This window comes from Adelges cooleyi, unplaced genomic scaffold, assembly GCF_023614345.1.
Source record: "Adelges cooleyi isolate 19-005CV unplaced genomic scaffold, UGA_ACOO_1.1 ACOO_flye_CR_arks_rails_tigmint_CR_PRNA_651, whole genome shotgun sequence".
NCBI classification, from domain to species: Eukaryota; Metazoa; Arthropoda; class Insecta; order Hemiptera; family Adelgidae; genus Adelges; species Adelges cooleyi.
Window position 1 is genome coordinate 3,761,200 of NW_026096352.1, and position 59,903 is coordinate 3,821,102.

General features: G+C 32.6%; 4 protein-coding genes across 4 annotated transcripts in view; 2 read left to right on the forward strand and 2 right to left on the reverse strand.

Moving 5' to 3' along the window:
- The window catches only part of LOC126844200 (homeobox protein six1-like), a 22,662-nt gene extending 13,269 nt beyond the window's left edge, over positions 1-9,393 (reverse strand). Inside the window, exon 1 of the mRNA XM_050582169.1 lies at positions 8,288-9,393. Within this exon, the coding sequence (XP_050438126.1) occupies positions 8,288-9,066 (779 nt within the window). The 5' untranslated portion in view covers positions 9,067-9,393. The remainder of the gene's footprint in view (positions 1-8,287) is intronic.
- A 2,417-nt stretch (positions 9,394-11,810) lies between these two features.
- On the forward strand, positions 11,811-12,693 carry LOC126844738 (testis-specific serine/threonine-protein kinase 1-like). The gene is made up of 3 exons (XM_050583134.1): positions 11,811-11,903; positions 12,003-12,334; positions 12,452-12,693. The coding sequence occupies exons 1-3, from the start codon at positions 11,890-11,892 to the stop codon at positions 12,691-12,693; spliced, it is 588 nt and encodes a 195-aa protein (XP_050439091.1). The 5' UTR covers positions 11,811-11,889.
- Positions 12,694-42,504: 29,811 nt separating this feature from the next.
- Positions 42,505-44,354, forward strand: LOC126844740 (uncharacterized). Its single transcript, XM_050583137.1, has 2 exons — positions 42,505-44,011; positions 44,350-44,354. The coding sequence occupies exons 1-2, from the start codon at positions 42,505-42,507 to the stop codon at positions 44,352-44,354; spliced, it is 1,512 nt and encodes a 503-aa protein (XP_050439094.1).
- A 1,888-nt stretch (positions 44,355-46,242) lies between these two features.
- LOC126844602 (uncharacterized) lies at positions 46,243-48,051 on the reverse strand. The gene is made up of 2 exons (XM_050582902.1): positions 47,818-48,051; positions 46,243-47,737 (listed from the first exon to the last, which is right to left on the reverse strand). The coding sequence occupies exons 1-2, from the start codon at positions 47,923-47,925 to the stop codon at positions 46,349-46,351; spliced, it is 1,497 nt and encodes a 498-aa protein (XP_050438859.1). The 5' UTR covers positions 47,926-48,051; the 3' UTR covers positions 46,243-46,348.
- Positions 48,052-59,903: the final 11,852 nt, after the last annotated feature.

Sequence of the window (59,903 nt, forward strand, 5' to 3'; positions counted from 1 at the left end):
ATATCAAATGATTACGACCGCCGTCTCGGGGAGTTAAGTAGTGTTTTATGGTAACTTTTTATTAGTTGCCCACGTTAATCTATTGTTTTACATACTTTAATACTCTGTACGTGATTATCGGCGGGTGTATGCAACTTACGGTTCAGAATAATAAAAAATAACGACTCGCGAAAATGAATAGGTATAACGATATCGGCGCAGTGGTCCGGTCCTATATTTCTGTATACATATAAATATCTTTGAAATATAACGTGAAGTATACACCGGACTGAGTTATTTGGATATCAGTTTACTTTAAAACCAAAGATTGTATTGTACAAAAATAAAAACGTAAGAGTAAATCGATGAAATTTGTATTTAAATCCAATAGCTAAGCCACGGCAAGCAGTGCCGTGACACGGAAAACACGTGTACGGACCGCAGTGTTCAACAGACAACAGTATAAACTATAAACAGTTTTCTCATACGTTCCATACTCCTCTATACCTACTGTTAGAAATAGTTTTTTTTAAATATACATTATCACGGTTAAAATTCATAACATAATGCCTAAACGGATTGTCTTTTAGGTAAATCGGTGTACATTTTCCCCATTACAAAAATATAACAGAATGAAAAATAAATCACAAATAGAATCATTTCATATGAAAACAATTTAATTAGCTTAGAAATTTGATGGGAAACAAATATATGTTTTAATTTCAAATATTATAATATCCAAATCAAGCGGTGGTAACTAATAACAGTATAAGGGATATGAGATCTGCCACTAGAGGACGTGGCAGTTCAATAAAGATGAGCCGAAACGGCGGCGGCTGTGGGTTTCGTATTACTGGCGAGATGCCGACCCCTTGCTTTGCTCAACAGCGTTCCCAAAATAACGGCACGGTCAGCCAGCGCCCAGCAGCAACTATTATATAGCAGTGCTTTTATAACGCCGAGTTCACGGTACATAGCATGTTCTATTATAGCACACGTACTTAATAACTCTGCCGGACAGTTAAAACCACTATAGCGTGTTCGCCGAAAAACATTCTTATGGAGCACCACATTGTATTAGGTATAATATTAAACTCAAATCATTAGATCAAACAACAAAATATCAACTGCTTAGAAAATCGAAAAAATCAAAAACATTGTAAGGGGACGTTTTGATAGAGAGACAGATATTTTTTTTATCATTAACGTTGTGGTTAAAAGCCGGTTTGCAGCTTTTAAAACGTGCATAGTCGTACATTTTAGTCACCGCCGGCGACCGTTTCAATTGGTTGTCCTTTAACGTATATTTGATTTGATATCTACGACGCGCAGGTGGTGCTAGTAAGCGTACCGTTGGCGATAAAAGTAACACAACAACGTTTGTCCACCAAGTAAATATTGATCGGAGCCCCTACGATGGCAACTGGGTAAGTTTATAGAACAGACCGCGGTAAATGGATAGACTGATGTCCGTATATTTTGTAATGTGTACACTGTACATTAACCGCGGCAAATAAAGTGAAACGCATATACACTTAAGCACTCATACGCACTCTGACACCGTACTTTCGCGGTTATCCGCATGTCGAATATGGTTAAGAGCATTCTGAAAATTTGAAACGATCGAATAGCCGTGTGTAATTTTTTAGATTTTCACAATATTGTAAAATATTCCGGCATATCTATTGATTTCAGTCGAGTTAACACAAAATATATTTTTAGGTGATCTGGAACGGCTTAAGCGTTCCATAGCGATAAATAGGTTGACGAGTGTTGTGGGTTACTCGTAGGCGTTAAGGATGTCCAAAGTTATCTCAGCGAAGGTCAGATGAAGTGTGAAAGGCGAGAAGATTAAACGCACCGACCGCATTTTAGTATTTTAGTATATAATGATATAATACTCAATAATAAATTTAAGTAGATAATATAATAATGTACATGATTAAAGTTTCGACCAGACCACTTTTTTTTACATCTAGGGCCTCGATTGAGAAATAGGTTTGAATACTATCTTTAACCGTGATTACCGGCAATGTGTCGATTTAAGCTTAACAATATTCAGTGACGGTTAATAGTGTCGGTCCCTTTGAAAGCACTAATATGTTGATAGTTACTACGTTTTGCGCCTAAATCAATAATCAATTTGAACCATTAATTTAAAACTGCCCAGTTTCTCGAATTATATTTTTTTCAAATTACTCCTACTGTGTATTTTTTAACTCTCATACAATAGTCGACAACCAGTTAAATATTATGTTTTTTTTAATTTTCTGAACGGAATACGCAGTCATTAGAAAAATAACATAAAAAAAATAAAAGCTCGGCTATTAATATTAAATGACCGACCATAACAATATCATTGTGATGATAATAAAAAATAACAGTTATTTGTTGTGTAGTGTTAATTGCGTTTATTCTCACCCCTTTTAAGACGTACATCGTACCTGTAATCCTTATCAGAACCAATGAACGAACAGCTCGCACCACAGTCCTTGACTGTCATATCACGTTACCCGACGACCGTTATTCTAAATGTGTGACCGCCTCAACCTCGGCGCAATACTGTTAGTTGGTGATAATAATTATGACAATAATGCCTAATGTGTGTTTTATACGCGAACACGTGGACCTGGAATCGTTTAGGATCGAATTACTTGGTGAGAGGCTTTTTTACATGACTCGGGACAAACTTTGACGTGTTTAATAAAAGAAAAACTGGTGCTGAAGCAGAATTAAGGTTTGCATGAAGTATGGTAATCATAACTCGCAGTAAATTTAAAAACGTAATATACCGTCGTCAAACGCTCTAGTTTATTAAGTAATAAGTACATTATAGACTTTATTTACAGTATTTTAATGTTGATGAAACAGCAAAGGAAAAAATGTCAATAAACTAAAAAAATATCGCATTTAACAATAATTAGACCTCGCTTCGACAGGCGTTCGAAATACAAAAAAAAAATAATAAACAATAAGAAAAAACATAAAAAAATGCAGAGTGAACACGGAACTCAAAAAAAAAAAAAATATATTAACCCAGTCGAAATAGTATTTTACATCATACCACCATACCAATAAACAGTGTCAATAAAATTATAACTATTTTTAATTGCTTGGGCATCGACAAAATCTTTGTGAGAGTCATAAAACTCAATGTGCTATTTCTTTTTAAACATACATTCCAAACGAGTCGATGTAGTATTCCCTTTACCAGATAGGTGAGTCAAACATATGGGGAGATTCATTAAGGACGAGACACTTATTTTCTCATAAAATTTGTAGAAATTATAGTTTTAAATTTTTTACAATATTTATAAATTACTAAATACTTACCTTTCTTAGTATTTTCTAGAGCTTTATCAACTTTTGAAATTAAAATTAAATTGCAGACAATTTTGACTGGTCGATAACCAGTTTTGGATAATTACCTTTAAAGGTCTTACAGTTTAAAATGTAGGATATCAGGAAGGTTAGAGTGTAGTATCTGCGCCCGTTAATCAGCCGTACTCCACCTCCCGTCTTAAATTTTAAACTTCAATAACATTAAAAGTAATTATCTAAAGCTGGTTATTGACCAGTCAAATTGTTGAGCAAATTATTTTAAATTAAAAACATGAATTCAATATAAGTTACTATTTAAGTTTGAAAAGTTGTTAAAGCTCTGAAAAACATTTGATGGATAAACATATGATTATTGTCTCATATTTAAAAATAATATAAACTAAATTGTCTTCAAAAAGAAAAATTACAAAATTGCTATTATTTTAAGAAAAAATGAATCTCTTATCCTTAATGAATCACCCTGTATACTATGTCTCTTTAATTTTACAAAACGACATTTTTACATTTGTCTAAAACATTAAATATTATAATATATTTTAGATGGAGAACTCTTTTTATTAACTAACTATGTATAGTTTATATTACCCGCCTACCTAGTTGTATGTACATCACCAGTGGGTCCTGAAAAATATCTAAACACTGTCTTTAATACAGATAACGTCGATTGCAGTGGTGGCGCCAGACATATACACACAATGCCGGCAACTATTAATCATCCCAATGAGGCAAATGTAAATTAATATTTTTTAATTCCATCATTTCTTAAATTTTAAATTTCATCAATTTTAGGTGGAACTCTGTTGGGATAACGCCAAAATCGAGGGCAACAATTTCCACAACCTAGCGCCGCGCCGTGCCGCACCGCCCATGACAACTAGACGTTAATAATATTTACATAAAAAATAATAATTTAAACAAGTGGAATATCCTCAAATTTTTGTCATTATTAATTTTTTTGGTATTTTACAAGTTCCGAGAAACCGGTTTCTTTGCACATGCCACCGGTGCGATACAAAGATGTAAATCGTTTTTATTATATTGTTATCATATTTTAACGATTTTGTTTTATTGTGTTTTAGCGTTGAGTAATAGCCGTCGTTGTCTTGTACACATGTAGGTATATAATACTATTATGTATACACATAAAATACACAGGTATGTATACTATATTACTATGTGGGTGTGTGTGTGTGTGTGTGTGTGTGTGAGTACATAAAATTAATAGTGGTATCGGATTGCGACGACGACCACCGTCGACCAAGACACGAAGACTACGAGGCAAAGGACGCGTTGTATTGTTATCGTCTTGTATCTACTGTAATAATAAAATTATTATTGTTGTATTAATAGGTACCACCTCGGCGATATTCCTTTTCTAGAAAAATAAACGCTTACCCGAACACTTCGACTTGTGCAATAAACCGAATACTTATAATGCCTGAAATTGACAGACTTGGCTTTGCGTGTAGTAGCATTAGTTTGATGATGATTTATTATTGGCTACTATTTGGGCTAGTATTTTAGGTTTCAAAATACCTCAAATGACCAACCATAGGTCAAATTAATTAATAATTAAAAAACATATCGTGAAAAAATGCTTATTGATTGACCAAACCTTTAATGAATGATCATACACTCAGCATTAGAGTTTAATAATGCGAAAGGACTGTTTTTTTTTTGAGCACGGAAAAAAATAATTTGCTCATAGTAAATGGTTGAAAATATTCTAGTTGTATCAACTATAATAATATGGTTGCGCCAATAACATTATTTTAGTTAGAAATACCAAATTAGTTTAGATGTTTTAGAATAGTTGGATTAACTAAACATTTAGTTGGGTTAACTATACTTTTATGTTGAATATCTATATTTAGACATAGGCGGCTGTGGCGGGAGTCGGCCGCAGCTACCAGCCGCCTGCCGCCGCTCCGTACATGTGTACAAAATAATATGTTCACTATAAAATAAATACCACTTAAATACCCCAAAATCCCGTAGAAAAGTAGCAACTAGAAAGGGTTTAAAATAATAGGTGTATAGGTAGCTTCGATGCTCAAGCGGTCCTCAACCTAACGCAGCCCGGCGTAATCTCTGTATAACGTGACAACTGGTAAGGCTCATCAAAGATGAAAGTTTTTTATTTTTAAAAATATACAAGTTTTGAATGTAATTAAATGGACAGCCACTTTTTCGAATGATGCATTTAAAAGGCCAAAATTACTATTAATCACACAAAGTACATTATAATATTTGGCTGACGCGGTGGAATAGTTTAGGTGGGAATTTATATTTAAAAACAATTGTTCGGTCGCACAGGTGAGTCCTGCGTATAGGTTTTCGGTCGGTAGAACAGACCAAATGTTATTTTTGTTGTTTGACTTTTAGTGACGACCATCTGCTCTTGGTGCGAATCCTAAACAAATACCGTGTGCACTCTTTTTGTCGTCACGAGACTATCCTACAACATTAGATGGCGCGTTTCGAGTGCGTTAGCGAAATGCAACGGCAAACACAACACATTATCCCACGCCCGGGTAATTTAGCGGAGTAAAAATAAAACATCTTTTTCCGTGGCTCCCTACATTATTGTGTTCTTACTGAATATAGAAGAACTACATTTTTATCCTGTCTAAAACAAGTGACCGGACACAGGTTACAGACAATGAAAGGTACGACGGCTGTACAACTGAAGACTAGGAGTAGGTGAATCATACGAGTAGGTAATCTAAAAAGTATAAGACAACACATCGGAAATACAGTTTTATTTTATTATGTCCTAATATAATATGTATATATTTTATAGTCTGTAGATTAGTTAGGTACTTTACGGTGAGGTAGTCAAGCTGGTCTCGAGACGGCATGGTATCAATTTGCTGAATTATACTTATCAACTTATTTTTTACATAATAGTATATGTGCGCTTAACTGGTAATATATCAGCTAAGACCGGATGCGACAATTTGTACATAATAATTAATAATATACCTATATTGTAAAAATGCAATTTTATTGTCCTGCCCTATCTAATCGAATATTTTATCCCGTTGCCGCTCATATAAGTGCGTATCCGTTGTGGAAAAAATATTATGTCAATATACCCAACTATATAGTATTATAAAAATATGTATAACAGAGCTCTTAGCGGACGATAATGTTTTAACGGGCAAAAAAAAAATGAAATTACCGTCGATTCGATAACACGTTCGAATCTCGAGGCCAGATAGGGAATAAAAACCAGGCTGTGATAACGCTCATGGCCAACATAATACGGATGTTGCGCGACGTTCGAACAGAGCAACCCGGTCACAACACCGTCCGCGTTAATTGATTTAATCACTGGACCGTTATCACACGGTACATGGAAACAATACCTATATCAACATTAGCACGTGTCCCCGGCGGAGTTGTAAGCCAAAAAACTCTAATAAGGTAATTCTGGTAATATTTAATAATATAAACGCAGACCGACTGACACACACCGCAAACCATGCAAATAAGTGTATTTATGTATATTTTGTTTAAGTACAATTTATTTATAAGATTTCTATCTTTTTCAACTAGTACTATGTCAATATTTAAAGTAATGGGTAATTTGAACACGAACAAAACATCTAGGAAACTAGGGGTTTAAGTGTTGTTTGCTTCGACGAAAAAACAATAAACAACAATTTTTCAAAAAACAAGTAGAAAACATTGGTTTTAGAACAGATTTTTCGATATAATAATATAATACATTCAACATAAATAAAATTAAAATTGTTTTAACAAAACCCGGAATCTAAAGGTTGAAAATATTCTAAATCTTATTCTTATAAACGCTATATAATTTGAGCAGACCTACTATATTTTTTTGTATATAAGCTACTTGCACTACCGACCGCACCGTTTTTACAAAATACTAACAGCTATAATATATAGTGTATATGTGATTATTTTTAGACCGACCTCGTGAGATATCAGGAAAAAAACATGTACACCAACCGAGTTCAGGTGCCGCGGCTGGTAACCAACGCTTTGCTTTAAATCCAATTCGACGCATTTGCGGTCAGAAAAATATTATTGGCCTACAACTCAATAGAAATTTCCGTCGAACGCGTACAGTAGTATAATTATTGTATTTTTTTTTAGACCGAATTGGCGGAGTTGCAAAAAAACAACTGACGGTGTCGATTGTTATAGGCCGCCAACAGAACGGCCCTCCGATCCGTATCATTATTAATAGTGTTCCCGTTTACACAACCGCTATGGACCTATAAATATGAGCATTATACTTGAATCCCGTGTCGAAAGCGCGTTGTGTTTTGTACCTATTCGATTTTGAATACGCGACCGTCATAAAACTTACAATGCAACATGGCGTTGCGACAACATTTTAATAATTTCTGCACACAATGTCAAGTTGCACAAACAACGGCTAATGATACATTTTAATTGATAAATCCCAGACAATATGCAATATAATATTATACTACATGTTGGTCGAAGATTATACAAGCGATTGAGAAGTCCAGGGCCTACTTGCCGTAAGTCTTGGCAACGTCTTCCTTATTTTATTATTTATCTTTAAAACCTACACAAACCACAACAGCTATTTAATTTTTGTATACGACTAGAGTCTTGAGATTGGCGTGTTAGTTTTAAACCTTAACTTTCACCCGAGATCCGCGTTTTGATGTTTGCTACGCTATTTGGTTCGAATACTGGGGGCGTTAATGTCATAATTTGGAAAAACGGAAGTATAACATTTGTATGCGATTTAAGTGGAAGGGTAAACGATGCGGTTGAATGTGACCACAATATAGTATGTTTTAAAACTCGGAATGGGTTATACTGGTGTGATTATAACTCATGTTTTGATTTTTTTACACGAGCATTACCGGGCCGAGTTATATTTCCAGTAACACTCGTCAAGAGGTGTGAAAACGGCAATTGAATGGGAACACCATTAAAAAAATCATGTACTCACCCGTCTTTTTGCTCGGCTGCTCGATCCCGTTGTCTGCGGTTCTTAAACCAGTTGGACACTTGCGTGGTAGTCAGTCCCGTGGCCTCAGCCAGTTCGCGTTTCTCCCTGGGACTAGGATACGGGTTGCTGGCGTACCACTCGCGCAAGACCATCCGGGACTTCTCCTTAAAACAGTAGCTAGTCTCCTCGCCGTCCCATATAGTGCGAGGCAGCGGGAACTTGCGGCGTACACGGTACTTGCCGACGGCACCCAGCGGGCGACCGCGCAGCTTTTCGGCTTCTACGTAGTGCGCTTTCAGCCAAAGGGCCTGCAGTTTAGGGTGGTTGTGCGCCGAGAACTGGTTGCTTTCTAGTAGCCGATAGAGCTCCTTGAAGTTGCCTCGGTGGAACGCCACGATAGCCTTGGCCTTAAGTACGCTTTCGTGCTTGTGCAGCTTGTCGCAGCTGGGCAACGACCACAGGAATCGACCTAGCCGCTCGATGTTGCCGGACTGCTGCAGTACCTCACATACGCAAGCCACCTGTTCCTGTGTAAAACCAAAAGATGGCAACTGTAACGGTGCCATTCCTCCAGTTCCTCCAGTTCCTCCGCCGCCGCCGCCCCCGGACGAAGAACCCGCTGGCGAGTGCTGTTGCTGAGGTTGTCCGCCGCCTCCGCCAGCCGCTGTGACCGCGGCCGTTCCGTGATGTGGCGAAGTACCTTGGAGGCCACCGCCCGAATGGTCAACCGATGTGAACTGACCGAAATTGGCGCCCGGAGCGCCGCTACCGATCAACATGATATCGGCTGACGGCCTATCAACGGGCCCGGAGTCGCGAGCACATTATCGAACACGAGAATAATATTAATACGATTACAACTGAAAATAATATAGTAACTAGAAATCGTCGTGGAAAATATCAATATCAATAGACACCGTTGGGCGTAAAATAAAAAAAACACAAATAATAAAAACGAATTCTAAATAAAAATGATTTGAACGCGCGTTTAACCGATTTGACGTTGTGCGTGTGTACGACGTTTGGGCTTGGCGGCCGACTGACACGACGACTAGCGCGTCCCGGGCGGTCGGTCGGTTGCCAGCGGCCGTCCAGCCAGACGTCCCGGCTCTCGTTCCCCACCACTGGCCACTACCACAAGGCTTCAGAACAACGATTTGGCCACCGCCGTAACCATGGCAACGTGGTGTTACTAACACCCAGTCCGGTGATGGGCGGCTCCACTCCCCTCTAGATGGGCGCGGTCACCGCAATCGGGAGGCGCCACGTCCGGGTCACAGTCGAGGAGTTCTGCCGGCCCAATTATTTTTATTTCTTTATATTATTCATTTTTTTTCTTCAAATTTAATTTCTAAAAAATCAACTGACGAGTAGCGTGAGGAAGAAATATAATAATAAATTATTATTACGCGGTTTCCTCTTCTTGTCGCGTGATCTTGCGTGCTTTATTGGGTGTAAATCATTATTATGTAATAACACAAATTTATAATCATACATAGGTACGAGTTCGAAAAACAAATATATTTAACTCTGCTGTCATTATTCCACGTATAAATTATAATTAAATACGGACTAATTAAAGCGTTCAAAAATTTAACTAAATAAACACAACTATTTTATTATAAGTACTTATGGTGTCTAATATGGCGCTTTGTGGCTACGACTGACGTGGATGCGGTTAAAAACTAGAACAGATAAGATTTTATTCATATGAAGAATAGTGCTGCAATGAGTATATTTTAATAAAATCGATTTTGAGTTTCCCGCCAGACTTAGTGTCAGTGGCGCAACTAAGGGGAGGGGGGTCCTCGGATCCAGACCCCCCGCCCCTTGAGTATTTCTAAAGTGGAAAATTGGGTAAAGTAATTTTAGTTATTGTCTAATTATATTGTACAGTTAACAATATTTGTTAATTTTGGTAATATAATAATATAATAATTTTGTTTTGGCCTGCTTTGCAGCAGATAACAAATCGTTATCACATATTGTCATTTTCTTATATTACACATGGACCTTATACCTAAAAACCGTACTTTAGACCCCTCCAAGGGATATTTCTGGTTGCGCTACTGCTAAGCGTATAGCGGCAATTTCTTCGGATGTAACAAGTCCAAAAATTCGAACATATTTTCTCCGGTAGATTTGGCGCCTGACGAATACTAAATATCAGGTGTAACTCACGAATATAATAATATAGCATAATACTGAACATATTGTCTATAACATTAAACATTTTATTTACATGTCTGATTCAACTAGGAAATTTTATATAATTATTAAATCACATTGAACTGCGGAGTAACATTCGCAATTCGGGGTAATATGTATATATATTTTTTTTTATAGGCATTTTTTATTATTTTTTTTATTTAAAAATATATTTACAATCTGTAATATTAGGTACAATGAGTAAATTTGAAGAAAATTATACAATGACAGCACGACATGATAGAAGGGGTGTCCAGTAACACTACTTCAAATAGATTGAATTACATAATTAAATAATTGTTATAAAATTGCTTAAGTTTGCTTAGTTGGTTTTGTATTTTTTAATTAGTTAGGTATACTCAATTAAAACATTTTCAGATGTATAGGTACTTGCCCATGTCTGTTTAATTGCTGGCGATTTAGACCCATTTTCGACGTTTTGCACTCTATCTTTAGAGCTATAATCACCATTCCACTGTCGCGACTATACTAAATATATAAAAAAAGACACGAGTATATCCGAAAATGATCACGTTAATATTTTAACATTCATGTACAGCTTTGTATATGCATTAGTCGACAATTGATGTTGACCAAGACGTGTTCTACGATAAATCCATATAATATAGATCGAACAATTATTTTGATATTCGTTTCGAAATAAACAACATTTTATTTGTTTGATAATTGATTGCCATTTTTAAAAAAAACTATGAAATACTATTATTAGCTATCTATGGCGTAGACGTCTAGTGACAACTTATTAAAGTATTCACCTCACTCAATTTTGAAGAAAAAATACACGGTTGTTGAGTGGCTCATCTAAAGTTTAACAAATAACAGCTTTAAAAATCAACTTACTAACGGAAGTCTAAAACCATGCAGTGACACCAGTTTCAATAACAATTAAACGTTTTTATAAAATTCATTTGTTTGCTGGCTCGAATCGTCGCGCGGTGTATTGATATACCATTTGGCGCGAGCTGATAACCAGTTTCAATAACACTTTTCCGGGTCGAATGATTGCGTTCATTTTTATTTTGGAATTTATGATTTTTAACATAATTTATGACATATTTCGTCCACGCAGCATAATGGCAACAGGATTTTACGCCTCGAGCGGAGGAGGCGACGGCCCGGAAGTCGTTCCAGATCGGGCAAAAATTTCCGTATGTCATAAAGAAACTATTGGCAAGGGGTCGTTCGGTCGGGTCAAGTATTGCGTGGCCGAGGTAGACGGCCGGCGCTTGGGATTTGCTGTCAAGATTATCGATAAGAAACGGACAAACTCTTCAGCAATTATGCGTGAGGTGTCCATCCTGGAGAAAGTCCGACACGCCAACCTTATAACGTTTGTCAAGATCAGTGACCAACAGCACCGCGTTTACTTATACATGGAGTACTGCAAGTAAGTATACACCCATATACAATATAAATGTACATTGTCGGCATAAACAACACGGTGGACTATAGATGTAGTATTAGATACATATCTGACTCCGTACAGAAACGGTGACTTGGCCCGGATGATCAAGAACAACGGACCGTACACCGAACGAAACGCCCGTCATCTGTTCATCCAGATCGTTGCCGCCATCGAGTACTTGCACAGTATAGACGTGGCACACAGAGACCTTAAGCCGGAAAACGTGCTGCTCAACCACCTTAACCAGGTGAAAGTAGCCGACTTCGGCTTAGCCGCATATATTCGCAATCCAATGAACGGCCGCCGGACCTTAGCGTACTCCCGATGTGGCACCGAAACGTACATGCCGCCCGAAGTGTTGAGCAACTCCAGTGAAGGCTACAACTCTACTTTATTTGACATATGGTCGATGGGTGAGTGGCCAGTAAAACGCACCAGTCAATTATCATCCGAAAACAATACATAGGCACCCCACGGTGCTTCATTAAGCTGATGTGGGGTCTAATACTGTAAACGCCGGTGTTTTGCAGGAGGCGTACTGCACTTCATGTTGACCGGTGAGGTGCCGTTCGTGGGCAAACGGAGTTCGGAAATCTTGGCGCAACAGTTAACCGGCAACATATTTTTATTCCGAGCGAAGCACGTGCTGACCGTGACCGCGTCCGTCAAGAGGCTGATTCGGCTAATGCTAGAGCCAGACGTCCTGAAACGGGCTAGGATACCCGTGGTCAGGCGATCCGAATGGATGAACCTCACTGATCCCCCTGACTAAAAAGAAGCTCTGCGGACTGCAGTCTGTGATGCGTTTCTGCTTAACTCGTCCGAGTTTCTTTAGCCGTTTATACTTTATGTGTGAGCAATTAATCGCCGAGTCTTCTAGCACGTGGGATACGAAAAATCTTTTACCTTTTACCATATTAATATTATATCTTTATAAGTTATTATACTAAAATAGTTAAAATATTTATTCGCGTTTATCTAACCATAGCAACATTAATATCAAAATTATATTTTGGCCTCCACAACTAACGGTTTTACAAAACTAAGTTAGATAAATGAAGTACTAACTATAGAACATACCGACCAGATAACGACCAGAGTTGTTTGTACGAGGAATACCTACTGCCTTCATACGCATTTCCCCCCTTCCTGACCATTGATAATAAAATAATGGATAGGACAAGCCAATATTAGTACTGCAAGAGTTCCCCAAAAGGTTAAAAAAGGGGAAGAGAGAATATTGAGAATATAAATTGGTTTGAGAGAGACAGACGACAAAAGGCCTTTTTGAAGGTTATGGTTACAACAATTATGATTATGATAGAAAAAAATGTAAAATCATAAGTATTATTGTATTATTATTTTTTTATTACAATCCAGTAGGTACCAATTATTATTAACAATTGCTTAATATTTTTACACTTTAATACCTAATCATTTATAATAATTATTTAATAATATGTAAATGTATGACAAAATAAAGGCATTCATAATAACCTTAAAAATATTATCACTTCATTCTATCAATGCTTCTGTTAATATTGGACTCAATATTTGTGAATAGGCAAATAATCGGTATTTACAGTACACCTAGGGCAAAAATAGACAAGTCGTAGAAACCTTGAAAATTCAAGAATAACCTTACAGGAGCCGTCTGTTTTGTATGTGTGCCCGTATAAACAATTGTATCAATACTAGAACCAGAAACCTGTTGACAATCTCCCGTCGTATTGTATGTATGCGACCATCTGAGCGCCCAGCTTTATTGTGGGTAAATAATTAAAACATGTTATAATTAAATCCCAATTTTACTGTTTGATTATATGTTATTATCAGAATTCAATTTTAATATTAATATGTTCAAAGTTAATTTACAAAAACTGCATGCCACCCACGTTTATAATATAAATTATATTATCTTTGAAAAAATTGAAATGAACGCCATCTGTTATCGCAAAGTCAATTATCTTATAATTTTGAAATTTAGCATAGACTTAAGCCGATAAGTTAAATAGTTAAAAACTCCAGATAACTAAGAATCTGTTTAAATCGCAAGTCGCATTTCCCCCCCAGAATGAAATCATGAGAAAGAGAAGCTACCCACTGACGGCACTCCTATAGGTTGTGATTCTTACTTAGGGGGAGAGAAGATCACGACATCCCTTCCTTTTTAGCCTTTTGGGAAGGTTATCGAGAATATTTGGTTGTGAAAGAATTTTTTTAATAGTGTTAGGATGATTTTCTAAGGAATTGTGATAATTCGTGTAAAGTTGTTTGGCAATTTGGAAGACAGTTTTGATTTGTAGGTCTGAGTGTAATGTTAAGTTAGACACATATAGGGAGGAGCGTTAGTTAAAAGACGGAGTATTTTGTTTTGAGATACTTGTAGTTTATTTAGGTTAGAGTGTTTTGCAGAACCCCAGATTTGTATTCCATAGAGGTTTGAGTAAGAGTTCGTATAAAATGAGTTTTGTATAAGGTGATAGCTTTAGTTTATAGTATATAAAACGTTTAAGTGATTTCAAGCAGGCAGACTTGGATTTATTTATTTTTATCTTCCAGTCACGATACCAGGATTGTAACAATTTAAATGGGATTGGTTGGAATTGATATCCAGGGGTGGAAAGTTTTTCATTTCACTTTTTCAAACATAGTTTTAGGACCCAATGTCTCAAATAAGACTTACTTTCTATCTAAAATGAGGCTATCAAATTTACCTTCCGATCAACCTTAATAGTATCCACCCTAATACTAAAAATACAATTCTAAGTACAATAGTGTTTTTATAATAATTTTATAGTTATATTTTAATTAATATACATAATTTTAAAGTGATTTCATCACTCAGTTATAATAATTCCTATAGTCCTAAAAGTATACCGACCTCACTATTTTCTCCGTCTATAGTACTATACAGTAACCTTATACTATGTCGGCTTTTTAAGGGGTAACTTTTAAAAGTCACAAATATGTTTAATTTTCCCATTAAAAGTGGTATGATGTAATCAAAATTATAGCTGGTCGATAACCAGTTTTTAATAATTACTTTTTGAGTTATTAGCACTTAAAATTATTACATTTGCAATAGAATTTACGTACTATAATAATATGATAATATACATATTGTATTATTTTGAACAAAATAATTATTATTGTGCGTCAAGTAATTTTAATATAACAGACATTCATTATAATTTACAGTACTGGAGATGCTTTTTTACTTCAAACTCCACAATATTACTCACAGACCACAGTTTATATGCCGGATGTTAATACGTAAGGTGTTTAAACTAAATGAGGTTGGTGGAGTACTATAATTAGGTATGGCATGCTCTCATGTATTATCATATTATCATAGACCGAATCTTCACCATAGACCTCCTTACGATCAGACCTTTCTTTCGAGGGAGCGAATGTTGCGAATGATCATTTTGACCTCTTGTTTTAAATTTTATACCAACGAACAAGCGCAGCAAATGTGCCAACAAAACGGTCATAAAAATTAAAAAAACCATTGTAGTGGCGATAACAGGAAGTAATTATTATGTAATGTGCATGCGCCTCGTTCAATCGCTACATACCCCTTATCACTATTAAAGGTTCTGTCGAGAGCTATGAAAAATAACGCCACAATTACTTTACAACTCTATAAAAGGTGCTATAGTAATTTAACGTAATAACTATTATAACGTCGAAATTATTATAATATTATTTATGCTAACAGAGCTCAAAAAAACCATCAACATTTTTCCTGTACTTTTGTTATTACGATAAATATATGATAATAGAATATTGTAACAAGCGCCAAAATTAGCGATGGTAACATTTTATAGATCAAACGAAATATGAGCCAATCACAGTTGTATGGTAGGATATAGATGGACATTTTTTTAAACATTTTAAGTAAACTAAAAGAAAACAACTTAGCTGAGAGGTCTCTATAACGAGGTATTTTTGGTCGAATACAATGTTTATTTGTTTACTCATTCTAATTTTAACCGAACTCTTTAATCATGTAAACCGTCAATAGTTTGGAAAACAAATATACATTGTTCAGTACTTGCTTGATGTATTGACCTAAATACATTTTTAATTTTCGTCGTTTATATTGGTGTAAAAAACAAAATGTTTTACATTTGTTTTTACGTCGTTAAATCGTACAAACGTTATTTATTTAGCAAAGCTATTTTCGAAATAAATATTTATTTGGTTCTTACTTCTCTAGATTGTAGTTGGTAAACGTAATACTAGTATAGTAATGTATAATAAAATCTATAAGCAATACCTGGTAAACTATTGTGTTAAAAGGTCCATATCATTTCATTATAGACTGTTAGTTGTACTTATGCAAACATGTTTGCATGGTGGCAAAGTAGTGAGTTCCCTAACTTTTTCGGTAAAAAAAATGACGTTAATTCAGCGTATTTAGCCTATTCTATGTATTTCATAGAGAAACTGGTAAATATCGATACAGGATACACAAAAAGATCTCTCTCTATTCGACTTCTTCGATTAATTTTTAAAAGTCTTGGTGCCATTTTTCTAAATATTATTACTATAGGTAGACAACAAAGTAATCAGAATATTTTTTTTCACATGGTTGTTTTCTCACATTTGAAACGGTTGGTTAAATGTACTCGACTGTCTGGCCAGAACGATAAGAGCCGCGTCTATTGAAGACGATGGGCTAACCGTGATATTTTTCAGAGCGTCAACGGATGGAATTAACCGATTCGTTCCTCGTCGACCGTACACGAGGGCGATGACTGTGATCGGAACAAAAACCAAAATACCAACCCACTACCAGCTGTATTCACTTGCAATGTCATCGCCATTTCCTATACGTTTAAACCCGTTCGGAGGCGTTTCATACTTCCGTTGTCGCCTTCGATGCTCTACACGCTTTCTGCATAGGCGACGGTCAAAACGCTGACGATTTTGTTAATGACGGTTTAAAATTACCTGTTGAGTCATGATAAAGTCGATGGTATGCTTCTTAAAAATATACTTTCTCACGCATCGCCAATAACTTAATATTGGAACGATGATACTCCCTTTACCGTGGTATCTAGAACGTGTATTTACCAATTGCTTATTATAGATACGAGTGTAATACTTTAGATTACACTCGGGAATGTATAGTGTATACTGTACTTATGTGTTGAATACATAACTATTAAATTGTAATGTTTTGGAAATCAATTCATTAACTTTATTAAGATGGAACGGGTTTATACCTGTAAAGTGTAAGTTTTTCAATACAAGAGTCATGCAGTATAAACTTAAAATTGGCAGTTTAAATATAATAATAATAAAAATTCAATAAAAATAAAAATTGAAAGGCATAAGGGCATATTATAAACTAATTTAGTGAAAAAAATATAATAAAAAATAGGTGTTTTAACTTTTTTGAAAAATTTGGATATCTTTTCTAGGGACTTTAAATAAATTATTACGTATTTTATATGTTAATTTACCATTATTTTATTTCCTAAATTGTAATTATAGGATGTGTTATTCAATACACAGATTATACAAAAAATGGCGACTGCATAATGAGAACTAAAATACTACCAGGAAATATTTGTTTTTAATATTATATATTAGTTATATGTACGGTTTTGATAAACGGATAATAGTTTGCTGATAACCACAGATTGTGCTCTATTAGCCTATAGGCTATAGCAACATGCCAATATACACATAATGTGTGTTCTTATAGGCTACATAATTTCAAATAGTTTAAAAAAAATGTGCTCTTTTGGACTTCATCGAATGTAAGACGGGAAGAAAATAATCCTGATTGTCTCAATAGTTACTTCACAACTTTAATTATTATACCAGCAGTAAATTATTTCTATAATATTTATTTGGTGTTAGTCTGTCAGTTGAACTGTAAAATATAAGTATTTAAGACTTGTTAATTAAATTTTTAATGCACAAGTAATTCTCAATTTTATATTAATATATCTGTTTATTATTTCACATTAAATAAATTAGTAATATACCTATACAATAATTAATATGTTCGCATTATTAAAATTAAAACTAAAGCTTGAATTTTGAGTTAAAAGCTTAGAGTTTTGGAATGTATTATTAACACAATACACATGAATTATATATATATAATATTATTTTAGTTAATTCATGGCATGCATTAGTTCAACCTGTGTGGTTAGTACAACCTATGAAAAGTTTCCTGTATTACAGGTATATCATATTATAAATATACTTTGAATATTACAGGTATTTTTACCTTTGTGTAGATACGATGTAAATGCGGTCAATTATTATAAATAGTATAATACTACTATATTTGTTACAAGAAATATTATAATATACAAACAGGGGCGGTGTTTAATTAAATATATGCGTACCCAGTACCTATTACTCTAATCTTTGCTATAAATCTGATCGTTATAATATTATAATAATAATTACACAGCAGTTAACATGACGTGGGAGGTACTTTACTACTTCTTAATTCAGTTAGGTTATTATCCAGGCGAGGTCATGAGTTTATTTAAAATTTAAATGCATTAGTCGACGCCTGCTCATAAGTCATAATATTCGTATTTCATCGTACTAGAATTTTTTACTCAAATCCATACCTAACAGCCTTCATCTAAGTTTTTGAAAATCTACCTTTTTTACTGTGTTCACTATTGGATGACCAATTTACCAATGGATTACTTTTATCAACCAAAAAAGAATACGCATTCATGTAGGATTGGAGTTTACAGGGTAATAACTCAAACAAAGATACTTTATTAGACCAAAAGTTGAAATAATTCAATAAAACACTAACAGACTCAAAATTAGCATCCACAAAAGTTCAAACCCCAATCCTTAAATTGGGGTTTGAGAAAACTCCAATGCATACAATTTTAATTATTTACTTTGTTCACATTTTTTATTTTAAAATATTGTATTTTATATCTAATGGTTTAAAGATAAGAATTATGTTTAGTCAGGCATACATCATTTTAGCACCCCCTAAAACGTAGGTCTAGTTGCGCCTATGCTTAGTACATACGTGAACGGTACTATAATCATGAATCTATACAATTAATTTATTCTTTGTTCGGATTTAATAATTTTATAAGAAAATAGATGATGTTATACTAGGTTTGGTTTTTTTTTTAAATATTAATATTTTTTCACAAAGACAAATAATTGTAGAATAATATTTGAAACGGGACGGCGCGGTGCTAGATACTGGGTGATGGCTGTTCCATTCGATAAACAGAAACTTTGGAAAAAACTGTGTTCTGTTATGAATACTTTTTAGTGAACCCATTATTATACACAAATATACGACATACTTTAATATTAAACAATGAGCAAATAAAACCTATCGGAACGGACCCGACATCCTACATAAATATACTTACCACGCACACTTATGCAGTTCCAAAAAGGTAAACGCCGGTGCCAGCCAAATTCTACATACTTTTTGGACAAGACCGCGCATACATATGGGTAGGGGTAGGGTTAACATAACTGCTGCACTGGGGGGTCACTGTAAACCACTGGAAGGCCGGAGCTGATGGCAGCCGTTTTACCGGTAAACAGTTGCCGTAATCCACCGTTGGAGTACTAGAGGAATGCTGGAGAAGCCTAGAGTACTGAAAAACCGTCGTGAGTTGAGACCTCCCTGTTGCTTTCTACAAAAAAGTCCTACCTCAAAATCGTTTAATCACATTTTCCACCATAGTGGTCCGTGTACAGAAAATACTGTAATAATAATATTAAGCTTAGAAGATTTTGTATAAGATTTTTTTTTGTATTTTGTCGTCATCCTTTTAAGAGCGCATGTCTCCTTTTGACATCATTGTTACGTTTGTATTTTTCGTTTATGTATCTCTATAGAGATAGTTATCATTTTAAAGAGGAGGGACTACATTGCGCACGGTATATTAATTGTATTTTATATATCTATTAGTTCCATATACTCTCTAACGTGACCAAAAATACAATAACAAAACTGTAAAATCGTGGAAGATTTATTTGTATACGGCCGTTGCGGTTGTATACCTACGCCACGCAGTTCACGGTGTGGTGATTTTTCGACGCTGTGATTGGTATTTATTTATTGTTATTTATGTATTATTATTATTATATACGAAATGTACAATATACCGTAGAAAAATCGTCTTTGGGAAACTGTGGCTTCAAACAAACGAGACTTGATTGTATTTACTGTCCCGTAACGATACCAATGGCGGTAAAGTTATGGTTTCCGGAGGACGTTTATAAATATGGTGGAGACCGTCGCCAGTCTCTTGAACGATAGTAATCTATATATTTTGTATTGTATTTGGCACTCAATGGTACAGTACAATTATTATATTAGATGATAGTCTGCAGAAAAAAAAATACGTTCACAAAACGCAACTATAATTTATCATCATCGTTTCGCCCGAACAACTATGGTGGATTGTATGTTGCAAAGTTTATTTTTTTTGAAAAAAAAAAAAATATTCGGTCATTTTTCATTCCGATCTCGTTTTATCGTTACGCCCATTGAACATAGCAATACTAATTTTACGTGTGTATACTCTTTATGGGTTCTGGGATATATATATATATAATATTTAAAACTAATACTGCAGCGCACCACAACATTTTTAACACCCTGGGCTTATAATTGCGCATTTTTTGTTCTATGTCTTAAGATTGTATTCTTTAAAGCCGATTAATGTATACTTCAATATAGTCTTAATTTGGTAAACAGAATAATCCATTTAACGTAAGACAATTTTTTAGTTTTTCTTTTTAAAAATATTTGTATTGATGTTGTACAAGATTATAAAATTACCAAAAATGTATATATTTTTTGTATTTTCCAGCGCGCTACCAACTTTTGAAACTTATACACATCGAAAAGTATATATTTAACATTATAAAAAAAGAAAATCTTTCCGAAAACTTTAAATGACTGATAGCCAGTTTTAAATAATTACTTTTTAAAGTCCTTAAAGTTTAAAGTTTAAGCAGGGTAGTTCAAAGAATTTTTTTCAACAGCGCATTGTATGGAATCGAACCTGCATGACTCTAACCTAACCTGGCTTAAAAATGATTTTTGTACTAAAATTTTCAATTTTAACTTCTAAATATGGTTAGGTAGGCTTATGTTTCACTTTAATTTAATTCAGACTACTAATATAATTGACATAGGTGACATAAACAAATGTCCTTTTTTATTTTAGTTTTACTCTTTTCTTGTTGAAAAAAATATTTTCTTGTAATTAACACATAGGTATAAAAAGCATAATAGTGTTTGTGTTTTAAAGTTGTCTTCTTTTCGCCGTGTTCTTGTGCTAAATTTCTTTTTGACCCTTCCTCAAATATATTATGCTACCATTGTTGTTCCTTAGCTTTTGGTGTATCCTTAACGCGACGTTCATTTTGTTTTAACCATATCTGTACTGCTTGTAAGTTGTATTAACAAATAAATATTCATTTTCAATTTCTACGTGCAAACTTTGACGATTTATTGACTTAATAATATTACTTTTACTGATTAAACGTTCAACGTCAATACTGTGAGGTTTGGCAGTCATAATACGAGAAAGTAAACCAATTATATTTTTATACTCAATAGATCCAGATAAATGCTGAACAAAAATAAATGATGCTACCTACTGAGTACTGACCTATATCAATTTTGTGTTTTTTAATTATAATATAATGTTTGTTTTTATGCTGTGTCTTATCGTATACGATCGACTATCGAACATAATATAAAACTATTTATATCTACCTAATTCTTCGTCGTGCTTCGTTGTTGATTTTTATCGTAGATAAAAATATAATATACAATACATTTAGTAATAGACCTCCGAAAATCGAAATTATCAAACAACACCAAGATTCTTATTACCGCACATTATGATTCGACCGGTATTATAAACAACGCAAAAAATTGATTATCTAGTGCGTATCTGACTTTTCCAACTATGCAAAATAAGCCCAACTGCGCTTTAGAATAAGCCCTGAGTTTAAGGTGGAAGGAAGTGTGGAGTGAAGTATTTGAGTGCTTTAGCAACTTGAGCGAAAGTCATAAAATGCTGTGTGACAGCTTGTATATGTTTTATACCGATGAAAATTATTCGAATATATCTGAGATTTTAACATAATCCATTGTCGTAGATAATAAGGCGGGGAAATGTCCTATTGGTTCCCATCAGTAGCGAAGGGTGTTTATTTGAATAATGTGACTCATAATAATTTGAATAGGTAGTAAACGATAAATAATCAGATCTTAAGCTTAAACTGGGTATTTTGGGTTATTGTGTTCCACCTTTTAAATTGTGGTGATTCAAGTGAAAAATATCGTGTCGCCACTGGTTAGGTCCCATAAATTTGAAACATCGCTTAAACTTTAGAGAGAACATTTTATATAAAATTTCACCCACTGTCTTAATGATGTATTCAAGTCCAATTTTTTTTCGCTGTGATGACTGATATTAATTATAAATCTGAAAGCCCGTGACTTTGTCGCTTTATTTTAAATATGCGCTACACTATTTTTTTATAACGAATTAAATTATTATTTTTTGTTAAATAAAGATCTAATTCTTTCAACCGTAGTATTTTAATTGCTATTACATAATTAACATACAACTGATTACAAATTAAATTAAAACTGTATTGTTTATTTATGCAGTAGTGTTCCCATAGGGTATACTCCATTTACGCCGTATACTCTCAAGATTTTTTTTTAAAGTCATGGGTAAGGTGAAGGAAGGTATTTTCGTGGCATAAGCAATTTCGTGATATAGTTTGTTGATCGTATCGCGTAATTCCCTATTAGAAAATTGTCTTGAAAATCACACTGAATCTTAAAACACAATTATTTTAACAATCAGTGTGATTTTCAAGACAATTTTCTAATAGGGAATTACGCGATACGATCAACAAATTATATCACGAAATTGCTTATACCACGAAAATACCTTACTTCACCCTATACTGCGTATACTCTCAAGTCTCAATTAATTTGCGAAAAAAAATAGTTATTATTTTTGTAGATTTATTTCTTTATAGAAAATATAAATAAATGTAATTTATATTACAAATAAAATCTTTAACAGAGTGAACGCAGACTAATATTTACACCACCGCGGTAGCCGACGGCCGACCATTTATGATTTTATTGAATTTTGCTAAAAAATAGAATCTGATTTTTGTATTATTTTGTTTTTAAATATTATCTTCCATCACCAGATGCATAATCCGTCCCGCACATAAATAATATAGTTTAATACCAGGCCCTGGACACTTCTGGCCGGCGAGCCGAAAACAGAATCATTTGGGCCATTTTGTTTGAAGACGTTATTATCAATGTTTATATATGTATATATAAGGATACATACAGGATGGCTCATGGCCCACAATGATTTGAATTTAAATAAAAGAACTTTTGTTCTAGTGAATATTTTTGAGATTTTTTTTTAAAAATAATTTATACTCATTTGCGCTATAAGCACAACGATTTTTATTGCACTTTTATTACCTCTTTTACTTTTTTAAATTTTTTTTTTCATTACATTTTTTTTTTTTTTCAAGAACGCCATTTTATTCATAATAATTTTTAATAATGAATTAGTGAAAAAAAATTGTATTTTTATTCATCCGTTCAAAATTTATATTCATTTAAAAGTGAGGATGACTGGTGACGGGAGGTGGAGTGCAGTAGAGTGAATTGCGTAAAGTTATTTTTATCTTCGCGCGTTGAAAATTTTTTTTAAAAATAATGAATATAATAAAAAAATTATTAAAAAAGTAAAACAGGTAATTGCAATAAAAACCGTGGTGCTTATAGCGCAAATGAGTATAAATTATTAAAAAAATCTCAAAAATATTCACTAAAACAAAAGTTATTTAATTTGTCATATCATTACGAGAACATCGATAAGCAGACTGCATTGCGTGGCAAAAGACGCGAAGAAATATACCAGGATGGCAAGGATAAGTACCAGGAACAATTTTTTATTAATATTTTTAAGTAATTAATTATATTTAATACATTTATTTTTTTAAATAAATAAAAATAATATATTTAAAAAATATGTTTTTTATCATTAAAAAACTCATTCCTTTATTACACCAACGCCATACTCTGGAACTCATATACTTGGAAATAGCATATGGAAGACTTTTTTTTTTAGCACCTTAACACTTTTTTGTTAAAATTGTGCTGAGTATACCTTCAACAAATTTGATGGGAACAACACTGTATTTATGACTTTTAATCAATATTTTTCGATCTTAATCTCAATTGTCTTTTTATCTTCCTCAATTGCTTTTCTTAGATTAGGACAGTTTGTATTCAAAATGTCTTTGTTGTTTCTTTTTACTGCATAGGCAATACAATTTTTCAGGTATTAATTTTTTTATTTTAATTGGGTTTTCAATCTTGAAACCTAAATGTGTTTTTAGCTTCGATGCGGAGCAGTTATGATATTGGTTTTGTTACACTGTTCCTTTTTTTCAAATTTTATATTTCTTAATCAATATAATTTTTAACCATCTATGATCGTTGCTTATTATCATTTATTTTAATATCTGGCACGGAGTTAATTTAATACTCAACGTGAAACCTGGTAAATTTCAACGAGGAATCATTTTATATTAAAGGAAACTGGTGTAAAATGGGATCTCTAATATCTGGTGATCCGGTTATCATCGCTTCAATTATTGTACTTGGATGACGATTTGATAGAAAAAGGATACATAATCTTGGAGAATAATAGATTCTCAATCTTTTAGTTTCCGCTATCATTGATTGAGTTTAGGAACTCAATTAGAAATTTAACAATATGTTCTTGTGGAGCCGTCGTGTCCACAGATTTTTAGACCTAATTTGTAAAATACAGTAGTCGAAATCTCGCTCAAAATAATTGTATTTATTGCGTACAACGTTTACTTTACTTTTTTGGAAATGAAATGGCACTTTCCGTCATGAAATTAATACTTTTTTTAAAAAAAATTGTTTTTACGTTGCGCTATAGTTAATTTACTATCTTTTAAAGTTGACATGTGATTGCATAAATTTGTAAATTCAATCCATCTATTTTACAGAAATATGTTAACAAATATTGAACTATGTAAATATTTGAATATATTCAAATGCAGTGCTATTTATTTTTTAAATAATTAAAATAGCTATAGTTATTGATAACCCAGTAAATTTCGTGAGTATTAAAATAAAATAGCTACACTGCACCTACTAGGTTTAGCTGCTGAAACTAGTTTTAGTGCTTGCTTGTTCCTACAAAAAGGTTTAATTTAAATAAACGACATATAATCTCTTTAAGTTATAAACATAGCATATATGTATACTATAAAGATAATACGATTCAAGTAGTAGCACGTGTTTAAAGAGGTTGACCGTAATGACAATAACATGTTGTCATAAATGGGTGGTGACGCGTGTGCTGGACCACGAATATAGAACTTTATTAAAATATATACCTCTGAACGTTCCTTATTTTTTTACATTCATCGATGCCGACCAAACGATAAAATCCTTAGAATAATCCCCGCTGCTACTGTCGTTGAGTACTGTATTGAGTGGACAATGCGCTTGTACTACCCATCAGCGTTCATTGTCAATGAAAACGCAAGGGCAATGTCATCATCGTCTAACCAATATCACTTTTTCTAATCGACGCTGTTTGGTTTATCGACAAAAGATTTTACACCCCGGTAAAATTCCGGTGAAAATTTACAATAATGATAATATTATATTATAATATACCTACATTGCAGTCCCCGGAGAGTGCCGTTAAATAAACTACCACTGCCCGCGGGGTTCATCACACCTTACTCCATAATAATACGAATCTATGTCCACGTGATCGCATCATTGTGTTGGTTTTATTCATCAGCGTATTCGAACAGATCAATACGAAACGATTTGCTCGGATAAAATAACTAAACAGTTAACACGTCTTACAAGGGCACCCACAGAGAAGGATGGGGGGATAACTCCCTCCTAGCTTCTCTGCAAGTTTAAAAAAAGTATGTTTTATTCACAAATCGCAAAATGTATTACAAAACCATAGGCGGCCCCCCTGAATTTTCATGTGCAGGCGCCAGGCTTGCCGTCTTACAAAATTTACTATATATACATGAATCCATAAACGATAAACTATAAGTTGGTTAAAATAATTATTTTTCAAATTTCGTAATACGAATTTAGTGGTGAGATAACAATTTGGTTTCCAATTACATTATCAATGGAAGTATATGGTTAGCAATATTGACTAACTTGTGATAGAACGTTCGCTATTACTTCTATAGATAAGCCGACTATATTAACCGACAGAAATTGGTGTTTGATACTTTATTAGGAAATTAAAAATCGAATTTTATTTGAATGATTAATATTTAAATCATTATCAGTCCAGTTAATTTAGTTATTTCAATTTGTTTAGTATCAAGTGCTAATATTTATTGTTGTATTTCTAGCAGGTGGAATATAATATTTAATCAAGTTCATAATTATTGTTGATTTGTATACTTTTTCAATCGAGTGTCAAAAGTTTAAAATACATTTATGTTGATCGTGTTATTTACTGCGTAACAAATGAAATCTACTTGTTCTGAAAAGTTCCAAAACAAAAGCTCAGTAAAACTAAAAAATTGTTGTATAATTCTAGAAACGTATCTAATTTTGGACCCTTGTTTTACATAATATTCTGAAATAAATAGTAAAATAAAATAAATGAGAACAGGAGACGAAAATTGCGTTTTAGAAAACACAAAAATAAAGACTATTGAAAACGAAAAAAAACTGCTCGGATTATTAAAACTAATTATTTTTTTATTTTATTTATTAAAATCACTTGTTGTGTTGAACGTGTTTTTAAAATAATACTAAGAACTATGGGAATCATCGATAAAAAATAATTATTTTCATATAATTTCGTTGTTGTTATATATTTTTAATGTAACGTATTGGGTGTCTCGGTTGCCAGGTATCGTATTACATCACATCCGACGAGCAGTGGCCATTATAGCAATATATTTTGTGTTTACACGTGTATTCAATGAACGACGCAATAATAATATAATATTTTTAATTTAAAAAAAAAAATAGTAAAAAAACGTGGTATCATAAATAATTATTCAAACAACTGTTCATTGCATCCAGTTTAATAAAAACGCGGTAAGTTTAACTGTTATAATATACGTAATGTTTTACATATATCAATATCTATACGTATTGTTTATAGTTTAATTTTATGTTATGCGATATACCTACCTGTTGCGAACAGATAAAAAATCTACAATGCTCTTATGTCTGCCGATAGTATAATTAGCATGATATTGAGTTGGAATTGCCTGCAGCTGCACCTACACGTTTGTTCGACTAACTGAACGACGGGTTAGTATTGGAAGCGTGTGATATCAATAAGATAACTGGAATTTTCAAAATGTAAGCATGATTATACTACATGTATACTACTATTATAACATACTACTGCGTATAATATATTTCTGATACTGCGGACAACACGCCAACTGTCTCGTTCCGACTGCACAATTAAGTAGTGCACATGATCTATTCTGATTTCTGAGCGTTTTTTTCGTTTACCGAACATTTATCTAGTCTCCAGGGTCACACGCATCACCCAGAGAAGATGTAAAAGTAGCTGTGACATATCCGGTCAGTGGACCGACTGACAGCTTCGTGAGAAGCTTCTTCAACGATGATGTAACCATACGGTTTACAGGTACTTTCCAGTATAGTGGAATCATCTTTATATTTCTGTGTGTGTTTGTGGTGCTTGTATGGGAATGCTGCGGTTATGTGTGTGGCGAGCATTAGGTGCACTAGCTGACGGTCATGTGTGTAACCCGATAGATTCAGGAAGTACGGGTGGCTTGCGGTCCGTGGTCCGCAACCGGTAGCCGGCGATGGCTGCAACAGCACAGGTAAACTCTTGTGTTATATGTTGTATATATAATAATAGTAAGCTGACAAACGCTGCCGGCCAACTGGCCGGAGACCTCGGTTCGAATTACATTTCGTGACGCCTTTACTGTTTCCCCTTCGCCGGCCCTCGATCGATTCACACAGCGACGTTAATACTACTTAGGCTCCCCATATGCGGTTGAAGTCTCCTTACATACATATTATTGCCGTTAAGAAATGATTAAAGCAATTTTTTTTTTTTTTTTAACAGATCAAATGATAATAAAGAAACATATGATTATAAAATAAATCTTGTATGTAATCTAGGAGAACTAAGAGTGAGCTAAAAAAGGTGTTATGTGTATTATAATAAGATATAATAATGATGAATGACAATAATTATGTAAAAATAAGTAGTTGGAATAACTAAATAAATAGTTCTTCAACTTAAGATTAAGTTGACAGTACTATTTATTTAGTTTTTTCAAGCGCTGTCCGGAGTTCCTCAGGGTACTATTTGTTTCTTTTTGTTATCTATATTTTAATTTAGTTATAATAGTGAGCCATCTTGTACCTACATATTATATGACATGTATGATGTAACAGCTTTTTGCGTATAAAATAAGTTAAATAAGACAAATCCCATTATGTCTATAGCCTAATGTCTAATGATGAAGCACTCACACTATCGTGTAGCGTATTAAGTGCTACAGTACACTTGGTACATATAATTACAACAAATTTTGATTTAAATATTATTATAATAGTTTATACACGGATGTTTATTATTTAAAAAAATAATTATTTGGATTACATCTATCATAATTCGATCCAAGACACAATAATTAAGGTATTTTTCAAAAACAACTTTTTTTTTGCTTAGACAATAATTTGTGATTTATTTTTGTTAGCAGACACTCGTGGTTTTGAACGAGATAAATAATTTTTTGCTCGGCTAGTTGGCCATGTCGTAAATTATTTTTTGGTTTATTATCCAATTCTTAGAACGACATTAAAGCCAATTATCGACGTTCCCGTAGAAGCAAGAATAAAATATGCTTCCGTCTACAATTACCTAGAGAAAAGAAACCCATAAAACGTGGAAAACTTAAAACTACCATAGTTTCCACCGCACGTGCACCTGCGAATCGACAAAAAGAATAAATAACAAACGGCAGAGGTTCGACTGTCTTTTTCCTTTATAATAAAGAATGCCACGTCTTGCCTACATACAATAATTATATATTATTGCACTTATTGGCTATCTTGGTTTTAAGTTAAGGTTTTGAAGGTTATCAAAAATTCTCTTCTTCAAAACATCAAATCGTATATTCGTAAAATAACTAAATGTCCATAAATGTTGATATGCTAAAAGCGAAATCGACTTTTGTAGAAATCGTCACGGTTTTAATCGTATAATTATTTATTGATAACATTTGAACCAATGTAACAAATTACAAAGTTTAACTGGTGTATACGATATCCATCGTATGAATACAAGATCCGCATTTGTTGGCTGTATGCATATCGCGTTACTGGTTTTCTTCTTCTTTTGTTCGTTATGGGAAACAATTCTATTGGTACATTTCGTCACGGCACCATAATTATTACGATCACTAACTTCTATCAACAACAAGACTTTGTTACAGCCTAATGTTAATTCACTTGCAATAATAAGTGGTCTTTATATTTGAACACGTATTTAAATGGTTCTGTTATTTCAACCTTTATATAATATTGACACACTGTACTACTAGTGTAATAGTTTTGGCGGTTAATCGGGGCAATATCTTGTGATACAAATTACTTCGTCTACAAGGTAACTTTAAGAATTTTAGTACATTTTGGGTTATGCCAGACATTTACTAGACGAACCCAACCTTTGATACTCAATAGTTGGTGATCTTTACAACGTTGTAGAAGTATGTTTAGCTTGTGAAATATTAATCCGTTTATTTATAGTAGTAGTGCTACTTTTTTTAACGCTTATTACCGTTCGATAATTCGTATATTATAATACCATTGAAACAAAGCAAATTATATATGTTTAAAAATAAACACTTCCACCTTACTGCTATATGGCCTTGGTCTATGTTCCATTATAAGTCCCCCGCAATGTATGACGAGTACTTATAAAAGTGTCTTTTACTGTTGTATTATGAATAAGACGTACCTATTATGTGTGAAACATCACTGTGTACAGTTAACGTGTGTAATAGGAGCGAGAATATATATATGTAAATCGTTTTATTTATTCGTATGATAAGTACATACAATTAAACAATAAATGTAGGTCAAACGGTATAACACGACGAAAACTTACAATATTTCCTATTATTTAAGGCCGCCGGAATTACATTATCGTGGTAACTCTCCTATAGTTGGCACTAGGGGAGTATTGTTGTACCTTAACGAAATTGTTTCTAATTCATGATGTTTTGTGTTTTTATGTAAATTACAATTTTCTTTGCGTGTCTTAAACTATGTGTCTGTGTTTCATTTCGAATATTATTACCTTTTCCTTAAACCATAAGTTTACATACTAAAAGTCTCTCAAACAATCTAGGCTAGACTGTTGCTAATCTTGGCTGAACTGTTGATAATATTTATACGTACTAGGCTCTGTTATCGTTGGTAGTGGCTGGCATTAAATGCCGGTGATAAAACCATATAAAATTTAAATAACCTACTGTAAAACTGAGTATATTAGTGTTGTGTGCGAAACGTTTATAACATAGTAAATCTAGTGTCTACTGTCAAGAAGTAATGGTTGGCAGTTGGTGGATATCCTAGCTCAACTAAAGGGAAGTGTTCGGGTCAATTGATACAACTAGAATTTTACCTCCTATCTCTCTGTGCTAATACATCAAGGCTATTAATATTAAATTTGGCCAATCAGAATAAATCAGATACAGAAAATTTGAGAGGTCTATCGACCTAAAACTGTTGCTTTACGACTATTGTTAAAGTACATAAATGTCCTGCAAAACGTAAAGCTCTTTTTTATAAATTTCAAACGACGAATAAGTCAATTGGTCGATCTTAAAGTGCTTTAACTCCTTTGCATTGATATCTTTGGTCCACCAATGTAAATCATTAAGAGGTACATGGTTTCCGAATGATTTGTGACATTCAACCGGTTGTACATGTGTAGAGTGCGGATTGATCATTGTAATAGAGATTATGTCTATTTAGCCGTAACCGCTGTTTGTATAGGATACACGCGTTTAAAAGCATGTAATCGCGAAATGGTTCGAAACTAATATGATATGGTTCGAGCGGTTGCGGCCACGGTACATGGGCCTTAAACCCCGGGGGGTGGACTGTTAGGGGTCTTGACTACATCAGGTAGATGTTATAACGATAATACCATGGGGAAATGTTGCTGTTAATGCCTGCGTCGAATTGGAGCATTATTGAGTACCGCCACCGGAAAATACATATTATACATCTGGGCAGATGCTTAAACGCACGCTTTTGCTGTATCAGAATGTCTTGTACAAAAATCAAACAATATATTATAAGTACACAAAACATAGACCTTATACTGGCCACAACGACTTGCTCGTGTATGTTTCATTATGTGTTTACGGAGCATTTCGTATTGTATTATAACTGCTCTCAAATTCACCGTCAATCGGCGACGGTTCTCTTGTACCGTCTTTGCATTTTATTCACACTTACATTATAGGGTATTGTCATTGTGGGCTTGTGTCGATATCTGTCGTTTTAACAATGTGAGTCTAATGTAGTAATAACGATACAATACTCATAACGAGATCGCGGTCGGTCGGCAAATGAAAACGAATGGCAGAAGCAACAAGTCACGAAAAAAAGAGAAATATGTTGAATCAGCTGCCGTTTAGAGCCTAGGAAATTGAATAAAATAAACGCCGCAACACGGGGATCGATATGATTTCGTATAACTAGCAATTTTTTAAACCATCTTCTTTTTTTTTAGTTGTAAAGTTTTTAAATTTTGGAAAATAAAATGTATTGGAAAAAACTGAATCTAAACTGCGTTCGTATCAAGTTAGAAAACATACACTAAACAATATTATACACCGCGAGTCATTGGTTTTGTTGATGTCTTTTATAACTTCATTTTAATTAATTGCTTAAACGTTATCAAAATTGTAAGATGTTACAACCACTATATAGACAAAATTGCATAATTTGTAGATTATAAATAATGTTGAAAAAAAAATTGGTAATGGTTAAAAATAGACGTTATGATAGTTTATAATCAACATACGAAAATTTATTACCAATAAAGCCTCCTCTATCCCCATTATTGTAATAATAAAAGTATGTATACTTACTCATAATGAAGGGTAATCTAAGTAAATCAATAAAATACCGAAATCGTTTAGGAGCAGAGTAGAGGAACAAAAATTACCTAATGCTTCTTACTTTTCCGATGAGATGTGCTGAAAGTGCAGACAAATATTCTTTTCATAAACCATACAATTTTATTTTCACCGGGGAGGATTTTTTTTTTATTATTTTAGTAAAATGATAACCTCAAATTATAAGCTGGGTCTACGATAGATGCCAGTAATAGTAAACATAAAACCTGAAATAAAAAAATGTACGCTTGTTATTCATGCAAGTACACTTACGTACTTTCTTGAAGGTTTCTGATAACTGGAAAATAATTACCGCCTAGATCCGTAATTGCATTAACATAATTTGAATTTACTATATTATTATTTAATATAATAAAAGCTAAGTTAGTTTGACCTACACGTTACTGTACCGCTTTAGAAAAATTAATTTATGTAACTTTTTTTGTGGCTTCTGGCAATAATTTGAATTCAGTGTTATCTTACTGCTTTAATCGACTAACGAGTGCTTATGGCAAATATAGAATAAACCAGCCAGGTTTCTGTGTGTATAACAACGAAATAGTTCGCCATGTACAATATATGTTTGTATATTATGTAGGTAACATAATATTATACTATCATAATTATGATTTATGATTATTATTTAAATGTGTTATGTTCCTACATGAATAATACTTTGATTTTACCGAAGCGTATAGATTATCGAACTTATTTTATCTAGTGTACTGATTTCAACTATTATTTATGTACACATATTATGTTTTAAAATGATGTTTAAATTTAACAAGTATTTATCGTGTTGAATCCATACGTTATTTACATAATATTACTATAATTAATTATAATTATACATCGTAATATCGTAACAACCCAGTCTAATTTTGATCTGATACGCACTGTTGCTATACAGATTTAACACATCAAACCGGATTCTAATGTGGAATTTATCAGATCTATTTAACTAGACGTGCATGGATCAACAATATCTAACAAAACGCACGTATATAGTAAGCATGACCCATGACTGAGCATCACTGCACTGTTGTTGTTTTTGTTTTTCATCTCATATAATTTGAACTCCTAGGTTTCCAGCCCACAATATTTGGAAATAATTGTATGCTTATCAAGTTCATTGTAAACATGTAATAGTAATAGAAAATAATTGTAAGCCGTACAGCTATATTTTTTAAGAATATTCAAATTGATTATATGTAACATAAGTATGTATATTGTATAAAAAACAAAATTATTATTTATTATGAAAAATAAGACCCAAAAGATAATTTTTTTTAAATATACCGAAATTCAAATTGAAAAGTTTAAGAGAACTTTTTTATAGGAAATTATGTCATTAAATTTTTTGGTTAAAACTTTTAAAAATATTTGCAATATTTTTGAAGTCATTGACAAAAGCTCAAAATTTGGAGCATTCTGGAGCTTATAAAAAACAAGCTACAGTCCGATCGATGGGGATCTTTAGTATATAAAATTACATATATCAATAAGGCTTTAGAAAAAAAAACATTTTGGTTGGGAATTTTTTTCTTTATTGACTGGCCTAAATATAACTTTCAGTAAAACACTTTGATGCAAAACTGTATTGCGTACATGACAAGAGTTAAAAACAAAGGAGCCTTTGAAAGTAATTTTTTTACCAATAAATATGCTTAGCAGACCAAGACAAAATATTTTCAAAAAAAATATAATAATAAAATACTACACAATTACAATTATTTCCGAAAATACATGGCCTTTCAATAAGTTTATCACCCAGTATACATAAAATATTATATACATAATAATATGAAATAAAAATCGTAATTGGTAAATATCAATTAATAGGTCATATTATATATTCCACTTTACACTCTGTATAGGAATGGATTTTTAGTCGTATAGTGTAACAATTTGGACAACATTAAGATTTTCGTAAGTATAGATTTGTTATAAGAAAATATAGAGCCAGCAGTTTAAAAGATATCGTAATTATTTGATATGTTAAATACAAATGTACTTTTAATAAATTGTTATTAAAAATTGATACGTATTACATACATTAATTTTTATTTAATTATAAGAAAAAATTACAACCATTTGAAAATATTGTTATTTAAATAAAATGTATACATGTTTTTAAAACATGGTATGTTTGGAAATAACATTCGTAGTTTTGAAAAAGGTGTATTTGAAATGAAAATATTTAATATTTATTGGATATACATTTTTTTAACTTACAGAGACGCTAGGGGGAGTTGTCCCCTTGCCCCTCCCTATGGACGCCATTGGACCCGATCTTTTTTCTTGAAATTATATCCAGTAATAGTCGAAACTTTAAAACTCGTATGGTTTTTTTTTGTTTTTCCAAACTTAAAGGGTGTAGAAGTGAACTTTTTTTAACTTACCCTCCTCCCCCCTCAAAGTACCAACTAGATAAAATTTGTGATTTATAGAGTTGCTACTCGAAGGAATTGGTCCATTTTAAATAAAGTTACAGTGATTACAGATACAAAAAAAAAACTACATCATTGTAAAACCAATAGCAGCATCGAAGCTAAAAACCTGACATTGTGTAGGTGAATCAAAGGTGAACGGTAGGAATTGATTTTCGAGTGTTGTATCACTTGTATGTATCAATAGAGAATCGATTTTTGTATAATAGCAAATAACCTGGATCGAGTTTACAAAAACGTGACGCGCGGCTGAATAATATGATACCGTGTAAGTATTCAGTATTGTTGTGTGGTTATGTGTGGATAAATTTACTGATTTGAGATTTCGGTACGCCTATCTTGTTGGCGCCGCGGGAGACACTATTTTTAGGGACGAACAATAACAAAACACACACAGGCGCGCGAGCCCTCTCCGTATAAAATTGATACATCATAATAAACATACATTTTTCGTTGTCCATACGCCCCAGGGTTAAGTAGATAATATAGGTTTATGCCTTACGGTTCTATACAACCGATACCCGACAATCAGCTTCATTAAAAAAAAAAATGCGACAGTAGCGACAATGATTAAGTGGTTTACGGATTTATTCGACAGTTATTATATTTCTGCGTAGGAGCATACAGTATATTATTATTATTTATTATTATTCGACAGCTGTCTAAAAATTGGAGTCGACATTTCAGTACTCATTTTTGCTATTGCGCATTACGAACATCAAAATTAAGCGCAATCAAATGAAGCGAAATAGCATACGTGGAAATTATACTTAAAAAAACAATGGATAGATTAGGAACCCGAACGATTATATTGTAAAGCAATATAATTAGTTATCGTTTATTTTTTTAAAGTCCTACGTAGGTAATAACCAATAAATTCCACTGGAAATTAGTTAGGTACCGTTTTGTTAGTATTAATGTGATTATTTTCATAATCGTTTGCAGATAAATGAGCTTTAGCGTGTTTTTTCTTTCAAAAATATTTAGGTATCTAGGTATGAATAAAATTTGTAATTTAGTCACACTAAAAATTATTTTAATAGTGCTCACATGAACATACATACATCTTTTTGTCGAATATTTGCACCCACGCGCATAAATGGATACTGTCCGAAAAGTGCACATAGTGCTCAACATAATTTTATTATACCTAGGTTCTTTAAGTCAAAAGAATAAGTTACTTAATGTCATTATAGAAATGAAACATGAACGTTCTTTGATAAAAATTATTAAATCTGTTTAAAATCTCAGGAGAATAAGAAAATAACTAGTTAGTAAAATTAAAATTGACTTTAGGACTAAACTATTTACAAACTAAATTAATAGTCAAATATATTAACAAATACCTATTATGTTTAACTAGCAGGCAGGTCATCCTAACTATAACGAATATGATTGTTTCGCACTTAAACAGTTAGGGAAAATGTATAAATATCATTGGCAATTTTTTTAAGCAAAAAAAAAGACGTCGATAACACAAATAACTCTTCTGTTATCTAACGTAGGTACTCAATATTATATCTATAATGAAATGATTTTATTCAATTGATATTCACACCTCATACTTTCGTATACTGATTATACATTTTATATTTTTATGTATACCATTAAACGAGTTTCGACCGTCGAAAGCCGTTAATCAATATCGTTAAATGATACGAAAATGGTTGGGATATTACAAGTGTTGTGTGAGATAAACAAGCATAATAAAAAAATTAATAACAAGAAAATAAAACGAAAACATGCGTGTTGAAAATAAAAACAAAACAAGAGAAACAAACACACACGCGATCTTGGCAAGCAGGGTCTCTCTCCGTTTTGATTTATAATATGAGTTTTTAGCTAACGTTGTAGTGTTAGTGGTAAATGGTAATGAGGAAACATGATGGGCGGTAGTTTGTCGGGTGTGTACAACTGACACGTCCCCACCTATCTATAAAATATTACAGTCCTCCTAGGTAAGCTTGAAAGTTGAATGTAATTTATGTTATTGTTTTAATAGTAATTGCCCTTTGTTTTTACTTTTTAGAACTTATTGTTTTTAAGATGTCGCTGTGGTAAAATAAAAGTGAATTTATCAAACCTTCCAAGTGCCTAAAAAACATTAAAAACTGGAAAAATAAAAACATAAATTTATTAATAAGCCTAAATAAGATACTGTATACAAAAATAATATAACATATAACAGGTACCAATAATAAAATATGTTACATCAGTAATTAGTAATACTTCTTAGTTAATAATTTGACCAGGGGTGATTTATGGGAGGGGGGGGGGTGCTAAAGAGGCTCCGGCCTCCTCCCCTGAAATTTCACGAAATTAGCTGGAGAGTAGAGATGTTTTTATCTGCGCGCATTACTCAACCGCGCTTCCCCTCCTGTCATACATTTTAAATGGAATAACTTGAAAACTAATTATCCAAAACTGGATATCGACCAGTCAAAATATTCAGCAAATTATTCTTAATTCAAAAAGTTAATTCAATATATACGTTACTGTTTATGAAACTCAAGTTTATACGATTTTAACATATAAGGGACGGTTATAATTTTTAAAATTTTATTAAATTTGTCCCAACTAATAATTATAAAATTATAAAAAAGTCTTCTAAGTTATTGACTGGTCCATAGTTAGCCAATCACCCGGTATATTTTAAAACTTAATTATTTAGATTTTAAAATAGCCACCTTGTTGAGATATTTATTTACATAGTTTAGCGATTTAGAATAAATAATTTTAAATAAGCTTAATAACATAGTACACTATATTATACCTATTATGCTGTGTATGATTCGAAACACCAATTACAAACAAACGTTCAAAATTTCATAGAAATATAAAAAAAACGGAAAATTATCTTATTTTACATTCCATGATTTAATTACTGTGGTCTGTGGTCGTTTTTTCCCGATACTATATTAACCTAACCGTTCTAAACTAAAATTACATTTTTTCTATTTATACATATATCAACTATTTGATCAAACTAAAAAATTACTTAAACGGTATAAAACATAGTAGAATTATAATTATTGTCCAAGTAAGAATGTGTGACTAAGTATAGCGTGTATTTAAATTTGGTTGTTACTATGAGTTGTATCACGTAAGTGTTAGATATTGGCTACCGAAAGACGATAAATAAATTTTAATAACTTTTTTTAAACCTATTAATTTCCGTCAGTAACAAGTGGTGTTATTGACGCTTGAAGTATTGGATATAGTACGTCTATTAACTGTAACGATATTTATTATAACGACCGTCGAGCAATGCGCGATCCATTTAGTTCCATTTCATAAAATTATTAAGACACCAGCTGATTTTTATAAATATTATACCTTTTTATTTTATAATCTAAATATTATGTTATTGTTATAGGTTACTATTAAATTGGTTTTTCAGACAATTTACCGGAACCAAAACCGTTTAATATTGAACATCTGCCCCTGACGCCTCTATACGGATGGTAATTATTATTTGAACGTTTAGCGGCGTATTATTATTTTGAGTCATTAATAATAGCGACTTAGTAACTAAAATAAAAACATAATAATTACTTTTGTTCTTCAAAATAGAATCTCATTCGGATTTCCAATAGTCTTCTTATGACGTATTATCTTCACTATTCAAAAGTAATCACATATTTATGTCTTTACGAATAAAAGTTAACCGAAAATATTACCCATTTTTATAAATATTATTTATTTGGCGAGGACATTTCCACTTTAGAATTAAAATGTTCATTAGTTTTTAATCACTTATAAGTTATATGTTATACTTTATAAGCTAACATTTCTATAATCCTGTAAAAATGTCCTCGTGAAGTAAATCATTTTTATATGTAATATTTTCGGTTTACTTGACTTAGTTCAACTCCTAATATCACATTATTGTAGTGCTAAAATACATTGTACAACTAATTATAAAAAATAAAGAATGTTTTTCGTAATGTTAGTAAAAATAATAAAAATTGTATACACAACTTAGGCGACAGTAAACAATGAACACCGCGTTGTTCTATGGAAAAGGAAAATTAAAAAAAAACAATACTACATTTCTTTTTTTTGATACGATGCATTTTATAAGCTCACACATGGGCCAAAGTGTAATATATTGCAAGTTAATGAAAAATATACCTTATACCTATATTAACTAAAATAGTTGTGCCCAAATTACACGTTCTATTTGTTTAAAAAAATGTATAGATATGTTTATATAAATGATAAGGTTTTTAAAAAACTGTAATATAGGAGTACTAAAAAAAAAAAAAAAGAAGAACCCGCCAGTATTTATTTTATATTTACTAATTATTATTTACACGCAATTTGAAATATAGTGTTTTTTAATATTAATGAATAAACTAATATATTAATATAATATTATATATTTTTTATAAATTGGAATTTAAGTAAAAACATAATTTTTATGTAGCCTTTACGATTGAAGTTAATTATGAAAAAATCCAAGGGTTTCAATACTGTCTTGACGTTTATGAGATCGTTTTTCAGCGTCTGTGTGTTGGTCTCGATTGAGTTCATGGAAGTATATTAAGAAAGCTTATAATTCTACAACGTTTCAATAATAGTCATAAAAAATACCTCTATGATAAAGTATACTAATTAGGTCTAGAAGAATGAAATCTTTCATATATTTCTCCGCGACTGTGTAAAAATGTACAGTTTTGATTTCGTTCAGCACACTAAAATTGTTTAACCCACTACATAATAATTTTGAATACAATATTTATGAGTGTAGTGTACATGTTAAGTTTATTGTAAAACAACAAAATATAAAAAGTTTTATGCTTACTTCTATTTGTTCATAGAGAAATATATTATAGGTACAAACAATGTGCCACAAGTAATTTGCAATAAGCAAAATTATTTGGTGTAAATAAATTATTTTTTAGCATGGAACATGCTTTAGTCTTGGCCTCCCAGTTTGAAAACGGTACAAAATAACGACAAAAAATAGTGACACGAAATAGCGTCACGAAAGTAGTGCGTCTACTTTAAACGTATAATATAACGAGTCGTCGTTGTCGTCGTCATGTAAACGTTTTGGCCAGAACATATAATTAAGACTATACTATCCATCGCAAGGAGATTATAGATCAGAAATAATCACTATTCAGGAGCCAACCGGCTAAAGCATGTTCCATGTTTTATAATTTTAGCAGTTAGGCGTTAAGTAGACTGTAACTTACTTCTTCAATAATAATTGAAACAGTATTATAAAAATATTCTACTAAAAATATACTACTACTTCTGACTATTAAAGTCAGAATGATAATATCTTATGACATATTATGTAATGCGTAAAATATACATTTTATTTATCCGTCTATCCTTAACTCTTAAAACTCTTATAAGACATACTTTATTGGTTTGAAAAAAAAGGATTTAGTAATGATTTAACTTAGATACACTTGATTATAACATAAAAATAAAATTTTATATTAAGTATAAATATAATATATTTAATTTGAAACAATACAGTTACTTTTAAAAGAACGTAGCACCTAACATTTGTATGTTAAACTTTGTGTAGCAGATTTTATTGGTTTTTATCATCGACTTTTATAAATAGTTTTGGAGTAAAAAAACTCGTAGTGTCAAAACTAAAGAATATAATATAACTAAGTACTTTGGAAAGTTTTCAGTATTTTATTTAGTAATAAAGCTTTTAAAAAGCAGGTTTTTTTCATAAAAAATTAGAAAATATTTTCAATTTATCAACAATTTTCTAACGAAAAGCCCTAAAAAAATTATATTTTGTTAATTTAATAACGGATGTTTTTCTATTTTGTATGTAGAAAACCCGTGGAACAAGCAATCCGGATTTTGCGTAACTATGTTTAGGTTAGAAAATGTATACTTAAAAAATTGATTTCCAATTAATAATTATTATTTCTATAGTAATAAAATATATACACTATAATTATAGCTAAATCTAAGATTTTTACAAATAATTGCCTATACCGAACTCCTTAATAAATAGAGGTTCTTAAGAAAACCTCTTAGATGCTATAATCTCATGATTTGATTACATAATATTGATAGTAGCGATACTAAATACGTATGTAAGTTTACTATATTAAACCAAAGATATAACTCAAACTGGTGACAACAGATTATTTAGCGAAAGCGGGAGCTCTGGAGATTAGGTGACATAAGAGGCAAAATATAGGCAATATTTATCAAAAAGTAGTTTTATCTTTTAATACATTTTAAACATGTTAATTTTTTTAGCTTAAGGGTAAAATGTTTACGTGTACAATTGTTTCTATCCCTTTTAGTGAATAAATTACTACGGAAACAAGGATAACATTTACAATTTTTTTACTAAATTATCAAAAATGACAACTAATTTGTCAAACCTAATTAATCCTAACTTATAATAGTTATAATAGAATAAGATTAGGTTTGCAGTCCTTAGCAAATAGGCGTGTTCATTTGATTAATCAAACCTTCTTACATAATCTGATGGAGAGGTTAATTGACTGTCCTGAACTACTGAGCAAAATACATTTTAAGGTGTCTAGTTTTCATTGCCCTTCTCCCCATATCTTATTTATACCTCTCTGTAGTACATTTTATTTTCGGAATCGTCCTATTCATAAGATGATGCGTATTGCCAATGAGCAAAATTCAGACAAAAATAATCATATTTTTACCCAACTATTCAACGAAGCGTCACTCCATTCTTATTTCCGAACTCATATTTATGAGCAAAATAGCGCAAGTTTCCCTTAATAGATTATAGCTTATATGTGTTTAGTGACACCAAGCGCAATCATCTAAGATGACCCAATCATAAAAATTATGCTATGATATCATTATTTTTTACAAATTAAAAATGAATAACAATATAATCACTTCTAGAAAACCCACACAGTAGTGATCATTCCCAATTCTCATCTTAATTAAATTTGATAAAAACACAATAATAATACTAGAAGTCAAACTAATAAACCCTTTATTCCTCACATTAATTTCAAACAACTTCTGTAAGTTGCTCCTTGTCACGTATCTTTTATTTTTGCCGTCTTCGTTTAGGTCATACTTTACTGCCTTCTTATTCATTGGAACTATCTTAAAAAAGGTTTCAGCTTTGCATACTACGCATCGAACCAGCTCTTATCATAATTTAATCTTCAACTGTCCTTTGCTATCTACCTCACAAAATTTTCTCTCCAAGTTACTACGTTCTCCAACTATTGTCTTTAACATTTAATCAATACTTTCTTTCAAAATGATCTCAATAATATTACCAATCTTATCTTTCTGACGAAGCTAGATTTGTAATTTAATACAATTTTCTTGAATATAAAACTATAGAATCTATAACGTATGGACTATACTTATCAAAATTACTAAATACATATTTCAACAAAAATCTTCTTGGTCCTCGAGTACGAACGTAATCGTATTAGTGTAGAGTTTTGTATTAAATACGATAAATACGATAAATGTTATTACATTACTTAACTTAAGTATCCCAAAATTGATGGGAAAGTGGCGATCCCACCGCCCAATATACTACAAAGTATATTGCAATAGCCCCACACTTACTTTAATTAGTTGGTGTGGACTGGCCCTCCAGGATTGGGGGTTGAGCGTCGGGCCAACGACCCGACCTCGGAAAAACCCTTGTTAAGAAACCTTCAAATGGGCCTCGGAACTGGATTGATAATGGCAAGCGACTGGAATTGGAAACTCGACTTCGTTTGGGAACTTGGAACATTAGAACACTGAACAAACCGGGAGCTTTTAAATATGTTATGGCCTCAAAAAACTCGTATAAACCGGACATTCTGGCACTGCAGGAGACACGATGGCCTGACAGTGGAAACATGAAGAAAGATAATAAGACATTTTTTTACAGTGGAACCGACGGTGGAAAACACGAGAATGGGGTGGGATTTATGGTTAATGAGAAAGTGCTTCATAACATAAAGACTTTCATACCTGTGGATGATCGGATATGCTACATTAAGATAGCCGGGAGGCTATTTGATCTGGTTATAATCAATTGTTACGCTCCTACGGAGGACAAAGATGACGAAACTAAGGACAAGTTCTATGATGAACTAGAGAGAGTGGTGAACAGCCTACCCACACACTGTATAAAAATGATAGTAGGTGATCTGAATGCTAAAGTGGGCAGAGAGACCATGTACAGGCCCACAACTGAGCCGGACAGTCTGCATGAGACAAGCAATGATAATGGGACCAGGCTAATACACTTTGCTACGTCAAAAGAGTTCACAATAAGTAGCACGTACTTCCCGAGAAAGGATATATATAAATCCACATGGATATCGCCGAATGGTCGAGTGCATAATCAGATCGATCATATAGTGATAAACAAAAGGCACGCCAGCAGTATCAGAAAGGTGAGAACTTACAGAGGAGCGGATGCCGACTCGGACCATTACCTACTTTACCATTACCTATTTGCACAATTCAATCTCAGACTGTCTACAAAATGGAATATGGTGAAAAAAATACCTAGAGAAAAATACAACTTACAGAGATTAGCCGACCCCGAAGCTCTAGAGAGATTTGTTGGAAAAGTGCATGGCAATATACAAGGCAACCAACCAGGCAGAGAAAGTGAAGCACAAACTGTCAACTCCGGTTGGAGTCAATTAAAAGAGGCAGTGATCATTAGTGCAAGTGAAACTCTGAGTATTGGAAAAAGAATGAGGCAGAAGAGCTGGTTCAATCAAGTATGCAAAGAAGCAATAGATAAAAGAAATGAGCTTAGAAAGACGGCCCTTCAGAATCCATCAATTGATGCTACAGATAAATACAAGGAACAAAGAAAGACTACTAACAAGATTTTAAGAAGAGAAAAGCGTCAATTTAAAAAGGAAAGGATCGAAAAATTAGAGATTAACAGGTACAAAACAAAAATTTTCTTCAACATAGCTGGTAACATCAAAGCGGGCTCTAAGCCGCAAACAAAAATCTTGACAAATAAAAACGGAACTCTAATCACTGACGGAAAACAAATAGTTAATGAATTTAAGGATTTCTTCGAAAAGCTACTAAACAGACCGCTTCACAACACGGAAAATGAAGAAGCAGAATTCCACACTGTAGAACCGGAAATTGAGGAACCCTCTCATGAGAAAATTGATTGGTCAGTAGACGGCCTTAAAAATAATAAAGCACCAGGCAAAGATGGTGTAGTAGCAGAACTGTTAAAGAAAGGAGGGACAGCGTTAAGAAGAAAACTAACAGAATTTATTAAAGAAATATGGAGAACAGAAACGATACCAGATGAATGGAACACTGCTATTATTTGTCCTATATTTAAAAAAGGAAACCCAGCAGAAACAGAAAACTATAGAGGTATTTCCCTACTGGACGTTGGATATAAAGTCCTAACAACAATAATATTAAAAAGAATAAATACATATGCCAATGATATTATCGGAAGTTATCAATGTGGGTTTCGAAAGGGCAAGACAACCACCGACCACATATTTGTATTAAGACAAATTATGGAAAAGTATTACGAATTTGGTGTAGACCTGCATTTAGTATTTATAGATTACAAACAGGCATATGATAGTATTGACAGGAGCGAGTTATGGAAGGGATTGGAAAGACTTGGAATATCGGGGAAATATGTGAATCTAATGAAAATGTGCAGCGAGAAGACAATTTGCAAAATACGATTTTTGCAGAATGACTCGGAGCCATTTGAGGTAAAAAACCGGCTTGCGCCAGGGGGACGCATTGTCTCCTACATTATTCAACCTAGCTCTTGAAAGAATAGTAAGAGATATCCATGAACAACGGCAAATGAAGATAAGTGGAGATTCAGTGATGTTAGCTTACGCCGATGACATTGTAGTGATGGGAGAGACTAGGGAGGAAGTTGCCCAGACAACCGAGAGACTACTTAAGGCAAGCATGTCAATGGGCTTATATGTAAATGAAAATAAAACTAAGTACATGGTGATGTCAAGGACCAATCTAAATATAAACGACCTATTGGTAGACAATTTGAAATTTGAAGCAGTGGACAACTTCAAGTATTTGGGAGTAAACGTCAATAACAAGAATAATATGCACCAAGAGATAAATGAAAGAATCATGAGTGGGAACAGGTGTTACTATAGTATAATTAAGCTCCTAAAATAAAAACTACTATCATGGACATCAAATATATGCTTATACCATAGCTATTTGCGACCAATAGTGACGTACGCAAGTGAAACATGGTCATTAACAAAAGGCGATGAGAGAAAGCTGATAATATTTAAAAGAAAAATACTCCGGAATATATTTGGACCACGCTTTAACCGAGAAACAAATACGTTTGACAGAAGGAAAAATGAAGAGTTACAGAAATTATACAAAAAAACAAACATTCTAGCCTTTATCAGGAATAAAAGACTAGAGTGGTTTGGACACACTTGGAGAGCGGATGGTCAACTAATAAAAAAAGTACTCGTGGAAAAAATGAACAAAAAAAGACCCCTAGAAAGACCCAGGACCCGGTGGATCGTTGTAGTTTTCAAGGATTTGAAAGCCATAGACCAGAATGTGACATATGAGTTGACTTACAATAGAGAGAGATGGAGAGACCTGTTGAAGGCAGCAATGGTCCTTAATGGACCGGTAAGCTGAGAAGAAGAAGAAGAAGAAAATTGATGGCATAGTTAGCAACCCTATATGATAGAATACTTTCAAAATGATTCTAGTTCTTACACAATAAGTAACAATTTTTAAACTTCAATAGGTAAAATAAAATTATAGCTAAACAAGAAAAACTCAGTAGTAAAAAATAATAATTGCATTACGTAAGTTGCCTAAACAAACAATCGTACACAAATAAGGTTCATATTGTCATTATTTGCTATAATGTATTATTTGCATCTTAATACGTCATTATAAAATAACACTTGCATACCTTTTAAAAGTATAAGCTATAAGATTAACATAGCGTAATTTAAGGATTTATTTTTTTGTAATTTTGTGTTTTGTATATCATTACATAATTTTTTGTATTTAGGGACAATTGTAGAACTTAAAATGTCTATAATATAGCTAATCAGTAGCTATCAATTAACTACTTAACTAAGAATGATTGTAGCCTAAAAGAATATGGTGTTTTAGTTTGTGAGGCACTATATAAGAGAAATAAAAGAAAAATGTGATATCACTGAAATTAAAATATTGAAATTAAAGTATGAAGTGTTAAATGACTAGGTTAAACAGAATACATTTTATAAAGAAAGTTTGTGGCCTGCAATAATAGCAGAGAAAACGGTAAAAAACATAGTTTATGATAGTTTGGTATGTTGAAAGATACGAGTGCTATGAAAAAAAAGTTATAGTTGTATTAAATGAATACATGGAGTTGTGGAGGCGCGTAGACAATAAAGTAAATAAAGAAATGGCGAAAGATAAAGTTTTGTGGAAAGAGCGGATTTTTGCTGTCCGACTTAATTCTTATGAAGACAAAGCAGATTTTTATGAAATACCATCCTAAAATAAAAACTTAAAAATAAACTTTTAAACAAAAAAAATAAGATAAATGTTCATTAAATATATATTGTAAAATGCACATATAACATGTATGTGTATTATAATTTATATTAATTCAATAAAACCATGAATTAAAATTAAAAATATAAGAAAGTTAGTATAGTTCAGCATTAAATGTAAGACTAGTGTTCATACGTCATGATCTTCATTGTGATAAAACGACGACGAAAATGAGATATTGCCCTTGCGATAAAAGTTAATGAAGTGAATATCTAAAGGTTTGACGTGATCTTGAATATTACTTAGGAATTTTTGGAGCTCTAATGTATTTTCTTCCATTAACGTTGTATTGATTAATTTTTTGTGTGTAGTAATGAATGAATTATTTGTTATATTTTCATGTACATTGTTTACGCTCAGCGTTATTAAACTAGTGATTATGACATCTAAAACCGTAAACATGACTAACTGTAGTTGTTTGTAATCCAACCAGGAATTGGAACTCAAGAGTCTCGAAATTTCCCAAAAAATATTGTCTTCTGCGTCTATGTAGTCAACCATTTGTATGTAAACGGGATAAAATTGTATAATGGCTTTCTCCAACATATTCTGCTTTACGTGATACAAGTTTCGCGCTTCAGATACAACTGACGTACCTATAGTGTGATAAATATATAAATGCACCCAAGTATAGCACAAAAGTCTTGCTTTTAAAATCAACATGATCATCTCGTGATACGCATTGCACGCAAACGGCTCATTTATCCAATTGTGAGTTTTGTAATTTTCTAAGCATTTGTTCTTCAAGTATGACAGCCGTTGTTGCGTTCCACTCCAGTCGATTTGTATACCATGCATGACCTCGAAGATCACGTTTTCCGGGTGTAATGCAGTCAACAACATGTTTTCCACGTTAAAAGAATGTTGGAATTCGTAGATCCTCCACAAATCAAAACCGTTGAACAGGGGATATATGATATTTTCGGTGAGTGTATTAAGGTCCATTTTGGCGTTGACGTGAGTAGGATTTTCGTTTAAGCTCACGGACAGGTAACTATCTCGTTCACAGGCCTTGAGAAAATTCGATAATTCTATGTTTAATAGATAGTCATTGAAAAAAGCATCAGGTATCAATTTCTTGTGGTTCTGCCAATCGATAGCCGCAACGAGTTTGGTGTGAAAGATCCACAGCCAAGAGTGAGGAACGGTTCGGCTCATAAATAATATCGAAAACATCATGGCAGTGTAATCTGCGTATTGGTAGTAAATATATTTCTCATAATCAAAATTTAACGGATTTTTAAGTTTTATTATTACATTTTTGAAATGCACCAACAAGTACTTAATAATTACCCCGAATGTACATTGGAGGCTTTGTACTTTTTTTTTATATTTGATCAACACTGATTCTTTCATTTCTACCATATCACTACTAGAAGAACTGTACCTGGTAGTCATCAGCTGAATTTCTTTAGCTGACAAAGTCAATTTATTTTCATCCATAGTTTTAAGCTGATGTACTATGTCAAGAAATGTTTTGTTGTACATGACTCCATGGGTCATAATGTTCGGCTCGATCTAGAAAGTAAAAATAATTTAAGTATTACTGTCGATAATATTATACGTAGTAGACAACATTTTTAATAATTTTTTATTACTTTTGAATCGTTTAACCAAGAAAAGTACAACCAATTTATTGTATACGACAAATCACACATAAGTAATAATAGCAAAAAACCTAAAACATTAGTTATCGTCAAATTCATGTTTTCGATTTAAAAATAATTTTTTATAATTTGTTTTATTTAAGTATACAACGATTCAACTGCATACAAATATTCTTTAGTTCATTGCCAATACTGGGCAAGTGGCATTGGCCTCAAGCGTTAAACATCACATTTAATAAACGCAATATCCCATAATACTCATGTTTTTCGATTTAGTTTTGGTGTTATTATTTTTTTGTATGTATACACGTATACATTGTTTAATCAGTTGTGGTCTGGTACGTAATATAATTTTACACGTTTACATTGCTGTCTCAACAAGTTAAATTTTGTCAACGCTATTACTACATAGTACATAGCTACATAAAACTATATGTAACTATATTAAGTATTTCTTTGATTTTAGAATAAAAGAAAATGAACACTTAATGAACCAAAAATTAAAAAAACCCGTACAGTTGGGTTGGGACTCGGGGCATAGTGCCTCGTGGGGACAGGGAAGTCACAGGTCTACAGGAATTATATACCTAACTAAAAGTGATAAAATCAATTTTAAATAAACGCTTCGATGCGAATTTGTAGATAGTAAGTTCGAGCCAGTAGAGTCCGAACCTTGCACAGTAAGAAAGTATTATACGCAAGTTAGTAGTAAATAGTACAAGTAGTAATAGTAGTAGTATTAAGACAGTAAGGGAGGGAGATCCAGTGTTCATAGATAAAAATACAAATATCCATAAAAACATTGTACCTAATGACAGTTATGTGCTAAAAAAATAATTTTTAGGATTAAAGTGGATACGATTAAGGTTTATTGTCTATCTTTAAAAATTAATTGCCAAAGTTACCCATGTATCGTTGTTAACAATATAAATATATATTCATTACCCGTTGACTGTTGGTTCACTAACGCATAACAACCTGGAAATTGAGTACGGTCAATGTGTAATTTTCCCATTTTTTGAAGGGTTTCCTTAGTAAAAAAAAAATGTTTGACTATAAATTTTTAATAAAATTGTATATGTTGTTATCCATTCTAGATCTATCTACGGTCTAATTTTTAAACCTAAATCCTTAAAACTTTGCTTGAAAAAGAGAAGTAAAGAAAACATTTCTATCCCTTCTAGGGGAAAGAGTTTATGATATTTTTTTGGTTTTCAATGTTTATCGGTAGTACTATGTTTAAAGAATATTCCATACAAATTTGGAACTGATTCGACTATTTTTAAAAAAGTCATAGAGTATCGTAATTTTAAGTTTTTAATTTTTGGCCAAATAAATAACTTTTTAGGAACGATTTTTGATCTATAGAGTTGCTACATAATGAAAACGGTTCAGTGGTTTAAAAGATATCGAGGGTGCACCCAAAAAAAAGTTTTTAAATAAATGAAAACATATCATTGTAAACACAATACCTTCTCAGATCCCTATCGAAGCTAAGAGTCGGCAGGGTTATAGTGAGTAATAGGTTATGCGCAAGCCTTTTTGGATCTCAGTGGTCTTGGCGCACTGTGAATTGTGATGTGTGTGTATATTTAAGGGTTGTTTTGTAACATGATATGAACGAATAAAGGTGTGTCCAAAGCGGTCGGGAAAGGTTACCGTAGCAACGCAGTCGGTTCGCTCTTGTGGACTCATTGCTTCAGAGATCAATGAGGCGGTTGTAAAATTATAATGATACAAATAATAATAATGAGTATCATTGATCATAGGATTCGGTGCCTATTTTTGTTGTTCGAAGAGAATACTCAAGCTATTAGTACTTGCCTGTTTTCTTTACTTGGTACCTACTTATTTTTAAAGGACTATAACGCACTATTGTTATTTTTTACTACATACTAAACATTTTAAGTAAAATATTTTTTATATTAATGGAAAAAATTAGTTATAACTTATGAGTGTTCATGTAAAAACTTTATTTTAAATAATAATTTAACATACCCGAAATACGGTGACGGCTGAGGTGTCCACTGCGTCACACCATGCCTTTGTTGACTGTTCAAATTAGTTTTAAAACTCAATTCGTTCGATAGAAATATGACATTTTAACTCTAGGAATAGGACATAAGTAACATCAGTGTGGGCTGTGTGTTATGCATTACAACCTACAGGGACTGAAATTTAACTATTTAATTTGATCATATTAAATAGTTACTTTTCAAAAGTATATCGGAGAATTTTTTCATCATTTTCGGAGAACGGCAAACGTATCAAATTCAAAGAGTCCCAGTTAAATTATTAGATGGTATCTTCAAGTTTTCTCGGAGCGTCAGTATTCGGACACAGGACTGAATTTATAGTCCATATCTGTTATCTGGTTTAACAGCACCTTCATTAACTTAATTATCATTCCTATGATTTCCTACCTATAAGAACAGCTGTTAAACTTACTTTTAAGAATATATTTGTAAGGACCTTTTTTCTCCAGTGATTTCGAGAAATGATTGATTATCATTCATTTTCATTACTATTTATACTTTCTATGTCTAATTTTGTCCAGTGTTTACAGTAGAGTGTGAAAATATTGTCAAGTCTCTGAAATGGTTACTATAAGATGCACTAAGTTAAATATATCGGTTTACAATGTTTGATCTTACATTCATTTTAGCTTTATATTTTACTTAAAATAAAATACATTTATTTATTTTTTTTTTTTACGGTGAGTTTTAAATGTGACTGTAAGAATGGCTAATTGGTTATTTTTTTTATTTCAACGAGTTTCAATTTTAATGAAGGAGGAATAAGCTTTTCTTTCATTATAATGTAATGTTAATATACCTCGTTAGTATGTTTTTTATACGCGCATGCAAGTGTCAACGATATTATGATTTTACATTTTTTGACCGCTAGATGATCGCTAATGAGGAATCTTAACATAGATTAAATTCCCTTCTGGATTCTTCTAATTCTTCTGGCTACTGGAGAAATGCTATCAGTTTTATTTTTTAATTAAATCCCAGTGAGCTTTAAGCACAAGATTTAAAAATTGGGAATGACGGCATTCCAACTATTTGAGATTGGCTACCCTTCTCCTAATACTCCACTCGACACGTTCTTCTAGATCATCTTCGCATCCAACCACCTTTTTTCGGTCTCAATAGTTAATAACAACGTTTCATAGGGCACTTATTCAGATAGCATAATATATATAAGTTTTGAGAAGTTTCAACTTTTATGCAGAAAAAAGTTCATATTTTACTATTGGCTTAGAATCTACATATTATCTATCTATATATATAAAAATGAATATCTGTTTGTTTGTCCTTTATGCATTAGTAAACCATTCATCCGATTGCCATGAAACTTTGGGATGTTGTTGAGTACACCCCCGCGAACCTAACTGAAATATTACTTTTTGAAAATTCCACCCCTAAGGATGACCTCAAACACGAACTTTGTACTTTAAATACGAAATGTAAATAAATTAAATGTTTTTAACCATAATAACCCAAAATAAACTCTTGGTTTGTAACTATGGTCTATGGTAATCAAGGTACTCGAGCAAATGGTAGGTGATGATTAAAGGAATAGGCCAATTCTATGTACCACGATTCTGGGCAAGCTTTTAACTGTTGGAACGGGATCTGGGACCGGGACTGGGACCCTTGAGTAAGAGGAGGACATAATAACCGAAAAAAAGTGTTACAAAAAAGCTGTTACGCTGTTATCTGATAAGAGATAGGAGATTAGAGATTAGAGATGAGGGATGGGGGTGAGGATGGGGACGTAGGTGATGATGGGGATGGTGGTGGGAATGGGGGAATGGGAATTATTTTACTAAGCCCTGGCAGACTAAATTTCGGGCAACGCCGGATCCCGGACAGCTTATTGAATTATAAAAAACTAAACTAGTCTAGCTTATAATAATCTTTTTCGTCGGTTATAATACGTTTTTGATGTAACGCCGTTCACAGGAAAAATCCACCAATGAGCAAAATGTACAATATAAGATTTGGTGTTGATGTATGAATACAGAAAAACATATTATTTATTATAAAATACCTCCAATGTGCTACAGCATAGAAACAATAACACTTCTATTTTATAAACATTTTTCTAGCTTTACTGGAGAATTAAGATTTAGTTACTAAAAGAGGTTTTCTCGCGAGCGACGATGATCTTTGAACACGCTCGCATACAGAATATCTTGTGAAATACTATGATAACGAATAAAGCATACTAGTTTATTATTGTTTCAATTGATTCTCATTGGTTCGCAAGTCGTTTTTATTTATCTTGACACTTAAGTACTGCTCAGCGTGTGCCCCATGCGACCGCGGGGACCGGTGCAGAAACAATTTAACGGGTACAACACAAGTATATATTTTATATGTACATGTGTGCGTTTTAATATATATTATTACATATTATTATACAGGTACGCTTGCACAAACCGTACAGTATATACAATATAATATTATGGTGTTCTGGCCGGCCATGCTGCGGTGTAAAGTAATAACAATACGCGTATTTAAATAATATTGTGGATCGAATCAGTGGTGCGGGGAAATGGGTGATTTCGCTATAAAAATAGATTTATTTGACAACCGGGACGGGTTCGTTGGTATAGCCCAGGGGTGGTCCGGTCTTAAACGTAATACGTTTATAAATTACACGCGGGCGCGCACACACATAATAATATAATATTTACATTGGCTGAGACTCGGCACGTTATATGATTTATGGTTTTTACACCTATGGTTCGGTCGTTTACTCAGCCCGAGCTATGCATATAACATACATATGGTATACATACATATGTTAAAAATATTTATATTATTATGAGTTGGTATTTGGCCGGTTCCAAGCGCGTGGTGCATGCCCAGAGTGCTGCCCAGCGGTGAGTCATGTAAGAGCGTTAAGTGGTTAGCCGATAGAATGTTAAAAAATACTAGGCCAATTTGTGTCTGCTAGCTTGGTGAGACCATAGATTAAATAATATATATTATTTAATCTATGGTGATGTATATATAGGCGCAAAAAAAAATTCATCTTCGAAGTTTTAATAACTAGCTACTTTTTTCTGTGCATAAAAAGAGACAATATTTGTGAAAATTTGAGATTTAAAAATAAATCACTGGTCGATCAACGTGTTTTAAGTAATTTAATATATTAGCATATAGATTGTCGGCTTAGAGTACATTTTTTTATGTTACACAGTCCTAAGTCTAATATTGATTACGTAAACTCCAAAATAAATTATTACATCGTACATTTCCAATGGAGCCAAAAAGGGACCAAAAATTTTTTTTAATATGTCATTTGGTTAATTGTTATGTGTATTATAAGCGGTAAAAAAATTGTTTACTAATGTAAACAAATATAATAACATATGTTTAGTTTATAAATAAGTCTTCTATTATTTGACGTATGTATAATACACATTGTATGTACTGTAGTGTACGCTAAAACTACAAAAAAAGATATGCATTTTTAACATCCAAATAACTAAAAGCTCTAGTTTCAATTGAAATTTATCGTTGTATTTTGTACAATAGCCAATAAGTAGGTACGATGTCTTGCTGAAGCAAAATAACTAATAAGTAATCAGAGCATGTTTGTGTAAATGGGTATTGGATGGTATTTACGAGTTCGCGTAGGCTGTCATTATATCGTCCATCGTCCAAGTAATCTACGATTTAAATCAATAAATTGTAATTATTATCGTTCATTGAAATTCTCCATGTCTACAGTGAAACCTCTAGAGGACACCCAATCAAAAACTATACCACTATAGGAAATAATACCAAAATAAACAAATAGAATATACATAATATGAGGGGGTTAAAACCAGAGCCGGATAAAGTACTTTGAGGGTCGTAAGAAAATTTTTCAGATGGGCCTAATTGATTACCAAATAAATACAACACCAATAAAATATATTACGATTCTTGTGTTGAAGATTTTTTTCACTAGTTGGGGGAAGAGTGTGAAATACAAATTACTACATGAGCCGATGTAACCTATAATATGCCGTCGAGTATACTTATAGATTTAACAGTTAACGCCTGGTTCATTTTAGATAAAAAGTTGATGATCTAAAAGTTGTCGCATCGCTGTTGTATTGGTAAACAAAAAAATAAATTCAATGTTTGTTAAAGAAATAGGCTCACATATTATACACGGAATAGGAGGTATAGTGATAGCCAATATAATTAGGTTTTAAAAATTAAGATAAACTTTATTATTGTTTTTTTTTTTTAAATCTTACTCTGTCGTACATTCCGCTTCGTTTTTTGCTTCACGATTACTGTTTAGGGTTTTCTTGATTTCTAGTTTCCACTGTCCAATGTCCAATATACAAGTCTTATATACTAATATTAATTAAAAATATATATGTATTTGTAAAGAGGTTAAAAATGTTATACTCAATCGAAAACAGTTCGTAAATATATTATTTATCAACTATTCTTGTTATTGCAATTCTGTGTTTTTGGGACGGGAAGGGAACTGCGGTTGAGTAATACGCCCAGATAAAAATAATATCTACTTTTACGCTCAATTCCTCAGAAATGTGCATACCCTAAAGCAAAAATTTGGAACAACTAATATTTGTTACATTAATTCACGAAAGTGAAAATTTTTACTCCATATTATCAAGTTTTATCGAACATTTTCCTACATTTTGTAGTGTGCGGTACACTTAAAATGGAACTTGAAAGGAATATAAATTGTAAAAACTAAAATGACAATGGATAACTGCACATCGCAATATAATAGTAATGAATTGTACAGTGCCGGTACAGGAATAGGCGTGATAGTAAACTACTAAGTAGTAAGTACTAAGCACACAGTCAAGTTGTCTTTGACCGTAGAAAACAAGCCAGAGGAGAAGGAGACGATTAAAATAAAAATAATAAATCGGACAACATGCATAAATAACGCGGACGAGAGGCAATAAAAATACAATTACCGCGGCTACGGCTGCGGTTTTGATTTGTTGCGTTGGCCGGTCGCTGTGATTTATTCGCGCCGACCTCCCGTTTTTTTTTTAATATGTATATACTTTTTACATTATACACTTTTTTATAATACTCGTATAATACTGGAAGCGTGTGCGACTACTATACGAACCAGCACATCAGCTCGCGGGACGTTACACGGTTCCTCCGGGTGGGCCCCGCCCGTTATAATTTTCAATTCTCCACTTGTATGGTGTACACTGCGAGTTGTCATATAAAACGTACAAGCGGCTATACGGAACCCGATGGGCCATTATCGAGGTTGATTTATGCGATAATTGTCCGTTTAGTCTTTCCGGTGTGTATGTGTGTAAAACATGATGTTTTTTAACGCCGTCGTTTGTAATATATTATGTTAGCACGGTGAACGGTATTCGGTTAAAAAAAAAATATTAATAACAATAAAACGCCGCGTGGTAGGTGAAAATAATAATAATAACAATAATTATTATTTATTAAAAATATAATTTAATGGATCTCGCGACGTTACCGCGGTTATTATATTATAATATAATAATAATGTATATTGAAAAGGTGTGGCGGCAACACACTTATAATAATATGTACTAAATAATGCAATGATAACGTTTACTCTGATATCCATCGTTAATATTGACTGATAATATTAGCCCTATTCCATAAGTCTTTCAGTTCAACTATGATGTTTTACTGTCCTAGGATGGCATGGACTTGATTAATCACACAAAAATGTGTAAAGAAGCTGTGTTATTTTTACAGTCAATAGAGAAGTCATGTGAAATTAAAGCGTTTTAGTTTTTGCGCTGGTTATTCTCTTTTGGAACAGAGTATACAATAAATTTTTTTAATATGTTGTTTCCCAAAAAAGATATTACATAGATTTTTGTGCGCGTAGGTACGTTCCCACGAACATTTTATTGGTCTTTGATGTGTCCGACAGTGCCGAACAATTTCAAGAACATGCATACCGCGGCTAACCGTTTATTTTTCACATAATTCAGGAAAGTATTATTATCTTATGCATAACATTGCAAAATTATCAAATCTTGAAAAACAATTAAGGTAGGCTGGAACACCTAGTGAAATTAAGGGTATAACATGTGGGTTAGATATATATGTATGCCAGTGGGTAGACAGTTTTTTAGGTGCAGTTTTATTCGTTGAAATCTCTACTTTACAATGGTATATTTGGGTTTTTATTTCACTTTTTCCTATCTGGTGGATTTGAACAACCAGCTGCTCTCGGTCCCATGCTATCGCAGCACAGAGGTCCGTCCGCCTGTGCTTTCTTGGGGGGGCAACCGGTCATCTTAGGCTTGAAGGGTTTTTTACAGTAGCCAAGCTTGAACAACGGCGGCGGCGTCATGTTGAACTTACTCTTGCCGCACAGTGGGTCCGTAGATTTCTTCATTTCTTGCACAAGGCATTCTTTGGGCGTGTTAGATTTTTTCGAAAACGCTCTCATTAACTGAGCTCTTCCCACTCTCATGTACTTAGCTGCCTGTAGTACTTGCATCGTATTTATAGTTCAATGTGTATTTTAATGTGTTTACTCCTTCGGTGTTGAGTCGTGCACTGACTGGTTTAGTCAAACAACAGAAATCTCTGAGTTATTATAAGATATAATATATAACATATTATAAGCCAGAAAATAGAAAAAACTAGCAGCCACTTTTATTAGCCAGTAATAACATGATGACAACATAAATATCCAATAATTAATTGATTTTCTTGATTTTGGCATTGGGCATTTTACATATTCCATTCGGTTTTATAACTACACAATAAACCTACCTGCGCCTTGCACCCTACGCAATATTCTGCACATAGATAACACAAAACCAGTAATCATCAGTTGAGTTTTCTTTTCAAAACTACCGTTAACATTTATTCATGCCAAACGTTCTGACAATTTGAGTACGCCGGGTAGAATTAGGAATATGGGGTATCCCATATCCCGTCGGTATTTTATAATATTGTAAAATAACATAATATATAAAAGTGCTTTCAAAAAGAGAAACCGTACAATTACTTTCCAAGAAAATGAGTGTCTTGCGTTAAATTGGTCGCCCCGTAGAACTTGCTCTTGATATGTTTTATTCGATAGTTACAAAAAGCATATGTGTATACCTAACTGCTTTTTTTGATTCTTAATTAAAGCTCATAGTTCATTGAAAATGAATAACGCCCTAGAAAACCCGAATACCCTTAATAATAAAATACAATACAACCATTGGCCTGGTGTAATGGATACGTGTGGTTAAAAATAAGAACTGTCCCATTAATACGGTCTCCGGTAATCGCGGCACGGCGGGGGTTGGGAACCGCATCTCGGACCCAATGCAACGGTAGCACGTGCCGACCCTGTGGGTTACCGGGAGATATCGGCTGGCACGTGTCGAGTCTGTGGCCGTCATACACCTAAATGGACCGTCGTCTCAGGTGTATTAATAATAATAATAATAATAATAATAAGGAATATAACTGCCGTAATGGACCAGCGAGGGCCTGAGTTTGCCACCACTTAGCCCACAAGAGCTGCTAACAATAGGCGAATTTCATACGTTGTCGCACGGTATTATGCACATTCTATATAGCTGCATTAACGACCACGCTAACGTCATCCCTTCAGAAGAAGTACCTTATACGCATTGATACATCAATCTAACTAGTCCGACACACATGCTGACGCATATCAACCCGGTAGGAGTACGTGACCGATACGAAGTATAATATTACTAATATTCAGAAATAATAAGGTACATATAATTTGTGTATTCAAATTAATCTTAGTTCGTGTTCCAGCCTTCTAAAGCCATGGTGTTAGTGGTCCAAGTTATGCATTGTTAACTTGGAACATATAAATTACAATTTGTAATTGTACAAATTACATGATATGAAAACAAAAATAAAAACACTTTAACCCATTCAATTTATAATTGAATGGGATTTTTTTATATCTTAAAAGTAAAATATTCTATAAAGGATTGAACAGACTAATGTCGTGTATCCATTAAATCCATCCGTTGGTTTAAATACTTTTTTAAATAAATTCACTTTTAGGTAAATTAAAACAGATATTTCATACACAGTTTTAATTTTTATACTATTATACTACTACCGCTAATAAGTACTAAATTTACAGCTTACTGCGTATAATTAATCCAGAAGTATTAATTTATAAAATAATTAACTAACAAAACGTATAAATAAACAATTATTACCGTATGTATTATCATAAACTTTACATTTTTATAGTTTTTTTAATCTCAAATTCATGTAACTAAGTTTACTTATGCTCAGAATAAATCAACATAATAAGACTGTAATTCAATAAACTGGTTATTGATTAAATAGCCCTAAATGATATCAATAGTATCATTGAGTATATATTGTATATATACTCAATGATAGTATTTTTGAAACACTGAATACATTTCAGTTAAACAAGACTGTCAATTCAGTTTTCTATAAGGCAAATGTCTTGTAAATATTTAATCCTCGTTATGTTTAATCCAACAGTAATCTATTTTATAGACTACTTCCTATGTTCTACGAGTAGAGACATATAAAAAGAATTTTTCCAAAACAATATTTTATAAAACAATTTATTTTTCATTATACAGCGTTACTAAAGTATTTCGTTCAACCGTTATCTACTACAATGGATAAATTCATTATCATATTATAACTCATCGTGTGTTACTCATTGGTTTATATTTTGTATTGTATTGAATATAAATCGTAAAGACGGCACGACGGGAAATTTTCTTGAATACATCATATAGTGGGAACTTGCAGTGGGGCTGACACAATGATGGGGTGGAAAGTGATGGAAATGCGATGGTAATTGATTTTGACATGATGTACACACTTTAACAGCAGACACCACAACAGGGCGTCATTATACGACCCGAGGGGACGCTTGTGTAATTCAAAACCACCGTTGCTCTCGCCCGTGGCACTGATGGAAAGCTGTGTGTTTGTTTTACCTCGTAGGTACTATTAGTCTTTTAATTTTTGTTTTCAATTTATTTGATTAAATAAAAGCCATTGCCTCACGCCCATACGCAACAAGCTTTTAATGAGGTATACATAAATACACTGAACCAACTTATTTTTTATTATATTTTAACAACAACGACTTAGTTGTATAGTATAATATTACTTTACATTATTGTATTTATATATTCTAAACTAATTGTAAATCTATCCATTTTTCATTGTGCGTATGCAAGATAATATATTTTGATTAAAAGCGTTTTGTCAATTGTGGATTACATAATGTTGACAGTACATATGTAATTCAAGTTTTAATACTTCAAGTTTATTGTGCTAATAAAAGCACAATCAATCATATACTGATAAGTATAAGTAAATTAATTACTATAAAGTTATTATTAATAATAATGTTGTTAATAAAAAAGATACATAGCGTGCCATGATGGCGGATGTGGAAACTATAATCCATAGTCTTTGGTTAGTGTCGTGTATAAGGCTTTTATACTTATATTATTATTATTTGAAAATAATCACAAGCCACAACTATACTCTGCCGTGACGATAATTGTATATATTTTAATAAGAAGGCGCACCGCCGATAAATATAGGACTTGCTAAAAAGGTTTTCTCTCGACATCATAACAGGCGCATCAAATTTAACAAGACTAGATTATAACAACATTATAAAGAATATACGTAAAACATTATTATTACTACGTATACTACTTATTAAGTTTAATGCACCGAAACGTTTATCGTTGAATTCGTTTTTTTATTACATTCTAAACGATAACGTTGGTTCAAGAACTGATGACCGTGTGTGTTATTATGTATTTTATGTGTTTTTATTATTATATTTAATAAAATGTAGTTGAATGAAGTTTAATTCAACAAACTCATTTGAACGAGCACTGTTCTAGTAGTATTCAAATATAGCCACTAAAGCTCTAACTGTACTTCAAGAATATTGTTTTTCTAAAATATCTTAAATATAATTTAAAATATGTGCTTATTATGCAGTTCACTGCGTTCTCTTTTCCACATAATTCGTTATTTTTATGAATTTTTATTTTATTA

Coding starts and splice junctions, on each gene's coding strand:
- LOC126844738 (XM_050583134.1), top strand. Junction 12,335..12,451: donor ATTTGACATATGGTCGATGG/GTGAGTGGCCAG, acceptor GGTGTTTTGCAG/GAGGCGTACTGCACTTCATG.
- LOC126844602 (XM_050582902.1), bottom strand. CDS start 47,925: ATGAATTTGACGATAACTAATGTTTTAGGTTTTTTGCTATTATTACTT. Junction 47,738..47,817: donor CTTGGTTAAACGATTCAAAA/GTAATAAAAAAT, acceptor TTTACTTTCTAG/ATCGAGCCGAACATTATGAC.
- LOC126844740 (XM_050583137.1), top strand. CDS start 42,505: ATGAAGAAAGATAATAAGACATTTTTTTACAGTGGAACCGACGGTGGA.